The following is a 67,343-nucleotide window of genomic DNA, read 5'->3' as shown; positions in this document are numbered from 1 at the left end:
TGAGAGGTGACAAATTTATATTAAAAAAATTATGGTAAAGAGTAAAAGAATTGATTCTTTTTTCAAGAGGAAGACTTGTGATGAAGATGAAAAAAATGCATCTACGTCATCTAAAATTGTGAAACTTCATGAGAATCCAAAAATTGAAGAAAATGAAAATCAACTCTCTATGGTTCCTAAAGTTACATATAATGAATTTGCAAAATGCTTTAGAACGTGATCTGGGAAAGCGTATTCAAATTTGGCAATACCCACTAAATCATATTGATGAGGTACGAATGACTTATCTAAAATGTGGTTCATATCAAATGCATCTAAAAATTATCCGTTGTCTGGTAAAGATGATCATCCACGAAGATTTCAGTACACATGGTTTAGTATTTCCTTCATGGTTAGAGTATTCGCCATTAAAAGATGTTGCATATTTCTTACTGTTTTATCTTTTTAGTAAAAAACCAAGCGGACGGCCTGACTCAGATGTTTTCATTGTTACAGCTAATTGAGTTGATTTTCATTGACTTCTAATTGGTAATGAGTTGATTGTCATCAACATGTTTTAACTTTTTGAGTGTTTTTTTATAGGTTTTAAAAGTTGGAGGAAAGTTAACAGTGGAAAAAAATTGTGCTTTCCTTAAACATATAGGGAAGGATCCTTGTTCACCACACAATATTGCAGTGTCTACTTGTCAAGACTTGTTAAATCAAAATTGCCACATTAGGAATGTTTTAGAAGTGCAAACCTCAGATCAAATTATGAAGAATCGATTACGTTTCAAGACTTCAATTGACACAATTCGTTTTTTATCACTTCAATCTTATGCTTTTAGAGGTCATGATGAAAGTACTGAATCGAGGAACCAAGGTAATTTTCTTGAGATGATAAAACTCATAGCATCGTACAATGATGAAGTTGAAAAAATTGTGTTGGAAAATGATCCATACAATTCCAAATATACTTCACATAAAATTCAAAAAGGAGTTATTAAATATTCTTTCTAGTAAAGTGAAAAATCATATTCGTGAGGAAATTGGGGATTCCAAGTTTTGTATAGTTGTCGATAAAGCTCTTGTTGAATCAAAAGAATAACAAATGGCTATTGTTTTGAGATTCGTTGATAAAAATGGTTTTATTCAAGAGCGATTTTTTTATATTGTGCATGTTAAAGACACTACAACATTAACTTTGAAGAATAAATTGTGTGTTGTACTATCTTGACATAATCTTAATGTTTCTAATATTCATGGACAAGGGTATGATGGTGCTAGCAATATGAGAGGAAAGTGGAATGGATTACAAACATTATTTTTGATTGATTGTCCTTATGCATATTATGTTCATCGTTTTGCTCATCGGTTACGACCTACCTTGGTTGCTACATCAAGAAAAGTTATTCTAATTCATCAATTCTTTTAAAAATTGACTTTTATTGTCAATAATTTTTGCTCTTATAATAAACGTCATGATGAGTTACAGGCTGCCAAGTAAGATGAAATTGCATATTTGTTAGAAACTGATGAGCTTGAAAGTGGTAAAGGGGCAAATCAAATTGGTACTTTAAAACGAGTTAGGGATACCCGTTAGAGCTCTTATTTCTCTTCTATTTGTAGCTTGATCAATATGTATGATGCAACATTTTAGTTATAGAAAAAATTAATGTTGATGGATCAACTTACTGACAACGTGGTGATGCTGATAATGCTTACAAAAACTTGGCCTCATTTGAGTTTATTTTGATCTTATATTTGATGAGAGAAATTATGGGGATAACAAATGTTCTTTGTCAAGCATTACAACAAAAATCTCAGGATATAGTTAATGCTATACGTCTAGTTTGTTCTACAAAAGGTCTTATTCAAAACTTGAGAGAAAATGGTTGGGATAAGTTATTAAAAAATGTGACTTTTTTTTTGTGAGAAACATGACATTGAGGTGCCTAATTTTGGGGCTTCTATATGTAGCAAGGCAAGGACACTCTCGTCACCAAAAAGATCATATTACAATGGAGCATTATTTGAGAGTTGAATATTCTTTGTTACCATTGATAAGAAATTGCAAGAGTTAAATTGTAGATTTAATGACCAAGCAATGGAGTTATTAATTCTAAGTTCTGCTTTGGATCCTAAGGATGCTTATAAAGCTTTTAATATTGATAAAATTTGCAGTCTTGTAGACAAATATTATCTCATGGATTTTAATGAGCAAGAGAAGATTAATTTGAATTTTTAACTTCAACATTTCATTATTGATGCTCGTCAAGATTCAAATTTGAAGAATTTATCAACAATGCAAGAGCTATGTATATGTTTGGCAACAACAAAAAAGTTCGAAGTTTACTACTTGATTGATAAATTACTTCATCTTATCATGACTCTTCTAGTTTCTACAGTTACAATTGAAAAATATTTTTCTGTAATGAAAATAATCAATAATAGGTTGAGAAATAAGATGGAGCCTGAATTTTTAGCAAATACTATGATAATCTATTTTGAAAGGGATATTGCAACTAACTTCAATTTTGGTTCAATTATTGAAGATTTTAAGTTATTAAAAGAGCTTAGAGAGCACTCTGACTAAAGCTGACTTTTGTTTTTTGTTAATATATTATTGTTAATGATAAACTTTATGTTACTCTTTCATATATATTATTGTCATATTGTTTGGATTCTATTGTCATGAGTGCTTGTTTTGAATAGAGAAAATGATGTAAATAAATGAAATTGTTTTTAAATTAAAAAAATAATTTATATATAACAAATATAATTTGCTCCCTTATAATTTTTGTTCAAGTTCCGCCACTAGACCAGTGGCAAATGTGGCAATTGAATTAATAAAACATTTGTATCCATTCATGAATAAAACATTATTAAATCTTCGACATTGACTTTTTTCTAAACTTTAATTTTTTTTTGTCTCTTTACCTCTCTATCCTCCCAAATTTCGTAGTTCTACATTTTTCATAAAAATATAGTTAAAATATAATGAATGTTTTTTCTAGTTATGAAACAACTTGTGATTATGTATGCAAAGAAGGCACAAAAATAAACTTTGAAATATTTGCTGACATTGTGAAGCTTTATGAATGAATATTTCATTTTATGTTAATTTATTTTTATCAGTAGTGAGACAATAATAATTTACTAATAACTTTAATAACTTTATATAGTTGGTAACCATCATGTGATAGAAATTATTATATATCTAACCTTATATAGGTGGAAAAGAAATTACAAAAATTAGGTGAACCTAACTTAGAATATGTGGTTAAAAATAGAGGGTGGGAACAATATAGAGTGTTTCCCAACCCGATCAAGGTTTACGAAATTGAAAGCCTCTCATTCAATCCTCAAGGTTCATACACGCATATAAGCATTCATAATTTAATACATTTCATGAGTTCTCATTATGCATATGACAATCTTCAAGAACCTAATCCATCACAGGAATCAAAATGCACACATAAAAACAAACAAGATTGCCAATACTATGAAACATGAAATACGTTGTGCAAGTTTGACAGATGCGATGGCAAGGCAATCTCATAGGTTGCGGTGCCAATCCTCTTCAAAATTTGATATGGCTCAACAAACCTCAGAGTTAACTTCCTTGATTTGATAGCCCTTCCAATACCAACAGTCGACATGACTCTAAGGAACACATGATCCCCTGCTTCAAATTCTAGAGGTCGCCTTCTCTTGTCTGCATATGACTTTTGTATGCTCTGAGTCGCTCTCATTTGCTCCTGGATTGCTTTGCCCTTATCAAAGGTCTACTGTAAAAATTCTAGACCCATCACAGTGACTCACCATCCTGATTCCAACAAAGTGGTGTTCTACATCATCGTCCATACAAGGCCTTATATGGCGTCATACCAATACTAGAGTGATAGTTGTTGTTGTACGTAAATTCCACCAATGGAAGCATTTCACTCCAACTTCCCATATGATCCAATACATTTTCTCGCAGTAGATCCTCTAATGACAAGATAGTCCTCTCAGACTGGCCGTCCGTTTGAGGATGCTATGCAGAACTCATCCACAACTGAGTCCCCAAAATTGCCTGTAGGGACTGCCAAAAACGAGAAGTGAATCTCGGATCCCTGTCCGATACGATGCTAGTTGCCACCCCATGTAGTCTGACTACTTCTCTAACATATAACTCAGCCAACTTGTCCATTGACATCTCTAATTAATTGCTAGGAAATGGGCACACTTAGTCAACGTGTCCACGATCACCCAATTGAATCATGCCCTTTAGTAGATCTCGACAGACGAGTCACGAAGTCCATGGCGATGTTGTCCCATTTCCATTGAGGGATGTCTAGCGGCTGTAATGTACCACCTGATCTTTGGTGTTCAATATTTGCCTTTTGACACATCAAGCATGATGCCACGAAGTCAGCGACATCAGTTTTCATTTCGTTCCACCAGAAGGACTGTTTCAGATCTTTATACATCTTAGTCATAACTGGATGTATGCAAAGACGACTTTTATGACCCTCTTCTAGAATCTTCTTCCTCAACCTCTAATTCCCCGGTACACATACCCTATCTCGGAATCGCAAGATGCCATCTGATCCCATCGTATAATCTTTCCCCTTCTCGGTACCCAGCCAACTCACAAACTGTTGTAACTCAACATAATTTTTTTGCTCATCTCGGATCACCCCCAAGATGTCGTTGGTGAGCGTTAGAACACTGCACCTAATGGAATCCTCTCCCAATTGTATACCCAGATTCATATCCCTGAGCTTCTCAATCAACTCCAACTCTTTCACCATCAATGCTGACATATGCATCCTCTTCCGACTCAAGACATCCGCCACTACGTTTGCTTTACCAGGATGGTAAAGTAACTCAAAATCATAATCCTTGAGATACTTCATCCATCGCCGCTGTCTCATATTCAACTCCTTTTGATCAAACAAGTATTTTAGGCTTTTGTGATCACTGAAAACTTGGAACTAGGAGCCATACAAGTAGTGTTTCCATTTCTTAAGAGCAAACACTACGAAAACCAACTCTAGATCATGGGTGGGGTAGTTCTTTATGTGAACTTTCAGCTGTCTCGAAGCATAGGCCACTGACCTCTTCTCCTTCATCAGTACACACCCCAAACCTTGATAGGATGCGTCGCAATATACCTCAAACTTCTTGCTGGTGTTTGGGATAGCTAGTACGGGAGTCGTAGTCAATCTCTACATCTCTTTGAAGCACTCTTCACATTTATCTATCCAGGAGAAGGGTTGGTCTTTTCTAGTGAGTTGGGTCAGAGGACTCACCATTTTAGAGAACCTCTCCACAAATCTCCTGTAATATCCGGCCAATCCCATGAAACTTCGTACCTCGATCACAGTCCGTGATCTTTCCCATTTCAACACTGTACCAATTTTACCTAGGTCCACCGTTATACCCTATGCCAAGATCACATGCCCTAGAAATTTTACCTCTTCGTAATTTAATACATTTCATGAGTTCTCATCATGTACATGATAATCTCTGAGAACCAAATCCATCACCGGAATCAAAATGCACACAAAAACACAAACTCGCTTGCGTTGCCTAGCAGCCTCGCCCCTATCCACCAGGCGGTTCCTCTCAGAAATCCAGAATTGGGTTAACTCTCATGCGTCACCTCACAGCAAATTCAAAGCCACCAAGCGGTTTCTTGAAATTTTTCCAAAAATGCGTAAACATCTGGCTTTTGATCAGATAGGGTATCATTTGCATACATTATAATATGAAAATAATCACAGAGAATTCATACATATAAAAGAACTCCCCTAACCTGGACAATTCTTGTTCACTTGGAAAGATTTCAAGACTTCTCTTGTGCCACCAATAGCCCAATCTTTGTCTCCTCTCTAATGCCCTTGATGTTCTGGTTTAATTCACCCAAGGACTACTTTCAAAACTCTTTTTCTCTCTGTCAATTTCGTCCACCCTATGCTCCCTCACTTTTTCTCTCTTTCTTTTCCCCAAAACCACCTTAATGAGACCATTAACTAGGCCTTATTGCCTGTTAATGACATCAAAACGAAAAATGACTTAAATTGGGTGTTAATGGTCATTCAAGGACCATTAGTGGTTGCCTTTCCAGCCCACTAGGCTACCCTTATTGCAACTAGGGTTTTCTATGCCCTTTCATATCCATGCCAAAAGAAAATTTGGCAAAAAGAAAGTTAAATTCATTCTTAGCAAGGTTTGAACCCACAACCCCTCAACTACGCAGTTGATGCACAACCAATTCAACCAATTCATATTTCATGATAATTTCTATAATTTTATGATTACATTATCACTACTCACATTCAATCATAACATTAAAATAATACATATTGTAAAATATCATACAATTGACATACATATGATTTCCTCTCACACAATCAAGTACTCTCAACCACTTGAGCTAGTACTTTTCCACATCATATCAATTTGCATTAAATGTCATAAAGGTTCATACTACCCGCATTTATTAAATAATTATTTATTTAATTATTTAAAATTCTCGGGTCTTACAACTGCTCTGGCGAGTCGTTGCGACGCATTCTCCCCCATTTTCGGCCACCGTCTAGCCTCCATTTCTTGCAAGGGGTAAGTTCACACGTTCCCTTTTTTTCATTTTGGATGCTCTTTTTTACAATTTGGGTTATCGTTTTGCATTTTGTTGAGATTTTTTATTGTTTTTGCTTTTTTTTTCTGATATTTTTGACCCTCTCTTGTAGCTCTTGAAAACATGATTCACTGTGATTCTTCGTCTCTTATGCTTTTGTTCAGTTGCATTATATCATCTCCTAGTGATTCTATCACGCTCCTAGGTTCCTAGTTCTAATATGTTATGTATTAGTTTATGTTATATTTGTGGTTAATTATTTGCTTAAATATGTTGTTTGATGAACTTATAATGTGAGTTAGCTTATTTCCCATTTGAGATTCAATACGAAAATTATGTATTGTCCCCAATATGCCTCAGTTCTCGAATCCAGGCAGAATACAAAAAACAACCGGGGCCAAAAGCCCTAACTTCGTAGCCCACACTAGTAGGCTAGTTTCCTAGACACAAACATTACTACCTTAGTAGCTTCCAAGTGTGGGTGGTCGATTTTTTATAGACATATGCTAATCATTATATATATATATATATATATATATATATATATATATATATATATATATATATATATGTTAAATATGTTTTTTGTTCCTTAACTTACGATAAAAATTGAAATTAATCACTCTTTGAAGTTTTAGACCAATTTAGTCTTTCATCTTCAAAAACGCGTGAATTTAGTCTTTTTAACCAAATTTTATATTAATTTTAGTTGAAGTTTTAAATACATTTCTTAACTAACATTGGTAGTATTTGATTTGTTTATATTATTTGACATATTTCCAATTCAATGTTAAATGAGAAATATGTTTGAAATATCAAATAAATTTTAAAAAAAATTGGTTAAATAGACTAAATTCATGCATTTCTAAGGTTAAGAGACTAAATTGGACCAAAATTGTGAGGAAAGACTAGTTCAAATTTTAACTAAAAGTTAATAGCAAAAAACATATTTGACCCTAAATAATATAATAGTTTGTTGTTATATGATGTTATGAATGACTTTTTATATTTTTTTACCTAAATATTATTATTATTATTATTATTATTATCATCGTTTATCATATAATATATTTTTAAATATTTCTTATATTTCTTATATTTTTTATATAATTATTTTTAGAATAAAATTTCAATTAATTATATGATATATTGTGTTTTTATGTAAAGCAAAAAGTTATTGGACTTTAAGGCCTTTAAAGGCTAAATAAAGCACCTTAAACTTCATCTCCAAGGAAACCCTATCCCTTACCACAACACTAAAGATAGAGTAGACCACCAACATGTATTGACAGTGTGGCGAACGATTAAATCACAACTATGTTGCAGCAACGATATGGCCATGAGCAGTAAAAGTGATAACGTGGAGAACAGAGACAACCATCGACGAGCGACAACGAACATAACCCTAATCGCGAGCAACAATGGAAAAGAATAACAAATTGAGCTAAGTTTTGTACATTTAGTAAAGGAATTGGAAAAAGAAAAATATATTTTTAGTCCTGGAATTTTGTACGTAAAATTCAAAATAGTCTATGTTCGAAATTTGTATACGATTTGACACCGGAATTTTTAAAAATATTAGTTTTCATTCAAATTTTTTGAACAGCGTTAAAGTGCTCGTCACATGTTATCTATTTTTTTATTAATAAAATATTAGCGTCAGTTTAGTCTACATTTTTTATAACTAATTTTTAAAAAAATAAAAAAGTTAAAAACTAAATATATGGAAGTACAAATAGTAAATATGAGATGCAAATTAAAGAAAGGAGCTCACCTAACTACAACCTTCTATTATTATTATTATTATTACTATTTGTACTTCCATATATTTAATTTTTAACTTTTTTATAATAATTTCATCGATAAAGAGAGTACCACACAGCAGAACACACAACAATAAAAGTAGGGTAAGTTAGAGCACAAAATAATTTCATCAAGTAATCTAATACACTTTCACAGTCAACCATACATAAAACACTCAACATGCTATGACTCTCAAACTAATACACTAAGGACTCGACTCGACTCATCCGGATACATACAATCTGGTCGGATTCAGCGGATGCTTGCACTTGTGGTGGATACCTCTGCTCACTCCCGAGCTATGTGTTACAAGTGTTACAATGAATCAATTTCCCTCACCACAAGGTTAGCCCTTAATGAATTACATGCATCCTACTACTCTCACCACAGGAGTCAGTCCGCTCTAAATGAGACTAACTGACCCCTTAGAGTGTCAAGATGCAACCTTACCTTGAATCCTTACCAGACCATACAGATGGGGCACTACCATAGACACCCACTAATAGGGGCCATGGAATTACATCCCGACCACTGAAGCACGACCCTGAAGCCTCACCTAGAGACTCCAAGGGATTACGGGATTACGTACTGACCACTTACCAACATATATAAACGACCAAGAAATAAACACATACATCATGCATAGAAACTTCATAACAACATCCATAATCAACCCTCATTTATCACATGTCGAACCAGTACCACTCGTGTTACCAATCATGAGAAAAGCATATCCCCTCATATCAATATCATGCCACTGAATTACCAATCATCAATGTTCACCGTTGTTCATGCCAGATTTGTGACCACATACGTATCCAACCCCTCATGTATAATTCACATAAGATCATGCCAAACTCACCATTCATTACGAAACCCTAACTGGAAATACGAAGGGAGATCAATGGAAAACCATACGAGCTAGAAAGAGATACTTACGTGGAGTAGGAGTTGGGTTTGAGTTAGTTCGAAGGAGACTTAGGGCAAACTCTAGCAGAGCGTTCTGTGAGAGGATAGGAAAGGTGACGGCTGGTTCTTCTGCAAGAGTGAAAGTGTGAGTTAGGGCAACTAGGAGTGGTTTTATCTTTTGGGCCAACCTTTAGGCCCAACAGTTGTAAGGCAGCCCTTAAAATATTAAGGCAGAAGAATTGGGCCTTACAGAAAGTGTGAACTAGGTCGACGTTAGTATTTTATTTATAAAAAAAATAATCGTTTGACATGTAAGATAAACTTTGACGTTGTTAGAAAAATATGGACCAAAATCAATACTTTTAAAAGTACGGAGACCAAATTGTGAGAACCTAGAAAATCTTATTTTAAAAGTGTCAATGTTTTAAAATAATGAGATCTTATTATTATTTTAATAATAAAATGTTTATATATAAATAGAAATTTCATAGAAGGATCTCATTATTTAGAAAACATTCTATCTCTCACTGTACCTGCATCTTTTGGAAGATCATAGACCGCCACACTGATCATTGTGGTGAGACCTTCGAGAATGTTCGATCAGTTTTCTTAATTGAGTAAGTTGTATTTCTGCTATTTTCTCAATCAATTTTCTTAAAGCTTGCATGTGACCCTTTCTGCATCGCATGTGAAATCCTGAGTTTTCTATGAGAATCTCTACTTATTAGTGGTTCTAATGATGTTCCCTGATCATGTTTCTATTATCTCTAGATTGAATTGTGAGCTTTGACAGTAAAAGGGGGTTTTAGGGTACTCCGTAAGTCGCCTGAGTCAATTGCAAGTAAGGGAAGCTAAATATACTATTTGGTTATTGTGTAATTGTTTGATTTATAGATTTCATGATTTAATCGAGTTTTGGCTTGTGAAATTGATGTTTAAGAGGTATGAAATTCATGTGTAAATTGAAATGGGTGTGGTTTTGAAATTTGTCTATATATGATATGTTTTGCCAATACAAATTACATTGATGATGATATGAAAATGAAATTTTGCATGAATTCTGATGTCTGTGAGGATCCTTTGGTGGTTTGGATTGGTGGTGGCTGCAAAATTATGCAAAAAACTGTTGTTGTGCATAATTATGCAGACTCACTAGGCGAGTAAATACTCGATGGGAAAATTATGCATTAGGGTAGCTTTGATATGAAGGTCGTTGGACGAGTAATTCTCGTTGGGCAACTTTCAAAACAAGGATGCCTCTAATTCGTGCTTCATTGGACAAGCATTTCTTGTTGGGTGATTTATTGGGGATTTAATTCTTGGACTTTCAGTGAAATATTCATTGGGCGACCATTTGGTCGTTGGTCAAAACTTGTGTTTCGCCCAGCAAGAGAGTGGATTCGCTGGACGAGTGTTCCACGACCTGAACAAATATCAGCCAGCTTAAATTTATGATGTGTGTGTTTTATAATTAATTGATATGGATTATTTGAGTTTATTGTGTTTCTGAAAGCATGGAATGAGACGTGAATTATAGAATTTCATGGAGAAATTCTAAGTGATAATATTTTAGTGAATGCATTAACATAAGGATTCTTTATAGTGATATGCTTTCTCTAATAACTAGTCATACTCAAATAGAGTAGAGTAGGTTATCGTGAAGAGATGTAGGAGGTTCTAGCCATTGGACTACATCAAGTTCTAGGTACGAAGGGGGCTTACCTTGTGCATGATTGGATGATAATCCCTTGGTGCCAAACTCTGCAAAGTTTGGAAATCACCACTGGTGCACATCACCATCAGTCTGATGTTAATTGCATACATCGGGATTAGGGATGTCAAAAAAATTTGTACCCGTGGGTATCCGCGGATAAAACCCGCAACAAGTAGAAAATGGATATTGTAAATGAATACCTGCATGTAACGGGTACGGGTATTTTTAATACCTGCATGTTAACGAGATGAGTACATGTATCATAGTATCCGTACCTGTGGATACCCGTACCCACTATACTCTAATTTAAATTAAAAAAATAAAAAAAACATGATTAAAATATTAACATATTAATTTTGAATGAGTTATTTTTTTATCAATTAGTTTTAAAAAAAATTCATTTCTTTATAAATTGTCATTCAACACTATTTAAATGGGTTATTTGGACTTTGTTTAAAATTTATGAATGTTATGTATTGTATTTTATTTGAATTTATGATTAAAATATGTTGTTAAATATTTACTTTTATTTTTTTGTAAATACCCGCGGGTACTAGTGGATATCCGTGGATATTAAAAAATTATACAGGTACCCACATAACGGATACCCAACGGATATGGATATGTGTACGGGGCATATATTTATCCAGCGGGTAGGGTATAGGGGAGCTACTACCCGTAACCTACCCACCCCATTGGCATCTCTAATCCGGATCATTGAGTTTAGAGTCATTTGTTTATGATGCATTTGTTTGATTATATGTTTTGTTGGTGAATTTGATTAGATTTCTAATTGTGATGTATAATTCTATATATATTAGCTTACCCTTGTTCTATGTTAATTGCAATGATCACTTAAATATATGAAAAGAGAGTAGTGCAGGTGAGATACTCCTTTATTGGACAACAATGAGTCTATCTAGTAGGAGTTGCATAGTAGTTGTAACTTGTTTTGTTATGTGTGTTAGAACTCGTGCTTCCTTCGTCCTTGTATCTTTTACATACGTATGAATATAATTTTGTTGGCTGATATATATATATATATATATATATATATATATATATATATATATATATATATATATATATATATATATATATATATATATATATATATATATATATATATATATATATATATATAAATAGCATACTTTTAACAAACCCAAAGTTTTTATATTTGTATAATTTAATATAAAATATAAAATATATTTTTTAAAATTTAATATTTTTAATATATTTTATATATTTGATATTCTAAAAAAATTTATACATCTATATTTATATATAAAAAATAGTCTATTTTTTGTTTTATATATTTATTTTTCAATTTTACCTTTTAAATATTTTTAATAAAAATAATTATTTTATTAACATTATCTTTAAGTGATTTTTATTTAACTATTTTTTTATTTGATTATTTTTTTAAACTTAATAATTACAAAGGAAAATTAAATATATTAAAATTATTAAAAAAGATTATATTCAATTTTACAATTATAATAATAACAATAACAATAATTATAATTTTATTATGTTTTATTATCATAAAAAAAGAGAATACAACATTTTTATTAGTTTATATAAAAAATGTTTTGAAATATTAGCTGAAGATCCACCAAAAATATATATATATATATATATATATATATATATATATATATATATATATATATATATATATATAAAAGCAAATAGCAGAAAAATAAGATAGAAAAAAATTATATATATATATATAAAATATTGTGTTTAGTATTTTATGACTATTAAATAGTATATTACTTAAATGATATACATAATTTTGACCATAAATTATTTTTAATTTTTTTAAAGCTCGCTAAACCGCTTTAAGAGCTGCTGCATTTCTCTATTTACACCCAAGAACCCAGCTGTTGGCCCTTTTCCAGGTAAGGGAAGCTAGGGTTCACCCTTTTTGTTGTGTATATTTCGTTTATGCTACTGTTGTACCGTATATTATGCTTGGTGTGCTATTACAAATATGTGAACGACCTTATGGAACCATGTGTGGGTTGTTGTGTGCTTGTATACGCGAGAACAGTGGTGAACTCTGGTTTTCTTGCCCAAGCGAGCATGTCTCGCCTAGGCGAGATCAACAAAGGCTCGCCCAAGTTGCTTCACGCGAGCGGTCGCTAAGGCAACCCACGTCCTTTTTGAGCGAGCGAGCGTCTCGCCCAAGTGAGAGGGGTCTCGCCTAAGCGAGATCTCGCGTGGTGCTACTGTTCCCCTTTTCGAGCCCTCGCCTAGGCGAAGGGGGCTCGCCTGAGCGAGAGCCTCTCACCTGAGCGAGACCCTTCAGCCTGAGTGAGGGGCTGGGCAAGGCAGTATGATGATTGATTGTTTATTGTTCTTGGATGATTTGCACTTGCTTGGGTATGATTGCTATGATGAAAAATATATAATGAACTGCTATCTATTAGTGATATGATTCATGGATGGTGAATGATGGGTATGGTATGAATTTGGCATGCAAACTAAATGAGATGGTTGGTGTTAAAGTGGCATGGTATTGGCATGAACTGAAATCCCAGATCTATGGTTTGAGAGAAATGGATGGGTATAGAACCACTGAGAAAGAAATGAAAACGGTGAATTATCAAGAGATGGTATGTGATGTATATGTGTATGCGTAATAAACCTTTATTGTTTGGTCTGGTATGCTTGGTCCGTGTCAGTGCGTAATTCCTTGGAAATCCCTGGGTGGGATTTCAGGGTCGTGCTTCAGTGGTCGGGACGTAATTCCATGGCCTCTGTTAGTGGGTGTCCATGGTGGTGCCCCATCTATATAACTTGGTAAGGATTCAAGGTAAGGATTGCATCCTGACACTCTAAGGAGTCAATTAGTCTCACTTAGAGCGGACTGACTCCTGTGGTGAGAGTAGTAGGAGGCCTGAAACTCATTAAGGGCTAACCTTGTGTGTGAGGGAAATTGATTCATTGTAACACTTGTAACACATAGCTCGGGGGTGAGCAGAGGTATCCACCACAAGTGCAAGCATCCGCCGAATCCGACCAGGTTATATGTATCCAGATGAGTCGAGTCGAGTCGTAGTGTATTGATTTGGAAGGTCATAACATGTTTGGGTGATGTATGTATGTGGAACTGTGAACGTATATCTGATTGCTTGATGAAATCTTTATGGCTTTAGCTTACCCTGTTTGCTTGTTTGATTGTCTTGTATGTTGTCCTTCTACTTTTGCGATGATCATCAACTTGTTGATGTGAGCAGATGTGAGAAGCACTCGAGATCAACCAGGAAGAGATGATTCCGCTGCATAGTCCGTTTGGGCTGGACATCGCGTTTTGTTGGGCTTTTGTTAGGGCTATGGCCCATGTATTGTTTTACTATTTAATACTCTACCTTTACCTGTTAGACTTTTCAATTGGTTTACTGTTGGCATCGTGGTGTGCCTAATTTTGTAGGGATCGTGTTTAAGACCACAGAACTGTGTTGTACTATTTGTGTGTGACGTTTCTTTTAATTGCGCTTATTAATTAAATAGGTGACAGAGTGTATCCACATTTTTTAATTTTTATAAGATCAATAATATTTATTTTTAAAACATATATAATAAATTTTAAAATAATTGTTAAATAAAATAAATGTTAAAAACATGTTTTTAGAATAACAGTCAAAATAAAAAGATTTAAAAAAACGGTTAAAAAAATAATTATAAAATAAATTATTTTTAAAATAATAATTAAGGATAAAATTAGAAAATGAAAAATAGACAAAAAAAAAAGAATTCCCTTTATATATTATTATAGATTATTAATATAAAAAAGAATATAGATATTTTTAAATATACAGGTATAAAATTGTGGTAAATAAATATTACTTATTAACAATTTACATGCATTTTTTATATTATTTTAAATACATTGGTATTGTTCTAAAATAAAATATTACTTACTAAGAATTAATGTAAAATTTTGATAGTCTTACAAAATTCATTTTATAAAATGCACTTATTCCACGAATTCATTTAAAAAAAGGATTTTTCATTTTCTCGTAACTCTTTAAAATTCGAATTATAAGAATTCAAATTTTATCTTATAAACCCCTTTCTCATCTTTTTAAGTATAACATAAATATCTTTCTAAAAGTTAAAATTGTTGCTCCTATTTACTTGCAAAATTTAAATCCTGATAAATATTAATCAAGACAAAAATTTAATAAATGTCTATAAAATTATAATTAATATAATTATTTAATTACAATTTCTCTATAATAAATATTAATGAATGTAATACTGAACATATTAGTTAATTATGATTCATCCATGATCCCAAATTAGACAACAACAAATTTCAAAACAAAATCTAAATTGTGATCAATAAGTTATTTAAAACACAATAAATGCAATCCATTCCTCTACAATGACTGTCAATATACAACAATTAACTATTGTAATTCAGTATGCTATTTTTCAAATAACATAACTCATTTAAACGTAATAATTAATTATAATTCATCCTTCTTACTAAAAATAAATATTTTTACCAATAAATATAATAATCATTTATAATTGATATTTTTGTAATTCTTTCTTAATTGTTAATGACTATAAAGAGGCAATTATATGTGATCCAATAGGCACTCATTTTATTTGATAAATAGAACGATCCTGCAGAGAAGCAATGATCTTGTTCTTTGTATTGTGGTTGGTAAATAGCCATGATAGTTATAGAGTTCATGCGATTCAGATAGATGATTTTGAGTTAGAAAGACAATTACAAGTTATTAACAAACCCTCTCTCAAGAGTATTCAAGTATATATTCTTCTTCTATTTCATTCTATTCTACTCTAGTTATGATTATTTTTTTTATATACTTTAGTTACGATTAATTTTTTTTTTGTATATTTTGTATTTTAAATTTTATAGACAGAATTTAAGTATATTGTTGATTGTGTTGATATTTATAAACAATTAGCATTTGATTATCCTCTATTAAAAGACCATAAATTACAGGTACATTCTCTTTTCTTAATATCTTTAAATGAATTAACTTTTAGTCAAATTTTTTTATAATACTTGTTTCATTTATTTATAGAGAAAACCTAACTTTCGAAACTCATTTGAAAAGACAAGTATAAATAATTCATCCCGTAAATTCATATTTGGACTTCCAAAAGAAAAATGTTCAAAGGGAACAGTTCCCATTCGAAGAACAACAAAAGATGATCTCATTCAAGGAAAATCATCATTCTATAATCAAAGCATGGTTCAAGATGTTCCGGTGTTCATGTAAGTTTTTTTCTTAAATTTCAGATTTTGTAATTTTATTTATATTGAATTCATGTCTCATTCTTATTTTATTTAATTCAACTTTGTAGATGGCAGAAATATATGTTACTGAAACTTTTAGTCCTTTTTATAAAGTTAAGGGAACAAATAGTGTTTATAATCCAAGAGTCAATAAAAAGAACCTAAATCAAGAAAGCATTTCTCATATCTGGGTTCAGAAGGTAGGCACTAACAAAATCGCTTTTGGGTGGCATGTAAGTTTTAATTCATATATTATTTTTAGGTTAAATATGTTTTTTTTTATCAAATTATTATAAAAAATTGTGTTTCGTTCCTAAACTAAATTATAAAGTATTTCATCCCTACATAGAATTTTAATAATAGTTTTGAGACTAAAAATATATTTAACTCATTATTCCTTTGTTAAAAAAATAACACCCTTTTACATTTATTGAGTTTTAATTGATACTTATCATTTAATTTGTGTTAAAGGTGGCTCCACAATTTCACAATGGTAATACTGGAACTTACGTCTTCTCAGCATGGACAGTAAGAAGAGATTTATTTAATTGTTTTTAATCTTCACTTTCTCTTTTTTTTTTTGTAAAAGATTCTTACTAACCTTATAAAATTATATAATGTTGTAGTCGGATAATTTCAAGCAGACAGGATGTTATAATCTTCAGTGTTCAGGTTTTGTCCAAATTAGTCAGGATAATTTCATTGGTTCACAGTTGCACAAGATATCTGTCTACGGAGGGCAAATGGCAGATATTACAATTTCTATTACTATGGTGATGTTGATTCCTATACAATTTCACAATCAACTATATAAAAATTTCACTATGAAATGTTAAGAATAATGTAATATTGTCAATAACTATATACATTTTCAGGATCGATATACTAAAAATTGGTGGTTGAGTGTTGCTGGACATGATATTGGATATTATCCAGCAGAATTATTCTCAAACATGGCCTCAGCAGATCGAGTGGGATGGGGTGGGAGAACAGTTACTCCTCCTGGTCTTCCCAGTCCTCAAATGGGATCTGGAATTTTTCCAGATGGAAACTTTCTTCATGCTGCTTACTTTAAGTTTATCTCCTTTCAAAATGAAGATAGAAAAGATGTAGCACCTAACAAACACATGATAGATGCATTTGTCGACAAATTCGATTGTTTCAATGCTGAACACTACGGAGAAAAAGGAGGAGATTTCGGAAGTATTCTCCTATTTGGAGGACCCGGTGGCATGTGTGGCGATTGATGATAGGAATATACAGCTCTCTAAAGTTGAAAATGAATCAACATAGCATTTGTATCCATTCATGAATAAACATTATAAAATCTTCAAAATTGGCTTGTGCTTTTACACCTTTAATTATTTATTTCCTCTCTATTGTTTTCTTCTTTTTTCTTTTCTTTAACATAATGAATGTCTTTTCTAGTTCTAAAACTCATGATGATGTATGCAAAGTAGGCATGAAAATGAAACTTGGAAGTATGGTTGACATGATGAAGATATTATTCTTTGTATTGCGGTTGTTATATAGCTATGATTGTTATAGATTTCATGCTATTCACATAGATGATTTGGAGATAGAAACACAATTACAAGTCATTAACAAGCCCTCTTTTCAAGTACATATTTTTCTTCTATTTCGTATTATACTTTAGGTACGATTATTTTTTTTTTGTATGCTTTAGGTAAGACTAATTTTTTTTACTTGTATTTTGGATTTTATAGACAGAATTTGGATATGTGGTTAATTGTGTTAATATTTACAAACAACTTGATCGTCCTTTATTAAAAGATCACAAATTACAGGTGCTATTCTCTTAATATCTTCAGTTGGGGTTAACTTTTAATCAATTTTTTAATAATACTCTTTTATTTATTTACAAAAAAAAAAAAAAAACTACCTTTCAAAACTCTTTTGAAAGGACAAGTATGAAAAATTCATTGAATGAACTCGTCTTTGAACTTTAAAAAGAAAAATGTCCAAAAGGAATCGTTTCCATTCGAAAATCAACAAAAGACGATCTCATTCAAGAAAAACCATCATTCTATAATCAAAGCATGTTTAAGATGTTCCCAGTCTTCATGTAAGTTTTTTTCTTATATTTTAGATTTTTTATTTTTATTTTTATAGAATGCATGTCTCATTCCTTTTTTTTATTTAAATCATTACTTAATTCAATTTTGTAGATGACAGAAATATATGTTACACCAAATAATGGTTAAGAGAAGGAGAAAAACATTTGTATCCTTTTTGTGATCTTGTAAACCCTAAGAAAGCTTATCAAGACCAGGACTGAAATTATGAACAAAACATGAAGACCCGAAAACTCTTAGAGTTAAGGAATGAAGAGGTTCATGAAGGAATAAAATGGAATGAGGTATGTTATTATCTAAAACCGAAGAAAGCATGTGATTAATGAGATAACCTGCAGTAAGAATAGTATCACCCCAAAAATGTTCAGGAACTTCTCCATGAATTAAAAGAATGCGAGTTGTTTCAACAAGATGTTTATTTTTACGTTCAACTATACCGTTTTGTTGAGGTGTATAAGTACAAGAAGTTTGATGCAAAATACCGTGAAAAGCCATAAAATGTTTAAACGAAAGAGAAAGATATTCCCAACCATTATCACTGCACAAAACTCTAATGAAAACACCAAATTGAGTCTTAATTTCCTTAAAAAATATTCAAAGATACGAAATAATTCTGAACGATTTTTCATTAAAAATAACCAAGTAAATATGGAATAATCATCAATGAAAGGTCCCCAAATGTTAGAGTGAACCACAACAAAAGGGGACAAAGCACCACGTGTGACACTACGAGGAAAGGAAGTACGACTATGCTTGCCTAATTGACACGACTCACACACCAAATGAGACAACTTGGATAAGGCAGGGACAAGCTGATGTAACTTGGCAAGGCTTGGATGACCTAACTGAGCATAACGAAGAGATGGAGACTTCACAACTGCACCAACATGTTTTGAGGGACAGAGATGATAAAGACTATGAGACTCACATCCTGTGCGAATAACCTGTTTTGAACTCTGGTCCCGTAAACACACAAAATTATTGGTAAAAGAAACAACACAATCAAGAGAACGAGTTAGACGACTGATGGACAACAGGTTAAAAGGAGACCTAGGGACATAAAGAACATTATCAACGATTAAACAAGGAAAGAGTTTAACAGTGCCAACACCATGAGATGATACTCTAGAACCATGGGCCAGTGTAACAGAAGGTAAAGGATTAGGAGGATAAAGAAGAGAACAAAGAATTGTTACCGGTAATATGATCAGTGGCTACTGAATCAAAAACCCAAGGACCAGGAGAAGAAGATTGGGTCAGACCAGCAAAATATGTACCTATGTGTACGACAAACGCAATGGAACTAGAAGATTGTTGATCCTTATACCACTTAAGAAATTTGTTGAACATAGTAGGTGCATCAGACGAAACAAAAGAAGGAGGATTCCCAGCATATGAAGGTCAGGAAAGATCGGCCTGAATAACTGCAACAGATCGAGGAGGACGATCGTGTAATGCATAACACTTGTCAATCTTGTGACCTGGCTTGCCACAATGTTCACACTCATGTAATGCATAACACTTGTCAATCTTGTGACCTAGCTTGCCACAATTTGCACACTTAGGACGCCTTTTTCCCTGTTTGCGAGGGCAATTCTGATCATCACGGTGAGATGCCAACATAGACAAATCATCAACAGAAGTAGGTGTATCAGTATTGGGTTTTTTTGGTACACGCAAAAAGAGTAGAATAGGTCGAAGTCAAGGTGGGAACAACCAGAGAACCCAAAATCTGATCATGAAAAAGAACTGTGTAATGCCTTTAGCATGAAGAAGTTTGATCGTTGCGGTCTCTATGGCAGGGTCAGGAGAAAGAGCCAATAACTCATTGAACTCATGAAAAAGAGCATGAATTTTTCCCATATAATCAGTCATAGAGTCTTGATGTTTAGAGGCAATAAGACCTACAAATTAAGAACAGACACCATAGAGACGTTGAGTATCATTGGTGTATAATAACTTGGCATGCTACTAGATTTGAGCACACGTTTCATAGGAACGAAAAATCTGCTTTAAGAAAGGATCAAGAGTAGCATTGAGAACCACACATAATTGAGCATCTATTGTGTCCCAACGGTCTTCCTCAACAGGAGTGAGAGGAGGTGCGTGCGGGGCAAGATGATCAATATACCTTTAACTCTTAAGCCATAATCTGATGTTTGATGACCATGTGGCATAATTAGGGCCAATTAACTTGTCAATGGATAAGTGCACATTAACATAGTTAGTGTAGATGGAAGGATTAGATGCAGCACTAGCAAAATTGGAAGTAGTAGAAGAAGCAGAAGAAGTCATTGGAAGTAGTAGAAGAAGTCATGAAGGGAGGAACAAACCCAAAAAAAATGAAAGTGGTCCAATGGAAACACGAAGCCCAGATCTAGAAAAGTTGAGGATGAGGCGAGTGCAGCGGTGGTGATCGACATTGGAAACAATGATGCAGACACTACCACGCACAACGGAAGCAGACGACGACTAAAACGGTGCGACGGCACGTGGGAGCGCGTGACAACTCCGATGACCGTGAAGCCAACGACATTGAAGTCGCCTGGCAGAGGCGATCACGACCATGTGGTCGCCAGTTGAAATTGGATCTTTGGCGAAGTTGACAACGACGGACGATAGCGACGACGATGCTGACGACGTCGAACAGTGGCAGGTTTGACGGTGACAATAGGCAGAGGCAAAAAAATTTCAAACAAACACCTTAAGCTCTAGATACCATATTGAATATAGAGTAAATAAGGTTTGAGAATAATCTCCCTTGTGTATAAATCACACATAAAGTAATCTATTTATAATAGAGAGAAGTACAACTAAAAAGAGTAACTGAAAATAAATAGAGTAAATAGAATATATTGTTTGATATTGTGATTAACAATATCTAACAATATCTTATCAATATTAAACAATATCTAAACAATATCTAACATCCACGATGCTTTCCTCTTCAGAGCCTTCCAACAAATGGAGGTGTGACAATGGAAGTCCACCATTTCGATAATGGAGGTGCATATGTGTGGAGGTGCGTCGCTTATGTGATGCGGGGTAAGGTTAGGATTTTCAATATTTTTTAATTAATGGTACTTAGGTCATTTTGATAGGGCTATTGGGGTGCAGGAAGAAGGAGCCTCCTACTCAACAGGGCAAAAGTTTGGTCCAAATTTCTCCTAATTTAAAATTGAAGTGTGATTCACACCCGCTGTCACAAACGAAAGGATATATATAGTTCAGTGTTTTTATACAATATGAACTCCCGTTTCAAATGTAAAGGAGCGTAGATTGAACAACTTAAAGCAATATAACAGAAAAAGAAAACCAAATTCACAGAACTGATTTTGTAATTGTGTTCCAATGAGTAAGATAAAAATTTAGTATATAACATTACATGGCATTAAGAGTCATCTACCCAACTAAAATAATTACATCACTATACTAAGAATTGTTCCTAAAGCTATGTGTACACGTGTGGCAAATAAACATCTTGAAGCAGCTTAGACGTCTATATCCTCCAGCCAATTTACACATACCAGGGAGATCATTCTGAGTAAACTTGTGACTGAAATCTGGCCAGAATTGGTCTCTGATGATATTTAGTGGGAATGCTCTACAAAACATGAATGCAAACAAGGATTTATAGGAATCACTACCGAAATAATTCCGGAAATGACCACATTATGAACCTTGCAAAAGTGTCAGACTCCAGAAATTCAATATGAGCAGCCCTTCCAATCATAGAGTTTAAATTCTTGCCGTAGGAAGTGGCATCAAAATTAACATCACAACGAATGAAAACTCGACGTTCAGAGGGATTGGCACGAATTTGGTCCAAACAATCATTCAGCATCTCTAGGAACACTCTACCCTTCTTTGAATTGTCATGTGAAGCAGCCTGGCATGACTCAATTCTAGCAGAATGGTAAGGCACATAACCATCCTGAAAAAATTAATTATTTACCACCAAATCAAATCAATCCAAGTAAAACCAATAATAAGAAGCCACAGGGATGGGAAAAGAAAAACGCAGAGATTCAAAGCGGATTTCCTTAACTTAGAAATAGTGCCTCATCGCACACCAGATTCCTTACATATTTAAGGTCTGCTTACTTTGAATAATTTTTTATTTATTTATAGTTTTCACTTTTAATTGCAAAAATGCTATCTTATTTCCATTTTATTTTATTATTTACAAACTTTCTTCAAAAATAAAATAAAATGCAAAAGTGACAATAAATGACATTTTTATTATCAAAAGTGAAAGCAAAAGCATTTTCTGATACCAAACAACCACTTAGTATTCCATTTAATCTAAATTCAGAACGATAAAATAGTTCCAACAAAATCTTACTACTTTTGAATATAAAGTTCATCTGCCAGCTTTTTATTCTAAAAAAAAGGAAAAATCCAGAATTCTTGTTTATTTGGCATTTGGATTCATTTCAGATGCGCCATGATACTAGACACGTAACATTTATTAAGAAAAAATTATCAAACTTCGAATGCATTTATATATGCGAAAGATACTATCTATCAACTCCAATTTAAAATACCCATATTATACCTAAAGTGCAAGTGTATTCACTGTTAAGAAATGATAATAAAAGGAGTGTCCGGAAATGATTTCAATAGTCAGAGACAAGGGAAAACCTGAGGGGAAGATAGCAAGATTATATTTCTAAAATGACTCAAGGTCTTCCGCTGAAAAAGAAGAGAAATGTGAAGAAATATCAGAACTTCATCATCTGATTAATGAAACTACACACAATATATGATCCAGGTCTTAGAAGAAAAAGTATGTGTTGAAATATTGTGTAAATATTACACATTTACTGTACAATAAATATAGATTGATTGGATAATAAATATAGGTTTGTTTGCGAGAAATCCCTATAACTAAGGGATTGGGATTAAGAATTTATTTGGTAAATTTGCTCCAGAATTAAAGTCCTTATGTTTGGAGATTTATTTCGTTTATTTCAGAAGATGTAGTTTCATTTTTTGTTTCGGGAGATTTATTTCCTTTTAAATAGGATTTCGTTTTTCCTTCAAATAGTCCTCCATAATTATGCTTACTGTCTACACTTTTTTTTCACATGGTATCAAAGCTCTAGGTTTTTCCTAGAGCCCCTGGTCTCTATTCTTACCACTTACGACCTTCATTGCCATTTTATCTTCAAGAGGGTGAAGCCTTCATCCATGCAGTTCTAGTGTAACAGCCTTCATTCATTCATGCTTTATTGTTGTAAAAGCATTATTTCAGTGTTAAGAAGCAGTTTAGAGGAGTTATATGCTGACTCATAGGAAGTTGGGTAATGGGAAGTTATGTTTTTTAGTTTTTGGGAAGTTGGTTTTTGTGTGTTGTAATACTGTAATTGTGTGTTGTAAAACAAAATAGTTATAGTTCTTCCCATCTGAAGATTTGTTTTAATTGTTGCAATACAACTTAGTTCTTGAAGGACCATTACTAAGAATGGGTATTACAGCTTTATTCTTAAGGGACATGTGAGAATAAAATCTAAAAGCATGGAAGTAGATTCAAATCTATCAACAATAGCACTACCGGTCTTCAATGGTGAAAATTATCATATTGGAATGTTCGAAGAGAAGCCTACTTGGAGGTTTTAAATCTATGGGAAGTAGTAGAAGAAGATTATGAAGTTTCTACACTACTCAACAATTGAGCAATGACTCAAATAAAACATTGCAAAAGGTGAACAAATTTAGAGAATACTCTAAAAGGCTTTTAGGCATAGCAAATAGAATAAGATTGCTTGGTAATGTGTTTAATGACTCTCGCATTGTTGAAAAAGTTTTGGTTACTATACTTGAAGGATATAACACAACCATAACCATGTTGGAAAAAACCAAGGACCTATCAAACATCACCTTGGCATAATTGTTGAATTCTTTGCAAGCACAAGAACAACAAAGGGCTATAAGAGAAGAAAGATTTGTTGAGGAAGTATTACCAGCCAAACATGAAGATGGTGGGAGATATAAAAATAACATTAATATGGAGGAGCAAATAGTTTTTTCAATAAAAGAAAATGTTGCTTAGTTGTGGCACAAGATACTTGGGCATTATCACTATCAAGGGCTTCTCAAAATGAAAAATATATGAGATGGTCAAAGATTTACCTGATTTTGAAGTGATTTCGAAGACAACTTCGCTGTATTAGTCCAATAGTTTGGTATGAGTTGAAGTGAGGTTGATCATTGTGCTTTTTCGTCATTTAGGAGTTGAGTGTATCTATCTAGCAGTGTTTGCAGTGTTTGTTGACAAATTGTTCTTATAGGTAGCAATCAACATTACATTTTACAAAAAGAAAAACACCTAGACATCAAAAAACTTATATACTTCATGGGAATTGAGGTAGCACAATCCAAAAGTGGAATTGTAATATCTCAGAGAATGCACAGATACTCTAGAGAACATAGAGCTAATGAATTCCAAGCTCTTTGTTGGAAGTCTCACATCAACTAGAGATAAGATTAAATTATAGTATATAAGGTGAAAACCTTAACTTACAAGCGAGTTTTGTAAGGTTGAATTAGACTTAAAATCCACTTCTTAACATGGTATCAGAGCCATGAGTTAGAGCCTATCTTAGCGAAATTTGTTGTCTGCTAGGTTTATTGTTCCACTTGTTATCGGGCCGCCATCATACCACCCACTAATGTCTAGTCCCACGCTCCATATGTATATGCCTCGACAAAGGAGTGTATGTTGAAAGTCCCACATCGACTAGAGATAAGGCTAATTTACGGTATATAAGTGGGTTCAAACCTCACCTTATTAACCGATTTTATAAGGTTAAGTTAAGCTTAAAGTATACTTCTTAACATCCATTAACACAATTATGGATCATGTCAAGGAGCAAGCTGTTACGATAGCCAACATTAATTGCAGATTTTTTATTTATTGTGTCTTAATTAGTTGAGATATTGTTTTAATATTAGGAAGATTGTAATAAGAATAAAATCATGTAGTTATAGGGATTTATTCTTTCTAAGAATATGGTCCGTTACATATGTATATGTTTAAATAGGTCAGTTGACCTAATAATCATCAATAAGGAATAAACAATTATTCCCTTATGTTTTCAAGATGGTATCAGAGCTCCAGATCCTAGGAGTCTCTGACCGTAACCCAAAGCACTAAATCGCAATTGCCACTGTTGCGCAGCCTTTATCCATTTTGTTTCATCGCTACCTATGTTTTTTTCACTACAGCCTTCAATGTTGTTTTTATTTATTACTGCAGCCCATTGTTGCATCTTCAAGCAGTCTTCATCACTGCATCTGCAATTGTCTTCTGCAGCCTTCATTGCTGCACTTTATCTTTTCCATTCCATTATTCTTGCTTCTATGGATGAGGCGGTGAATTTTGTCCCTGATTCAGGTGACAAATTTGTCCCTAATAATGGAGAATTGCAAAATATTCACTCTGCATACAAATTCAAAGGCAAAGGCAAGGGTAGTCATCTTACATGAACCATATTAAAAGGCAAAGGCAAGGGTAGTCATCTTACAGAAAATCCTCCTAGTGAAACAGAAACCAGATTCAGATCATGGAAAGAAGAAGATTCAATGATTATGGCGTGGCTTTGGAATTCTATGATACCTTAGATTAGTGACATGTGTATGTTTCTAAACTCACCCAAAGAGATTTGGGAGGTAGTCGAACAAACCTACTCAAAGGCTAAGGATGTTGCCCAAATATATGAAGTGAAGGTAAAAACTGTGGGAGCTAAAAAAGGGAATAAATATGTCACAGAATATGCTAATCAGCTCAAGTCCCTATAGATGGAATTGGATCATTATCGTGTGATAAAAGCAAAGTGTTCAGAGCATTCAGTTCTACTCAATGAGTATATTGAGCAAGACCGTGTATATGATTTCCTAGTTGGCCTAAATCCTGAATATGATCAAGTTCGGATTCAAATTCTAGGCAAAGAAAGAGTTCCAAGTCTGAATGAAGTCATAGCCATTATCTGAAGTGAGGAAAATAGAAGAAATCTAATGTTGGAAATTCCTACTGCTGAGAGTACTGCAATGAAGGTAGAAGAGGGAGCAGCAATGGTGGTTAACCAAAAGAAGAACAATTTTCTAGCGGGGGAAAAGAAACAAGAAGAAGTGTGGTGTACTTATTGCAAGAAACCACGTCACACAAAGGAGAAGTGTTGGAAACTACATGGGAAACCACCAAAGCGAGAATGGGGCAGCCAAAAATTTCATAACCAAAAGAGGGGAGGCCAAGGACAAGTAAATTCTGTAACCGGGCAGAATGAAGAGATGGGGCAACTGAATCGTGAAGAGATAGAAAGAGTAAGATCAGTTCTAAGTAAGATGGACAAGTCTGCATGCATGTGTACCTTGATACATTCTGGTAAGATTCCATATTCTCTTGGCTTTAATGTTTCGGATACAAACTTTTCACACTCGTGAATATTAGATTCAGGAGCCATAGACCATATGACACCTCTACCTCTATATTTTTCCACCTACTCACCCTGTCCTGGCAATAAAAAATTTCTACAGCTGATGGAACGCTTATAACTGCAGCTGGACAGGGAGAGATCCACATAACCCATCCCTCACATTAAAAAATGTCCTTCATGTTCCTAAATTATCCACTAACCTCATTTCTATTCAAAAACTTATAAAGGATCTCTCTTGTACTGCTATATTTGACAACAATATGTGTATTTTACAGGACAGGAACTCGGGGTGGACGACTGGACGTGCTAAAGAATGGAATGGTCTCTATTACATAGAAAATCCCAATTTGTCTACAAAAGTCACTCTCTTGTTACAGAATTTGCCATGATCGATAAAGAAAAAATTCATCTTCACCACTGTCGGATGGGGCATCCTTCATTTCAAATTGTAAAAACTATCTTTCCCTCTTTATTTAAAAACATAGATATAGGGAGTATGTGTTGTGAAGTTTGCGAGTTAGCCAAACATAGACATCTCCCTTTTCCTATTAATAATAAATTGAGTGATCAACCTTTTTCTCTTGTTCATACTGATGTCTGGGGTCCTACGAATATTCCAACTTTTTCGGGTGCTAAATGGTTTTTAACCTTTATTGATGATTGTACTAGAGTTACTTGGATTTTTTTATTAAAACACAAATCTGAAGTCAGTTCCATGTGTATAAATTTTGTCTCAATGATCAAAACTCAATTTGGTGTCACCATTAAGAAAATCAGATATGATAACGCCAAGGACTATTTTAACATTACTCTAAATTCTTTTTGTCAAAAAAAAAGTATTATTCATGAGTCTTCGTGCGTTCACACACCTCAACAAAATGGGGTGGCTGAGAGAAAAAATGGGCATCTTCTAAATCATACTAGAGCCCTTCTTTTTCAAAATCATTGCCACATACCTAATCAATCGTTTACCCTCAAAACTTCTAAATTTACAAAGTCCTATGCAGGTCCTGTCCTCATTCTATCCCCACATAGAGTCCTCAAACAAACTTCAACCTAGAATATTTGGGTGTATAGCATTTGTCCATGTTCACAATAATGAAAGGGGAAGACTTGATCCTAGAGCTGTCAAGTGTGTTTTTGTAGGTTACTCAAATACACAAAAGGGATATAGATGTTACCACCCTATATCTAGAAAAATTTATGTGTCTAGAGATGTTACCTTTCATGAACAGGAAAGTTATTTTAAGGAATCTCATCTTCAGGGGCAGAGTATAACAAAGGAAGATGAACCATTAAGGGAAGATGAGCTTCTAATATTCTCAAGACCTTAAATTAATGTTGGTGTCATGAATGTGGACAGACCTGAAAATAGTCCAACCCAACCTGAAATTGAAATACAACTAGAGACCGAAACTACTATCACCAAAACTCAACCTGAGATTGAACCTTTACAAATTAAAAGCCAATCTGAAACTGAGATTACTAATGGTAGAAAAATTGGGAAAATTTTGGTGTATTCAAGGAGAAAAACGAGGGTCATTCCAGCTTCTAGTCATGTTCAAGAATCCAATCTGGTACCACTATTTGAGATAACATCAACTAGTCCTGTAAATTTGTTTAATGAATGTGATGCTGGAATTTTGGAAACCTCAGAAGTACAGCAAGAAAACCTTAGCCTACCCAATGAGCTTGACCTACCTATTGCTCTTAGAAAGGAAACTAGAACACGCACTAAAAAACCTATTTATCCTTTATCAAATTTTCTATCCTTCACACAGTTCTCTCCTACCCATAAAACTTTCCTTACAAATCTGAATAACATATCCACACCATCTTCTGTATCTGAAGCATTATCTAATAGAAAATGGAAACAAGCCATGGATGTTGAAATGGAAGCACTGAACAAAAATAAGACCTGGAAGCTTGTTATCTTACCTAGAGGGAAAAAAGTGGTGCAAATGGGTATTTACTGTGAAGTATAAAGCAGATGGAACAGTTGAACAATACAAGGCAAGGTTACTTGGAAACTTTTGCTCTGGATGGTGTGGATTACTTGGAAACAATACAAGGCAAGGTTACACAGACGTATGGTGTGGATTACTTGGAAACTTTTGCTCTGGATGCAAAAATGAATACGGTTAGAATCATATTATCATTAGCAGTGAGTAATGGTTGGGACTTACTACAATTTGATGTAAAGAATGCATTCCTACACGGAGATCTTGAAGAGGAAATTTACATGGAGTTACCCCTAGGTTATGATGAAATGGCAGTCTCAAGAACTGTATGCAAGCTAGAAAAGGCCTTATATGGATTAAAGCAATGTCTTAGAGCATGGTTCGGTAGATTTTCTAATGTGATGACAAGTTTGGTTATAAACAGAGTCAGGGAGACCATACTCTTTTTTTCAAACACTCAGTTTCAGGGGAAGTAACTATTTTGCTGGTTTATGTAGATGATATTATTGTAACCGGAGATGACAAGAGAGAGCAACAAAAGCTGAGTGAATGTCTTGTAGCAGAATTTGAAATAAAGATATAGGGAAACTCAAGTATTTTTTGGGAATTAAAGTAGCCTACTCTAAGAAAGGAATCTTCATTTCTCAACAAAAATATGTTACGAATTTGCTTAAGGAAACTGGCAGAACAACGTGTAAACCAGCAAGCACTCCAATTGATCCGAATATGAAATTAGGAAGTATGGAGGAGGATGTGGCTATGGATAAAGGGATGTATCAAAGACTTGTAGGCAGGCTCATCTACTTATCCCATACCAGGCCAAACATTGCTTTTGCTGTCAGCCTAGTAAGTCAATTTATGCACCAACCAAAAGAGGCACATTTACATGTTGTCTTCATAATTATTCAGTATCTAAAAGGTACTCCAGGCAAAGGGATTTTGCTCAGAAAAAACCAAAGCCTAAGTATTGAATCATACACTGATGCAAACAATGTTGGGTCAATTGTGGACCGAAGATCGACCACTGGATATTGCACATTTCTTAGTGGAAATTTGGTGACTTGGAGAAGTAAGAAGCAGAATGTCGTGGCAAGATCAAGTGCCGAAGCAGAATGTCGTGGCAAGATCAAGTGCCGAAGCAGAATTTAGAGTCATGGCTCAAGGAATATGTGAACTTCTATGGTTAAAGATTATACTAGATGATCTAAAGATAAGATGGGAGAAACCTATGAAATTATATTGTGACAATAAATCTACCATTAGTATAGCTCATAATCCAGTACAACATGATAGGACTAAACATGTTGAAGTGGATAAGCACTTTATTAAGGAAAAATTTGAAAGTGGGTTGATTTGTACTCCTTTTGTATCTACACAAGATCAACTTGCAGATATCCTTACTAAAGGTCTACAAAGTATCACGTTTGAAGGAATTGTATCCAAGTTGGGAATGAAAAATATTTATTCACCAGCTTGAGGAGGAGTGTCAAGAAGCAAGTTGTTACGATAGCCAACATTAATTGCAGATGTTTTATTTATTGTGTCTTAATTAGTTGAGATTTTGTTTTAATTTTAGGAAGATTGTAATAAGAATAAAATCCCGTAGTTATAGGGATTTATTCTTTCTAAGAATATGGTCCATTACATATGTATACGTTTAAATAGGTCAGCTGACCTAATAATCATCAATAAGGAATAAATAATTATTCCCTTCTGTTTTCAAGAGATCACAATAGTAAACTTCCACCAAGTTAGGGGGAAACTTCCAGATACCAAGAGATAAGATTGGCTAAGAAAATAAGCAACATTATGGTCACCTATCCTTACCTCTCCTTTGTGATCGGTGTGATAAATCAATTTCTTAATTTTCCATGTGCATGACATTGGAATGCAATCATTCACATTCTATAGTACATTAAAGGAGAGTTGGTTTGTTATATGGACACAATAGTCACTTAAGTTGTAGGATACTCAGGCCCTCCCACTAATAGGAGATCCACTTCCAAAATATATTGTCTTTATAGGTTCCTAAAAAAGCAAGAAACACAATGTAGTGGCAAGATCTAATGCAAAATCATAGAATAAATCTATGACTTCTATCACTGGTGAACTTATTTGGCTCAAAAACAACTACTTAAAGAACTAAGATTTAACAAGTTTACACTGATTGCCTCAAATCTAGTATTCAACGAGGACCAAATATATTGAGATAGATTATTAATTCATTCGTGAAAAGATTGTATCTAGAGACATTACTACTACGTTTGATAATTGCTATGATCAATTGACATGTCTTCACCAAATCGTGGTAGGGTCCTAGAATTGATTATATGTGTGATAAGCTTGGTCCATATGATTTATATGTGCTAATGGTATGCTAGCACATATAAATATTATATATATATACATATGTATATATATATATATATGTACATATATATATACATATATGTATGTATATATATATATATGTATGTATATGTATGTATATATATATATATGTATGTATATATATATATATATATATATATATATATATATAACATGTTCCTTCGTTGTGCTTGAGACACAAAAGGATTTCACCCTATGACTTTGTATCCTTTATTCCTACAAATTATAATCAAGAATTCAATTTCTATGATTTGTTTGACATTGATTAGGGATGTTCATTGGATGATATTAAAAACACTTCCGGTTATTGCTTTATATTTGGTTCTAGAGTGTTTTCTTGGGCTTCCAAGAAGCAAGATATTGTAGTTTTATACTGCAGAAACGAAATCTACAGCTGCCAATGCAAGTTAATAAAAGCCTTGTGGTTGAAGAAAATTCGGGCTCATCAACATGTGCTTCAGACAGGCTCAACTAAAGTGTTCGTAGATAATCAACCAGCAATTGGAATTTCTAATAATTCAATTTTTCATGGCAAGAATAAACAATTCAATATCAAGCTATATTTTCTTAGAAAAGTTAGAAAGAGCATGAAGTTCTGTTAGAGTATTGCGAGATTGAAGATCAATTGGCAGACATCTTTAGAAAGGTGCTTCCAAAAGGGTGTTTCGAGAACTTGACAGAGATACTTGGAGTCAATAGTACTAATACAAGGAGTTTTGAAAATCCAAAAGTATTTATTATAAGAGTTTATTGGAGCATTATTCCTATTGTTGAGTTTTAAATCTAAAAAACATGGGTGTTAATGGGTGGCAACAAATTTATGGGTAATTTTATTTTTGATTTATTTTCTGATTAGTGAGTGGAATTGTTATCAATTCTCAGGTATGTTTTTCTTGTATTTAAAGGTTATCAATATGAATAAAAAGTATGCGAGAATTTTTAGCCTTAAAAATAGGATCTAAAACGTAAAACAACCACAAAATGGATGAATGTTCTACATATAAAATAACCACAAAACATGATCTAAAACGTAAAACAATAAAACATCTCTATTTATTGCAAGAAAAGACCACAAAAAACGTAGAATTTTCTTAATAGCAATGGCAAGTTAAATAACTGAGGTATAGAAAAATGGGACAAAAATACTAAGAAAATTAGTGAAGAGATAGTAAATTGTGAAATTTAGAAAATGTTACGACCCCACAGTAACAGCTAAATGTCACATGTCAAATTAAGTTATTCAAAAGAATAGACTTTAAGTTAATGCTTCTGTTAATTGATTCTGACCATTGTAGAACACTTCTTACCTTGCATAGTTTATAGAGGAATGTATTTTGAATATCTTGATCATCTGTGAAGGTTAGTTGATGAATACACTGTGTACCTTTTAGTTTCTTCAAAAGCCACAATCCAGAATTAAACAAAGAGTTTGAACTGTAAAGATACCCTAAGTGTGGACCAGATACCGAAACATATGTATGTAGATATCTTAGAAATGGTTCCATCATGCTCTCTGCAAACATAAGACAAAATTTAGCTCCTAATTTAAATTAGATGAAAACCATCAATTCTAAAGTTATAACCCACCTGCTAGTGCTGTTCTTATAATGAGGTTACCAATAGAATGTCCAACAAAACTTAGTCTAATATCTCCTAAACTCCCATATTTTGCAGCTTTATCCATTTTCTTTTTAACAAAAGAAACAACTTCCTTAGCTAGCCGCCGACCCATTTCTCTGAAGTCTCCTGAAGTTTTATCCTCATTAGTCTCTGACATAAGATATTCTATCTTGGGGTCTAACAGAAGCCACTGGTTTCGAATAAGCCGTAGATCCAAATGATGCCCCTGAAATATTTTAAGTCATGAAGAATAAGCATCCAACCATCTTCGAACAATGAAAAATATACACACACAAGAAATTTGTGAACGTTATGCTTTCGTGCAATTCTTTACACAACCATTCCCAAGTCTGGATATAAAAGAGCATGTTAAATTTTACAACCAACGTAAAACTTTGTTGAATATTTATGACATCGATAGACAATGTAATTGTGTTAACTTAGGTGGTACAAGTAACTAATGCCTTGTTTTTTGTTCAACTCACGTATCGTTTCAAATTTTCAGAGTCCAATGTATTAGACCTCATGTGTAGTGGAAAATAAGCATGTTTCCTATATTTCATGAACCCAAGATTCATTTTGGAGCACGGAGTACTGTCACATTTACACATATATCTATGGAAATAGTCGAAACCATGATCAGGTGAAGAGAAAATAAGAGAATTAAATCAAGAGACATGAAGTGCATAAAGAACCAAATCATAAGGCTTTTGGTTGGTAGGTTATTTCTTAAGTTATGTATGCTATTTACAATATTATGTTTTTAGTCACTGAAATATGGATTAAACCCTTTTTTTAGTCCCTAAACACTAAATTTGGCAAAGTTTTTGGTTACAAAATAAAATATCAAGGAACAAAGGATGGTTATTTCATGAGTTATTAACGTACTTAAAGATTTTATAGGTTTAATTATGCTTTTAGTCTTTGAAATTTGGATTAAATCCATTTTTAGTCTCTCAAATTTAGCAGAGCTGGTTTTAGTCCCTATTGAATAAAAAGAAAATATAGTAGATATGCTACAATAGGATATTATAATTAATTACATGTGTTCTTTTAGACGATTGCAGAGATCTCTTTGTATTCATTACTTTAGGGTTAGAGTTATCTGTATAATGTTTCAAAAGTTTGATTCAATAAAATTTTCTCTTATTCTTTAATCTTTTTCAAGTTGGTATCAGAGCAATATTAAATATAGTGAAATTAGATATGAGATTAATCTCCTTTGTGTAGAAAATACACATAAGAACTGTATTTATAATAAATAAAGTATAGGTTAAGCCCAAAATACACATGAAGAATAATAACAATAGAAACTGAAAATAAGATAGAGATAAGATATCTAATGATATCTTAACACCTAGTTTGGATAAGTGGGCAGATATTCTCACCAAGCCTCTTTCTTCTAACCGTTTTGAACTTCTTATGAGAAAACTACCCACACCTTGAATTTGAGAGGGGTACTAGAGATATAAATGTAAACATTCAGTTATTCAACTGGATGTTAGTTACTTATATGGTTTTTCTACTTTCTACCATGATTAGTGTGTAACTATTGTAACCTCTCTTGAACCTATATATGCTCACCTTGTGTATTCTTTCTGATTCAATGAAATAATAATAAGTTCTCTCCTTCTTTCCTCTCATTTCAAAATTTTGATAATTATATTTGTAACAAGTTTGGTGCATATGATTTATATACTCCAACTTGAGGTAGAGTATTAGATATATTATAGAAATATTTTATATTTGGGTTTGGGCCATTCCCTCTATAATGCTAGGTACGATATATGTATAAATTTTTCTTAGTTTTTCTATTTCTATCACATGAATATATACCATATCTCTCTACACCTAGTTCACACGGAAATTTGGAAAGAGGAAAAATAGAAATATACAATCCATTCTTGGCAAATCTCAACAACACTTTTACTATTATGCCAAAAAACTCTTTATGATGAGGTTAGGCTTTTTGCTTTTCCAGCTTTCTCGAAAGACAGCCAACTATCCGTTCATTTTTGCTTGACCCAATGTCTATAAAATAAGGTGGGCAATCCAACAAACTAAGATATATAAAAAATACAGTACTAATTCCAAAAAGTGCATGGGTATAAGACTTACCTGAAACCCATGAACAAACACAACAATCTTCAAGACACGAGGACTACTTTGTGGAGCAGATATATCGTTTGCCGAGTCCAAGTTGAGCCCAGTTTGTATGCTAGTGAGTTCTAAATTTCTCAAGTATGAATTATCACTGATAGTTCGACGTGGTGCATTCATCACACGTTCAACAATCACAATTGGTATGTGTAAAGGATCTCCAAATATGTGCATATCTTGAATTGACCGGTTGTTAATCTGCAAAGATGGAATCCATTCAAAGGCCATGTGCAAATGAAAAAAAGAGCTACTGGTTCATGAGCTGATAACTACCCTCATTTGTGCTATGCTTCTTCGACGAAGTTCTGCACGTGTAGCAGCAGTCTCAGGAGGCTGTATAGTTTAAGGCAAAAGAAGATCATGCAATTAGTTATTTGCTCTAAAATTAATTTTACAAAGTACCTCTGCAAAGCTACTTTATAGAAAATGAAGGAACAGTAAAGTACCTACCTCATCAGGTAGCTTCCACATACTGGAAATTCTTTTGTTAGCTGCACGATGGGGAGACTCATCACTCTGGCTGTTTATATAATGATGAGGCATCTCAACCTTAGAGTACACCATCCATATTGACCATTCAGCTTTTCGATCCTTAGCCCATGTCTCATGCAAAAATTCTAGAATCTTTATTTTGTTATCCCTAGAAACAAGAAATGTTATAGCTGATTAAACAAGGTAATTTTTTATCATTATTCTCTTGCATGGGTAATGAAAAATGCTAAGTATATTGGCCACAGTTAACTGCAACATTCTCACGCTATAAGAATGCCAGCATGTGAAACACTGAATGTGGATTTGTATGCAAAAATATCATCTGAAACGAAATATAGAAAAGACTGAACAAGGGGAACAGAAGCTAATGTGTCATTTATCTGCCCCTAGAAGAAAACATTCCATAATTGACCAAATGGGCAGCTGAAACAAAATATATACTTGCATATTAGGTGAGTAAATAAACCCAGACTTCTGAATCATAGCCTTTAAAAAGCAAACCTGTGGAACTTCAGAAATATGTTCCATAAATACAACAATTGATTTCCCACTGAATGATAACAGTTCAACAGCTCTCTCGTTGACAAAGAACTAAGCTTTTCAGCATTCTCAGAAGCTAGAGCTCCATTTCCACCCTGCACAAGAGACCACTTAATTAATAAAATCCTAGAGTGACATAAAAGGAAAAGCAAGAAGCAATTGTTTTTTGAATAAAGCCTAAGGACCTCGGGACCATTTTGTGGCTTGTCTTGACCTGAAATTTCAACTTCAGTTGTAAACTGATCAAATTGCGGAACACAGTTTATTAACTTCATACTGTTCCGTTTGGACAGAACCTGTGAAACATCTATAGCTTGACCAACTGCTTTGCTAAGCTTTTGCAGTTCTTCAAATAATATATCATGAGCTGTTAGTAATGCTTTAACAAGCATGGCATTTTTCAACTTTACAGAGGCAACATCACTCGAAACCTAGTTGGTCAAAAAGAATTCAGTTAATGCCCAAAAGTAATATATAAAAAGGAAAAAGGTTGAAGGATATCTAAATTATGTTTCATCCCACACACATACATACCGGTTAAAATATAACAATAAAATAATTAAATTAAATTAAATTAAATTAGGATACGATCATCAAGAATCCCTAAATAATAGCCATACAATATTTCCAACTTCCCTTGTTTAAATAAAGATAAGATACAATATAACCAGTTGTTACAAATTTCTAGAAAATCAACCGTTACATAATCTCAAAAATTAGTATGATTAGTTCCAAAACAACACTCAATAGGTTAGCTAAGAGTGGCTGGGTTTCAAAGAATACTTGGTTGCTTAGCCAAGAGGGGCTGAGTTCCAAAATATACTCAAGTGACTATGTGTCCAAATAATATTTGGGTTTATTAGAAGTGAGTTTAAAGCCTAACTCAACCTCACAAAACCGGCTTGTAAGGTGAGGTTTGCACCTCACTTATATATTATGAATTGGCCTTATCTCTAGTCGATGTGGGACTTCCAACACACCCCCTCACACCGAGGTATATTCATCTCGTGCATGGGACAAGAAATTAGTGGGTGGTCCGTTAGCGGCCCGATATCAGGTGAAACAGAATGTCCAAGAAAGTTCGCTAGGATAGGCTCTAACTTGGCTCTGATACCATGTTAGAAGTGGACTTTAAGCCTAACTCAATCTCACAAAACCGGCTTCATAGATCTGTTAGAGATTCTCCCAGCTCCTTGTGTTGAGGGTGGATGTGATAGCTCTTGTAGCACATATCCTGATTTTGATGCTCTTTGTCATGGGTCTCGGAGTATTTGTTATGCTTGCCCAACAGAGGTTCCACTGGCTGTGCCATTGTTTCCACCACCACCATGATCATCATCATCATAGTGCCTTCTTCACATGAAGGAAGAAACTTGAAGGAGTTTTTGGTGTTTCTGGTTATTGGATCAGTTGGGGCTTTTGCGGGTCTATGTACTATTGTTTATTTCCTTTGGTTTGGTGCAAAGAGGGTTTTGGTAGGAGAGAATTAAGTAACAGTTTTGTGAAGCCGGTTTTGTGGGGTTGAGTTAGGCTTAAAATCCACTTCTAATAGGGTAATTAGCCAAGAGTTGTTGTGTTCCAAATAATACTTAGTTTGTAACATGTAGCAGTAGTGAAACTCACTCAGTTGATTGATAATTGAATATAGTCTACACTATTAGAAGAATTGGTATAAAAGTCACAACACAAATCTTTCTTTCCTTTATATTTGTTTATTTCACTAACTAAAAGAATGAGAGATATACGAACCAAATCTTTAGAAAATACTTTTAACAAATGGTCTGTCAAGTAGAATCATCATCTGATTGTGTATTACCAAGAAGTTTTTAAAACACAATTCAACACTCCCTTGTATTTTTATCTATTTTTCACAAGGAACACTTAAATAGAAAGGTACTTTTGAATATGCGCTATGTATCATCTACATGGTAAACAGGTTCAAACAAAGCACAATGTAGAACTTGATAAGGTCATAATATAAGAACATGACACAAAGACACAGCCGACATATAATAATGAACAACTTTTTACCTTTGACTAAGCAAAGTTCACACAGTAATAGAGATTAAGAATGGCACAAATATTATGATTGAGGACCAAGTGCCAGTTTTCAAGAAGCCTAGTGAATAAATGAATGCAAGGATAAATTTGTAATATGTATTTTGAGAAACAACAAATGGATCAGTACTTCAAAGTGATCTCAATGAAAAAAGAGACATCCAATCTCTAGAACATACTTGGTTCAATGAGTCATAACTTCTATCAGCAACAAATGCAGCATTGCGAGAAAAGCTAAAACCAGAGCATGTGAAGAGGTTAGTCTATGTAATCAAAAACATACATAAAAAAACTTCCAATTAAATATTTTCTTAAGTGAAATTATAAAAAGAAACAGAAATTTTAAATGAAGGCCTTATAGATTCATACTGAAAATTAGCTAATGTGACAAACCTGGGTACCTTCGATGCAGATTGGTTAGAGGCAGCTTTCAGTAAACTTACATGTACACTGACATCAACCAGCACTGCATGTAAAGCATCAAAATGTACAGGACAATATGAATGCAATCCTAGAAGAGCTTTAGGAGGAATTCGGAATTCATGGACAGCAGCTGGGTAAGCATCCAAAGAAGCTTGCAAGTCAGCACTGTAGATGGTGCACTCCGGTTAGTGTACAGATTTCACTAAGGAGAGATGAACCAAAAAGGAACAACAGTGTGCTTTGGCAACATATCAATAACCCAGTGAATATACTACTTGAATCACTCACCCATTTTCAAATGTAGGAGCATACATAAGCTCAAACTTTAAAATTACACCTGTTGTAGGTAAAACCTGCAATTAAGAACCACAAAAACACAGTTAAATTGGATAAGAATATTGAATTAAAGAGCAAAGGTAGTCAAAATCGGACACTTAATTGTATAGTTAGACAGCTCTGTGCTGTCACTGATAGTGATCCCGTTCCTGCATCAGAACATGATTTCTGATCTAATAGGATCATACTGTTCAGATTTGTAAAATCACATACTAGCACTTCCAACAGCAGTCTCAATTCCCAAAGTCCAACAAAGACATGTTAGTGAGGTATGGCTAATAAAATAAATTTCGCAACACAAATTTCTTGTCATGAACGAATGATACCAAAAATTTAAACTTTTACGTAAAGTCACATGAATGGTTTTATATGACATGTCAAACATGCACCATCACAAAAAATTCCCTAGGGCAGACGAATGCACAACGCAAAAAGCCCACCTGAGTTGTGCTTAAATTTAACTTTTTTACTACAAGAATAAAGGGTGAAGAGGACCAAACTGAAGAAAACTTTTATTATATAGGCTCAATACCACGTCATGAACTAAAAACTACAACCGGTCCTCACATCAACTAAATTGTAACTGAAAGCCATTCCGGGTCTTTTGTTGTTAACATCACTGGACACCTGTGTCTCAGTAGACACGTATGTCATGAAGTGCATAAACAATGTATGAGTAATTAGATCTCAACTTTGTTAACACCTAAAATAGTATTAAGACCTAGGTTATCACCCGACAGATAATTTAGCACCCAACAATGGCAATGCCCAATATTTCCTTTCCCCTCAATACCCTATAGAAAGAGAAGAAAGCGAGATAGATCATCACCTCAAATCCACTTAGGGATAATTTGAATGAGATCATCATACATAAATGAATGTCCTGCCTAGCATATTTTATCCGAAAGGGCTGGGTCGAGAAACTATTGTCCGTGTCATCAATCCTCCAAATACCGTATATACTGCTAGCACGCAGATCATGAGCTGCAAATAAGAAATTTTCTACCACAGTCAATATTGTTTCAGCACAAACAGAACAGCTTCTACAAAAGTTTTCATATGAATTAATATGCATTTGCACAAAGAAAATCATTCAGTGGTAGTTTCAAGAATTACAAAAGAAGATTCGGATCTCCTTTCTTTCCAAGAAGCCATCACAAACACCTCAAGTATCAACTTTCATTTCAGCAAGTAAAATATCAAGTAAATAACACTCTAAACTAACGTTGTGTTTGGACTAAAAAGTTGAAGAGAGCAATTTAATCTTTTGGGGTATTCAATAAAGAAAGTATTGCTATTCAATAAAATATAGTTTGGATAAACATAAAAATTCAAAACAATTTCTAGTATGCTATTGTTATAATTTATTAGTGGTATGTCTAAGTCAGTTTTTACTTTTATTTAATTTTGTACTAGTCGTGCAGCTTCATCACTCCAATTATCTCCATTGGAAGCAGCAGGTTGAGCCTGTGGTTAAGGCTCATAAACTCCATCTTTTGTTGTTAATCTGGTTATCCCTCCTCATTTTCACATTGAAGATGACCACGAATCTGGACTATTAACCCCGCATATGAAGAATGGGAAGTCTAAGATCAAATCTCACTTGCTTGGTTTCAATCCACACTCTCTATGAACATTTAGTCTCATGTTCTTGGTACAATTCACTCTTATCAAGTATGGACCATATCCATTGTTAGATATCTTAGATATCTTATCTTTTATCTTCTACTTATTTGTTATTCTTTCTTTTTTATCATTATTTGTATTTTGGACTTAGCCCACATTTTCTTTAGTATAAATACAATACCCTATGTGTATTTTTTACACAAGGGAGATTAATCCCATACCTAGTTTTTCACTATCTTTAACATGGTACGAGAGTTATGGATTAAAGTTTATCCTAGCAAGGCCTATTGTTCCACGTGAAATTGAATTAGACTTAAAATTCACTTCTTAATAATTAGTACATATGAAAAAATGTGTAGGCGGTAAGCAATAAATGTGGAATTACTTTTCTTGATTTCAGAAAGAAACAATACATGGGTGCTTAAAAAGAAACATGAAAGCCTAATAAAACTAAATAAATCTCCTTAACTAAAGGAAATGAATCTCTAGAAATAAAGGAAACAAATATCCCGAAATGACTCTAAATCAGGAGCAAATCTACTAAATAAACTCCTAAGCTCAATCCCTTAATTTTAGGGATTCCTTACAATCAAATCTATATTTATTATTCAATAAATCTATAGTTATTGTACAATAAATGTGCATATTTACACCCACATTTCAATAGTACAGTTTATCATTCATTTCATTCTAGTACGATTTTTTATTATTAAAGAAAATTAAATCTCCCTTGTTTATTGTTTTCGATTCTCAATACAAATAAATCCACCTATGTTGTCTTAGAAACGTATGATTTCAGTTCAATACTTCTCTCTGTCTCATTGTTTAACAGTTATCATTTTACAGTAAGAAATTTTAAATTTCACTGAAATAGGTAGGATTTTTAAAATTCCTCACACTCCATCTCAATCCAACAAAACAAAATTTGTTTTCCCGTCATCCCACCTTCAAATTGTTGAAGAAACAAGATATTCTCTAGCACCATTGAAACCCTTTGAAACTTATTTCTCTTGTCATCACCAGAAACGGTTGCAACAACTTCGAAAGCAACTCATTGAGTCCACAACCAACAATTTCCCCATTTAGAATCACCACACAACAGAGTAATAAACACTCACAGAACAATGTTATTTAGTTCCTTTTTATGTTCTTTAAATAGCTCATGAGTAATGAAAACTCTTAAAAAATTATAAATTAAGTCTGACTCAAGCCTACAAAACTATTGGCAGAAATATGATTACCGTTATTGTAGGAGTAATATTATATAATGCATAAGTTTAGGGACGTTACTATAGGCACTTGATTTGTTTATGATTTGTTCCAAATTTCTTTTTATTCTCTGCATTAACTTTGTATAGTTGTCAAGATCTTTCTCTTAGGGTTGTACTCTTGTATATATTGTGGGCTTGGGTCCTTGGAATGAGACACAGAAAACAGTTCTCCATCTTCTCTTTTTACAAAAACCAATTTTTTTAAGTTGAGGTTTGCATCCACTTTATACCATAATTTGGTTATATCTCTAGTCAATGTTAGATCTCCAACACACCTCATCATACTGAAGGCTAGACATCTTGACCATGGGACTAGGGGAGGAACTCGATAGAGGGCAACACGATAGACCCAACAAACTTGTTTAGGATGTACTCTGAATGGCTTTGATGTCATCTTAAAAGAGTAGAATTTAAGCCTAATTTAATCCTACAAAACTGACTTTATAAGGTGAAATTTGCATCTACTTATATACTAAAATCTAATGATAACCCTAGTCAATATGGAATCTCCAACAAAAAACAATCCACACTTTTGACAACAGTTTCTTTGCTTGAAAATTTTGTTAGAAAATGCAGGACCCTTCTAAATCATTTCTCAAATTGAAGATCATCAAACCTTTGATTTCTAAGAGTCATTACTCAAAACTAAGATCATCAAACCAAAGCATTCTTTGTGAGCATCAAGAGTTAACCATCAGATTTTTTCTTGTGTTAGCTGTGATGAGATAAGAAATCTACAAGAACAAAGACCGTATTTGTTATATGAAAATCCTTGAAAAATTTAATATTCAAAAAATATTTAAGGATTGAATTGGTTTGTATTGCCCTTATTTTAATTACTTCACATTTCAAGTTCTTTGACAATTTAAAACACTTCTGAGAGAAATCCTCTCAGCCCTTGTTGACATTCAATGTATTGCAAAATTGAATCCCTCAATTTTTAGGATCTCTTAAACTATAGAGAAACTGGAGTACATGTGTTTATTGTAAACAATTACTATTACTGTTCAAGTAACAGCATACAACAAATCAAATTTACATTGATTAAGACTACCCCTCAAGCTGATCTATACATGTCCTACACATTAAGTTTGTTACATATGCAACATATTGCAAATGACATGGTAATTTCTCTGATGAAATGGCAGCACAATTAAATGATTGTATTGATAGCATAATTACACTACTTATCAACAGGTTAAATTATGGGCAAAATTTAACTGAATATGTGGCTTAGTACAATAGATGCATATTCCTCAAACACATGGGTATAAATAATATAGAGCATAATTTTGACAAATTACCTTCATATTGAACAACTCTAGCTGGGATTCCAAAAGATACATCTTCATCATCTTCCCATCTCATAGTAAGTTTAATCTGATACCATCTATGTAACACAAAATATGCATGTCAACTAGTGTAACAAAGGAGTCCTTATAACAACACTTGAAAGAAGAAAACAGAAATTGATGTATACCCTTGCTGGAAAAGGTCAAGATTGTGAAACCTATGAATGTAGATGGCAATCTCCTGTACAGCTTCCAACATAGACACCGCCCTGACCTTAAAAGTGTGTGCCATTACATCAGGAATCCGTTTTACTGGCCAGGTACTATATATTTTTCACACCAACAAACAATCCTAGTTATGCCCAACAATAACATATAACAACACACTATGGCCGTTCTTGTATGTCATAACAAGTAGCAAATCCATGCGTCTTCCTTCAGTTCTTATCATATCATATATGCTGAATATTGCAAATTCTTAACCAAATAAATCATTTGCTAAAATGAAACGCTGGATGATAATCTGAAAGACTCACTGTCCTCACCCTCCACGGTCAACTGCAACTGCAAATAAGAACAACAACAGGACACAATCACAAGTGAGATCGTAACATAAAAAGGCACAACAAAAAAATAAAATGATAATAGCCAGCTCTTGAGAAGCAATTGCAGCACAATCGCACGACACGCCTACAGAATGCGCATCATAAACAATTGGCATAAACAGTCACTTGTTTCTTGGGTGGCGATTAAGTATTGCAGGCTCACAAGGGAAAAAGAAATGAAAACCAACTAGAACAAGAGATGACTTTCTTCCCTGCCATTTTATTATTTCAAAATTGTCCTATAAGGACCTTACATATACACTGAAAGAAAATTCCAACACCTATTCATTATTTTAACAGCAAATATTCCTACGTGACAGAGAGAGTACAGCTCCTAATCCAGTCAAATATAGTACCTGAACCATTTGGGCTTAGTAATTGCTCTAGGTGGTGACCAAGTATATATTAAGGTGTTCATGTCATGGTAGTCATCCTAGTACGACTAACTAAGAAGCGTTTGCATAATCTAAAAAACACAGAATCATGGAAACAAACAAATTCACATTATATGAAGATGAAATAAAGTAAACTTTACGCTAAGATGGTTTTCCTATATAACCAATACACCGTAGCGAATGATTCGGCGATATTACAAAAAACTAAGATTTCTAAAAGGAAAACAAACAACTAATATGGTGATTAATTGCGCGTAATTAAGGCACAAAATTGCATGCATGTCAATTAGCAGGCACTAATAAATCCCAAAATGATGCTTCGGCCAAAAGAAAAAGGTTGGAGGAAATTAGAAGGACAAGGCAATGAAATGAACCATAGTAAGAAGATGTAATAAAAAATTCTAAGAGAAACTTGAAATTAGGAACCGCTGGTGTTCGTACCTGTGTGAAGGATGGTTCAATTGTTGCAAAAAGAAGTAGAAGGAAAGGGGGATAATAGAGGAAGACGCGCACGCTGGGGTTCGTATCTGTATGAAGGATTGTTCGTTATTGGGAGGGTTTGAATAACGTCTTTCCACGTTTTGATTGGTTTGCGCCATCGTTGGACTTTGAATTTCGACAACTTGTCATTGAAAAAATATTATTATTTCATTACAAAAATTCACAGTGTATATAACTTTTAAGATAACTAATATTTGATATTTAATATTTTAATATATGCAATAAATAGAACAATTTTTTTTTGTAAAATAAATTTATGTTATACATTTTATAAGTATATAATTTATATTATAGTTGAGATTGTTAATAAATAATTATTTTAACACGTAAAGTATATTTTAGATGTATATATCATCATTTGATATTATTTCTATTTATTGATGTAAAAGTAGAAATGGAAAAAAAGAAAATTAGAAATAGTAAAAATTATATTTTTTAAATTAAAAAATTTAAAAATATTAATATTTGAGCAATGCAATATATACTTGATTGGTGTATTTGATGCACTTTTAGAACAAAAGTTTTTATGTAAATACATATGAATATAAATTAATGATTTAATTGAGACTAGAAGTGACAATACCAGTTGAGTCACCTTGTTTTGCCTCGCTGGCATTTGATACATGAAAAGTGGGTTAGACCAGCTCCTCCCACATAAATGAATTAGTTTCTTTGTTTTGTTCCACATAACATTTGACCTACGCATAAAACTTGTTTATTTTTTTATTTTGTAATTTTGAATTAACAAGCATAATACATTGCATAGAAAATAAAATAATTTAAACATAACAAATAAAATATTCGTTCAAAACAAATTAACAATTATACCTTTTGAATCTTGATTTTTTTTCATTTGTGGTTTTTAAGACTTTTTATTGAAATTATAAGCACTATTAATCATAATGGTTATATTTGCACATTTATCTAAATGTTTAATTAATAACCTTATACACACATATGTTGACAAAAAAAAAAGATAAACATCTTTATTCAATAAGGAGTTTCGATGATGATGATGACTTATGAAGAAGTATGGAAGATTTGATGATGATGCATGGAAAAATGTTGAAGACTTAAAAAAATGCTTCAATTCAAGAGATACATTGAAGACTTAGGGATTTAGTTGTTTAAGTCTTGTAATATGTGTATGTTATTTAAAACAGTTCAATTAGTATGTCAAGAGTCAAAAAGACAAAACCCTAGCAGTAGAGCACCAAGAGAATTTTATTTATTTGAAAAACTCACTAGAATAATCGATTATTCTTAGTGATAATCGATTATCTCAGTTAAAACTGATTTTTGAGAAAAGTCTCTGTGATGATCGATTATCAAGTGATAATCGATTATCACTTACTAATAATAGATTATCATGGCTGATAATTTATTATCACAGCGAAAAAAATGTTTTTATAAAAGTTTATGTGATAATTGATTATCACTTATGATAATCGATATCTATGGCAGTTATGACTTAACTTTTCATATTCTTAACCTAATTTCTAAATAGGTTTCCATAAATAAAGTAGTTGGCTTTCATTTGAAATATACAGAAGTTAGAGAAGTCTGAGTACTTGAGAACTCTCTGTGGGAAGGCTTTGAAAAATCTAGTGTGGGTAGAGTGATAACTTTCATCAAGAGGGATCTTGAGTGATTGAGTGTTGTTGTGGTTGCTAGGAGAAACCAGTCATCCTTTGTGTGATTCAAAGGAGGTGTTTTCATCCCTTGTGGATTTGAAGGGAGGTGTCTTTATCTCTTGTGTGATTCAAGAGAGGTGTTTTCTAAACCCTAAACTTTATTATCTATGATTGTATTGTGATTTATTTTAGTGATTAAGTTAATCTTGTTGTTTTTAGATTAACAACTAGACGTAGGGTCTTTTGATCCGAACTAGTATAAATACTTGTGCAATTTTCTCTTCCCTACTCTCTTGATTTTATTGTGTTTATTAAAATAAAAAAAAAAGGAATTTTAACTCAACTTTGATATTAAAAGGGGAAAATTTTAAAAGCATAATTTTTATTAAGAACCCAATTCACTCTCCCTCTTAGGTTTTTGTTCAAACGTTAATCATTCTGCAGCGCGTTTTTCAACAACATAATGATTACTATTGCATTATGGAATATTTGTCTTTCCATATAATATTAGAAACATATAATTTATTTTGCAATTTGAATTTATACGAGCTATGTAGGCCAACTCGCCTCCCCCTATCATTGGCTTGCACGAACTGTAAGCTATACGAGGTGGTCCAAGAGGGTCAGCGAGCTCAAAAACTCAATTCGTCATGTATTGCCACCCCTAATTAGGATTGATCTAAATGGGATTAAATGAATTTTAATTTAAAATATTAATTAAAACCAGATTTTAAAGTCTTCTTAAACGATAGATGTTATAGGTATATAAAATGCACTAGATATTCTAACAAAAAGACACTAATTAGATAGTCTAGTTTATAGAAGTTATCTAGACAACTTAATGAATCATCTATGATTTGAGCTTTGATGATATTATATTACTACATAGATGTTTCTTATGTGTTTTTACATGTGCTTTGTGTAGCTGAAGTGTAATGAATCATCTAATGACCTTATAAATGATACAAACATGACTAAATTGGAGATTTTTTTGATGACTAAGAGAAGTCAAGATCATAAGTTTGAAGAAGAAATAAAGTGTTAAATATGAAGAAAAAATGATAAAAGACAAGTCATCTAGGTAGCATGTTGCTAAAGTCACTAGTCAAGGTATTGTTTGATTAGTGTATCTTTAAAGTCATATAATCAATGTATGGTTAGATTTTTCTACACAATGATTCACCAGAATCATCTTATGGACTTGTTTAATGAACTTATAAAGTTGACTCATTTAGCGGTATTGTTTATTGTATATTGTCTAATGATTTTGTCTTAAAAGTAACGTTGAAGGATCTCGTCTACTTGTATCATTTAACTTGTTAGGGGTCCCTTCGATTGGTTTCTAAGTTCAATTTTCTACACATAAAAGTTGTTGCTTTAGATAGTATTTTTTTTCTTGAGATTTGAGGGACTTTTTGAAACTAGAAAAACATTGTTATTCACATTGAATATTCAAGAGATAAATTTGTCTTTAATTCCTTGAATTTGTGCTTGTTGATAATTGAGTCTTATACTTTAATTACAATTCTTAATAGTTTGCTTAATTTTGATAATCTTTTGTTTAAGTAAAAGAGTAATTCTTTACATCTAGACGCTAGGAATATGTAATGTAATAAAACACTTAAGTTGTAGACACTTGAAATAAATAAAGTGTTAATAGGCTCTCACTTATGGAAACTTGAAACAAATGAGGAACTAGATGAGTTAATTTACACTTGTTTAGTTAATTCAAACTTGTATATTAGTTTGTTCAATTGAAAGTGAGAAGAATGAAGTATTTAACCATAGATAATGAGAATGAGTAAAGTATTACTGTAAGGCCCATTTATTCTGCTCCCTTATTCTAAGGGCTGCCCTACAACAGTTAGGCCTAAAGGCTGGCCCATAGGATAAATGCCAAATTCGTGTTGCCCTAATCCACATTTGTCTCATTTTCAGAAACAAACCTAGAACTATGCCGTCACACTCTGCTGCCGTAAGGAGCTCTGCTAGGGTTTAGGTTTTCCCGATCCAACAGCGCTTAACTTCGTTTCCATATTCTACGTAAGTATCCTTCCAACCTTGCTCGTAGTTCTACTACTGTTACGTTGGATAACCCATTTTCCCCTTATCTCTCATCTCTTTCCAACACCTTGAGTCGCTCCTTGTATTGTCATTCACCGCTGTTTAAGATCGAGGTCTCATGCTAGTCTTTTCCAGGTAGGGAAGCTAATACCTTGCTCATTTGTCCTGTTTTCCTCGTCGTTTGGTTGTCAATTTAAGTTTGTATGGGTGATGTGATGCTATACTGATTTGGAATGCATGAATCCGTCATATGAATCTGTTATTGAGCTGGTACGAGGGACTGTTGCAGGAAAATAGTGGCGAGACCTGCTAATCTCGCCCAAGCGAGCCAGTCTCGCCTAGGCGAGATGAGCAGGGACTCGTCCAAACCCTATTTCGCGAGTGGTCGCCCAGGCGACTTGCTCATTATTTTGAGCTAGCGAGTATCTCGCCCAGGCGAGAGGGGTCTCGCTGATAACGCTGTCGTTGACGCGATCAAATTAATACTACTTATCTAGAACAACTTCAGTATTGTTAAGATAGTAGTCAACAGAATAGAAAGGGTAAAGTAACCCAAAGTCGTCTCCCAACGAACACGGAATTGATTTTTAACAAATTAGTTCTTATAAAACTATACAAGAGTTAGTCAAATAAAATTATAAAAAAATATAGGGGATTAAGATAAACAAAGATAGAAATAAAATTTAAAAGATAAAAAGAAATAAAAATAATAGTAAAGAAAATAGATTGATTCCATTGCTTTTTCAAAATAGATTCATCATCGGTTATCTAAAGATTATTGCTCAATTAATTATTGTTGTAGATTTGCAAATTAATCAATGTAAAGTCTCAATTAATTTGTTGGCGTTCTCACTTTTAACCAAAGTACAGTCTCAATTAAAAGTGAGAACTTTTAGATTATCCATAGTAAATTCAATCAAAGTACAGTCTCAATCAAATTTTACTATGCCTAATCATGTCTATTCTTTTATCTCCTCACCAAATAAAAAGCTTAATTAATCAAAGTAAAGTCTCGATTAATTTTCATTAGAGTAAATACCTTTAACCAAAGTAAAGTCTCAATTATTGGTAAAAACTCATTTAATCACATGAAAGTTTCTAAATAAAATCAAAGTAAAGTCTCAATTAAATTTAAAAACCCTTGAACTCATATGATCAACATGCATATAGATTTAAAATCATTACTTTTTATGAGATTCAAAGATAAAAGACATAGATGAATTAAAACCTCAACAATAATAAAAAGAACAAAGAAATTAATTCATTCTAACCTCAAAATCAATAATGAAATTACAATGGAATCAACCCAAGAAGTTTAGAACTCCACGAATACAAAAGAAGAATAGAGAGAAGAAAAGACAGAGAAATGAAACGAAATTAGGCACCCCTAAGGATTCCAAAACTCCGAAGTCCTGAGCTTGTCCTACTTCTCCTGCTAATCCATGGAATTTGGGTAAAAGATGGATTAACCCAGACTTAAGCTCACATTCTCCATCTGGATATTGGATGCACATGTTTTGTGTAATTGCTGCATTTGGTGAAGCCAACTCTCTTATTGTTCTTTCTTCCATTCTATCTTCTTGAATTTCTAGTTCAGGTGATGGATCAGAAGATATATTAATCACCAGAGGTGATTCTAGCGGTACACTTTCAGTGGTAGGTTCAGATGATGACGGTACTCCTTCAGTAGAACACCTGAGTTCAAGTCTCCTACGTGATTTACGCAAGTTCCTTTCAAGTTCTGAATCAAGTTGATAAAATTGACCCGGATTGGCCCGAGTCATGCACTATGCAAGTCCACCTGAAAGTGTTTCCCTGTGTGTTTTTTTTTTCTTCCTATTCTTGTTTTGGAGAAAGATTTCAAGAAAGAAATGAGTTAAGATGTCGTTGGGTCTACTCCCAGGAAAGAGAGGTGCGTCACAGTGGACAACTTAAATACCAAGTCTTTCCTAGACAGAGTTTTCCAAACTAGTCTCAAAAAATTTCTTAAAAGAAATTCTTAATCAAAACAAAAATAGAAATTTGCTTGGATTATATTAACAGAAAACTAGATACTACAAAATAACAAACTATATCAAACGTATATGCATAAAATAAAATAAAAAAATAAAAAAATAAATAAAATAAAATAAAATAAATAAATAAAAACAGAATCAAAATAAAAGAAATACTAACTGTACTCCCCGGCAACGGCGCCAAATTTGATATCGCTGTCGTTAGGCGATCAAATTACCACTACTTTAGCAACTTCAGTATTGCCAGTTAGTAGTGAACAAAATAGTTAGGGTTAAGATAACCCTGAGTCGTCTCACAACGAATACGGAATTGATCTCAAATATTTGATTCTTAAAAATACAATTAAAACTAGCAATTATAAAAATATGGGGGTTTTGATATGCAAAGAAAATGACACGGAAGATTGTAAACACAGTAATAGTAAATAGGTCAATTCCACTGCTTTTTCTAAATCAGATTCTTCATTGGTTATCTAGAGATTATTGTTAAATTAATTATTGTTGTTGATTTACAAATAAATCAATGTAAAGACTCAATTCATTTGTTGGCATCCTCACTTTTAATCAAAGTACAGTCTCAATTAAAAGTGAGAATTGTTAGATTGTCCATAGTAAATTCAATCAAAGTACAGTCTCAATTAATTTTACTATGCCTAATCATGTCTATTCCTTTGTTTCTTTACCAAATAGAAAACTTAATTAATCAAAGTAAAGTCTTGACTAATTTTAGTTAAAGTAATTACCTCTAATCAAATTAAAGTCTCAATTATTGGCAAAAACTTATTTAATCAAATGAAAGTTTCTAAATAAAATCAAAGTAAAGTCTCAATTTAATTTAAAAACCTTTTAGCTCATATGATTAGCATGCATGTAGATTTAAAATCATTATTTTCTATTCGATTAAGAAGCAAAGGACATAGATAAACAAAAACCACAACAATAATCAAAATAACAAAACATATAAATTCATCTAACCTCAGAATCCAGTTAAGAAATTATAGTGGAATCAACCCTAAAAGCTTAGCCCTCCATGGCTTTGATGGAATACATGATGATATGATGAAAAGAAAATAAAAGAAAGTATGAGAGATGTGGTAGAGATGGTATCTGCCAAAACCAGAGAGTTCTAAGTCTCTAAGCTGTAAGCTGTCAGTCGTAAAATGTCAGTCCCTTCTGCTCCCTTAAGTCTCTTTATATAGGCTTCAACTGGACTTTGGGCTTTATCTGTCAGTTGCTAAAATCTTTTATTTTTATTTAATTAATTAGCAACTTAATTCCTGTCCAATTTCCAATTTTGCCCTTCTCATTTAACCATATTTGCAGTTTTGACCAGAGTTGACTGCTGACTTTGACCAGTTGACCAGAGTTGACCAGCTTTGACCATTTCAGTGTCCATTGAGAGACTGTCACGTGTCAGCTCTTCCAAATCAGATTTCTCTCTCCTTCCTTAGGGTTTGTTCCTCCTTTGACGGCTGAAACGTGATGGTGGCAGCGACAAAGCTCGCGGTGGTTGTAGGTGCGTGGCTGTTGGTTCCGGCGAAGTGTTGCAGGTTCGTGGCTGCTGGTGCGTGGTGGTTCAAGCGAAGGTGGAAACATTCATCTCGTTCGATCTGCGGTGGAGGCGCCAGTTTGCTTCGCAGTGGCAGTTTCCATGGCTGCTGCGTGAGGATGGTGGAGTGTTCGCGTTGTTGCTGCAGATGCGGAGGCGAGAAGATGGAGGTGTGGTGGTTCTGCAGTGGTGGTGTGAAGCTGCTGCCATGGTTGTGCGAGAACAAGCTTCACGGAGTTGTGGAGGTCTGCGGTGATGACGGAAATGGCGCAGTGTTGTTGCGGTGGTGCTGTCGCTGCTGGTGCGTCGCCGGCAATGGTGTGATGGTGATGCAGTGGTGACCGGCGAGGTGAGGAGGTGCGGCGGCGGCTGCCATGGTGGTGGAAGGAGAGGAGAAAATTAGGGTTAGGGTTTTGGGAGATGAAGATGATGACGTGGCAGCCTTCCATTGGACAGCTTGTTAGTGCAAGGATTGTTGCCACGTGGCTTGCTTTGGTTGGCTAATTTTAAAAGGTGGGGATTGCCACATGGCATGATCTGGTTGAGTGGAGTTTAAGTGGTAGGAGGGGTGCAACTTAGTGAAAACTGGGGGTGCAGAACAAGTTTTTGTGGTCCACTTGAGGAAGGAGTGTGCAAATAAAATCTAGGGGTGCATTTAGCTCCTGATTTATTCTTTTCCAGAATTTCTTGATTTTAGACTTATTTTGTAACTTTGAATATTTCAAAATCACACTATTAATTGACCAAATATAAATTCCAGCTGCATTAACAAACGTTAGAATATCCAATAATATTTTATGCAACTAAAATCAATTTTTACGCCACTTTTACCAAACTTAGTCAATAAATCCAATAATCACAAATCCTAATTAAATCAATCTTTAAGCACAGAAAATTCAATTAAATACCCAAATTTAAATATTAAATGAGGGCAAAAATTTGAACTCATCACTCGCCTAAGCGAGATCCCACGTGGTTTTCCTGATGCCCTTTCGAGCCCTCGCCTAGGCGAAGGGGACTCGCCTGAGCGAGCACGTCTCGCCTGAGCGAGATCCTTCGGTCTGAGCGAGGTGCTGGGCGAAGCAGGGCGTTGTGTGATTGTTTTCTTGACTTGGTTGGTGAATGTATGGCTTGAATTTAAGTATTGTGATGAGAGTATGAGATAAATGAGTATACATGTGTGAGGTAAATCATGAATTGTGAATAATGGGTTGGTACGATCTTAGCATGAAAATTGTATGAGATGATTCATGAAATTGAAATGATGAGTTTGGTATGAATTCAACATGAGACATGAAAGAGTTGGTATCAATGTGGCACAGTAACGATATGAGATGGAGTTCCATATTCTGGGTTCGAGAATAAAGAGTTGATATGGCTTGGTTGAGGATACGAAGGCGATGAATCATGAGAAACTGTATGAGATGTATGTATATAATTGTGTGTATGCATGATGAATCTGTTTTGGTTGATTAAGGAAGTTTGGTCTGTGTCAGTGTGTAATTCCTTGGGATTCTTTAGGTGGGACTCACAGGGTCGCACTTCAATGATCGGGACGTAATTCCATGGCCCCTGTTAGTGGGTGTCCATGGTGGTGCCCCATCTGTATAACTAGGTAAGGATTCAAGGTAAGGTTGCATCCTGACACTCTAAGGAGTCAGTTAGTCTCACCTAGAGCGGACTGACTCCTATGGTGAGAGTAACAGGAGGCCTGAAATTCATTAAGGGCTAACCTTGTGGTGAGGGAAATTGATTTATTGTAACACTTGTAACACATAGCTCGGGGGTGAGCAGAGGTATCAACCACAAGTGCAAGCATTCGCTGAATCCAACCATGGTTATATGTATCCGGATGAGTCGAGTTGTGTCGTAGTGTATTGTGTGAACAGTCATAATATGCTTGGTTGATTTGAATGTATGATATTGTGGAATTATATCTGATCTGATGGATAAACTCTTCGTACTCTAGCTTACGCTACTTTCTTTGTTGTGTGATCTGCTGTGTGGTACTCTCTTTTGCGATGATCATCAACTTGTTGGTGTGAGCAGATGCGAGGAACACCCGTAGGCGACAGGGGGGTGGAGATTCCGCTGCATAGTCCGCGTGGACTAGTTTATATTTCCGTATGGGTTTATTTAAGGTTGCGACCCACGTATTTGTTCATCCGTAGATTTATGTACTTTGGTTAACTTTTCATCTAATTTTCTTTTGGGCATCATGGTGTGTCATGGGTTGTATGGAATTGAGTTTGAAACTCCTAGACCGCGCTTTTATGTTATCTTCCTCGTAACACTTCCTTTAATTTCGCGTACTTAATTAAATGGGGTGTTACAATTACTAGAATTTCAGTCATAGATATTAGGTATAAATGAGAATCTTAACGGGTTCGTTGAAGTTTATTTAATTAATTTGAAATTTATATTTATATATTAAGTAAATAATAATCATAAAATAACTTATAAAGAAGTCAACTATAAAAGAATTGTAAAATCAACTTGTCTTTTTATATTTATTTTAATTTTTTGGGTTAAATATGTTTTTTGTCCCTCAAGTTTCAGTGAAATTTTTGGAATTAGTCCCTCTTCAAAACTTTTGACCAATTTAGTCATTCATCTTTAAAAATATGTAAATTTAGTCATTTTAACCAAATTTTGTTAAGTTTATATGACGTTTCAAGCACATTTCATGATAGTATTTGAATTGTTTACACCGTTTGACACATTTTCGCTTCAATGTTAACTTAAATATTATCATAAAATGCGTTTAAAATGTCAAATAAACTTAACAAAATTTGGTAAAAAAAGACTAAATCCACAGATTTATAAAGATGAAAGACTAAATTGGTATAAATTTTTGAAGAGTGACTAATTCCAAAATTCACTAAAACTTGAGGGACCAAAAACATATTTAATCCTATTTTTTTTATATTGTCTACTGTTTTAAAAGCTTCTTTTATTGTCATCCCTATCGATTATACACACTCTTCATTAAATGATCAAACTTAATATAATCGATTATAGTACTGGAACAGAAAAAGTTAAAAAAATGTTTTTGCAAATAATCAGTCATACCAACATATAATTAATTATATTGTTATTGCAACCTCTAAGATTAATATGATAGATTATAATAGATTACGTAATCAATTAAAAACGTTGTTTTACATTTTTCATAAAATTTAAGTTTTAGAAAACATTTTTTCTCTTTTCAAGTTCCTTTTAATTGCAGTGTGCTATGATTTAATTGTATTATGTAAAAACACAAAACAAATAAAGTCAATTCTGATATTGAATCTTCATGGACATCTTTAAACATCATCAAAGCAGCATGATGGAGGCTTCTTTCCAGAAAGTCCAGTTTTCTACTTCCACATATTTTGTATTATTAGACGTGTCATTTATGTTTATAGTAAAAATTTCTTTCTAAAACTCTTTTAATGTGTAAGACATGAGATTTATTTGTTATAAATAATGCTTGTGAGTGATAAGAGTTTAAAAAAGTTATAAAGGAAAATATAATTTTTTAATTTAATTATATTAAATTTTTTTAATATTTGATGCTAATATTTTAGTTATTTATAGTATTTAACACGTTTTTATTTTAATATTAACTATAAATTACACTTGACATGTCTACACAATTTTACACAAGGTTAAATATGTTTTTGGTTCCTCAAGTTTTAGTGAAATTTGAAATTAGTCATTCTTCCAAATTTTTTGACCAATTTAGTCTTTCATCTTTAAAAATGCATGAATTTATATCTAATGTTTCAAGCACATTTTATGATAGTATTTGAATTGGAATGGTTTACATTATTTGACACACTTTCGCTTTAATATTAACTCAAATATTATCATAAAATGTGTTTAAAATGTTAAATAAACTTAACAAAATTTGATAAGAAATACTAAATTTACATATTTATAAAGATAAATGATTAAATTGGTATAAAATTTTGAAAGAAGAACTAATTTCAAAATTCACTTAAAACTTTAAAAAACAAAAACATATTTAACACTTTTAACATGTGTCTATTATTTTTTAGAGTAAAGTAACCTTCCTTTCCATTGTTTGTTTGCTGTGTTGCTTTCCACCGAAATGGAGCAAGATTCCCATCATCACCAAAGATGGGAAGGCAAGGTTTCAGCGAGGTTGCGAAACGTCACCAAAGCACAAGCATGGCCTCTGGTGAAAGACTTCTTCAATCTCCACAAGCGCTTCCCCACGCTCGCCACGTGCTACGGGCTTCACGGATCCAACGGTGATCCTGGCTGCATAAGATACTGCGCCGGCTTCTCCATCCCATCCAACGGTCCAGAAAGCGTGAGCTGGTCCAAGGAGAGGCTGCTTGCCGTTGATGATGTTGACTTCTGGCTCAAGTATGAGATAGTGGAGAGCAACATTGGATTCAATTCGTATGAGTCCACGATGAAGGTCACGAGCGATGATGATGATGATGATGATGATGAGTCAAATGGATGTATGTTGGAATGGTCCTTCGCCGTTGATCCTGTGAAAGGGTTGGAGCTTGAGGAACTGGTTGGGAAGTACCATGTGGCCCTTCAGGTTATGGCCCAGAAAATGGAGGAAGAAATTCAAAGTTTGGTGAGTGGAATTTTGAACAATACATGATCAGATCTGTTTTCATTTGTTTACTAAATAATCACTTTTATATTAAATGTATCATGTAATTTAGATTTTGGTTTTTATTAGTATGATTGAGTTGTTTTCTTAAAGTATGAATGTTTTTAGAGAAGTTTATCTATAAACCAAATTGGCTCTGCAAAAACTTCTACTCTCTTCCTTCCTTTCACACCTTTTCTTCGTAGCTTCACAAACAAAATGTTGGCCGGTGTTGGTCCAACCGGCTCTCATAATAGCTTACCCATAGAAGAACAAGTTGATCGCAAAGAACATGTAAAAACATTCTCTTCACAAACGTCACCGCACCACAAACATTACTCTATTTATTAACTTTATCAACTTTGTTAACAAAATGTTTCTCAAAAAATAATTTTCCTTGTCATTTTACTACTACCTCAATTGATCAAAGAAAACCCAATTTTTAATCCACAAAATAACATGTTAACCTTATCTTTGTACAAAGAATTTTAATAATTACATGAAATTAAAATACAAAGGTATTTAAAAAATTTATACTTGAATTATCTTCATTTCTTAAATAGTTTGTTTAAATGAAATAATCAAAATATCTTTTTGGATAAAAAAAGTTAATTTCTCTTTTAAGATGAAATTTTATTTTAAAACTATTTTGATAACTCGACTTTACCATTTGGTTTGAGTTGACTTAGCATGACTTTCGGCACAAATCAACTCATCTTGAGTCATCTTGACCGTGAGATCAAGACAAGTCATCTTGACCGTGAGATCAAGACAAGTCGTCTTGACTGTAAGATCAAGACGAATCGTCTCGACCTTCAACTTGGATCGATTTGTCTCGACCCTAGACTCAAGGATGACACGTCTCGACCTTCAACCTAGGTTAATTCGTCTTGACCCTGAACTTGAGATGACTCGTCTCGATCTTCAACCTGGGATAACTCAACTTCGCCTTCGTCCTGAGTCAAAGGTTGGATCAATTCGTCCTAATCGAAGGTCAAGCCAATTCAGCCCAAGCGAAGGTTGAAATGTGCATGTTAGGTCGAAGGTTGTGATGAATCAGTCTGGGTCAAAGGTTATGATGAGTCAGTTAGATACCAAGATGATAAAAGAACCAGATACCTACAATATCATTGAAGAATTTTGCTACAGAATAATAGAAACTTTGAAAGAATGGTACCACAATTTGGGAAATGTTAGACAAAATTAGTTCCATGAGCTCAAACAAACATCTACAGTATTATATTTGTAATAGTAAAGTAGGATCTTTGTGGGGCTTTAATCATTTTGATCTGTATATGGATTGAAGCACCCCAAGTGCTTCCTATATTTTAATTTTTTCTGCTGATAAAAAAAAGTACTAGGAACACTTCATGAAGAATCCATCAGAAATGGTACCATCATTGATAAAAAAAAAACTCATACAAGAATCCTTTGTGATGAAATGTTGCTCAATTAAAATCACAAACTTAGAAAAACATTATCAAATAATGAGAAAAAGATTTTATCATCTCAATGGACTTCATGATCAAAGTGTAAAGAATTATGTTGCATCCCTCCCTACTTGAGATTCAACATGGACTAAACATGATGGCTATCTCTATCCAAAAGGATTTCACATCCTCCACAAGCAAATTGTCAACACTCAATTTCATCCGGATAACAATGATAAAAATAATAATAGAAAAGAATTAATTAAAGTTCAATTGAGAAAAATAAATAAATAACTAATAAAATAAAAAGGTAAAAAAATATGTTTTAGTTTAAGAAAGAATAAATATCTATGTTTATTTTATTTTATTTTATTTTTTAATTTAATTTAATTTTGTTTTTTTTGTTTTATTTTATTTATTTATTTGTGATTTTATTTTTATTTTTATTTTTATTATTACTATTATTTTATTATTAGATTACTTTTATTTCTTTTTATTATAGTTCCATTTTGTTTTACGTCCCTCATTTTAGTTATAAAAAAAAGAAGAATAAAAATAAAACAAAAGAAAAAAAAGAGAAGGAAAAAAGAAAAAAAGAGAGAGCTAGAGGTTAACGTAAGGTCTCTGTTATCAGCAGACTCATGCCTTTTTAGAGCATTCTAGTTATAAAAAAAAGAAGAATAAAAATAAAACAAAAGAAAAAAAAGAGAAGGAAAAAAGAAAAAAAGAGAGAGCTAGAGGTTAACGTAAGGTCTTTGTTATCAGCAGACTCATGCCTTTTTAGAGCAGACCTATGCTTTTTAGAGCAGACCTGTGCCTTTTTACCATTGGCTAGTTGAAAGATGTTCAAATGCCATCATTATTTTGAATTGGGAATTACATGTAATAGCTAGCTGGCCATAGTCATGATTACTGAAGGAACAGGAAGCAACATCTGCTCTAAGTCTTATCCGACATCTCAAGATTGGAAGGGACAAAGGGAAAGAGAACAAAAAAAGAAGAAGAAAGAACTACATAATAGGAAAAAAAACTAAGATTGAGGGGGTACACAATAGAAACAGAAAACACAACCTCAACGAGAAAATTGCATCCAGAAGGAGAATATAGTGAAAGAGATTTTTGAAAGATATTTTACAACAAGGTAAATGCCTTTAACTTCTTCACTTTTGTTACATGGTTTGATATTGATGCTTATGAATGCATGAATCAGAGTTTAGTTGCGCATTGTTCGTGTTGTTGTTCACTTCGTTTACACCACTCACGTTCATCATCATATTCATCTTATTTGTGTCCCACAGGTCGAACCAATATTCAATATTTTCAAACAAAAAAGTTGTTTTTTAAGAACTACGTGATCCTTGATTCTCCTCTGTGAGATACGTAGGAGCAAGGTCAATCCTTGTCAGGTTCACCTCCAAAAAATTAAATCATTTTCCAAATAGTTTTTTTTTTTCAAATATCTTTTAAAGAACTACGTAACCCTGATTTCTCACTTTAAATGAGAATACGTAGGACCAAGGTCAATCCTTGTCAAGCCCAAAAATAAAATAAAATAAAATTATTTTGTTTCTTTTAGTATTATTTGTCTCATTATTTTTTGGGTAAAATTAATGTTTTGAAAACCACATCAACTTTGCATGTTTAATTAAGGGTACCGCCCTTGGGCGAGCGCTGTAAGGTGCTAACACCTTCCTTACACGTAATCGACTCCCGAACCAAAAAGTTTGGTTCTTCGTAGACTTGCTTTATTTTTATGGTTTTCTATAGTTTTCCAGAAATAACTATGGTGGCGACTCCAAATCTCTTTTAAAATTTGTTTTCTTCGTCCCGTCGCAATTTCGATTGCGACACAAATGTATCCTTAATGGGACCCACTAGCTTCGATTGTTGATGGCATCAACTGTTGTTCCTTCATCATCTTTGGATAGTGCAGTGCCTTGCACAATTGGATTGCCAACCGAGTTGCACTCTGTCATGTTGAACCAAGCTAACATCTCACGAGCATAGCGTCTTTGGCAAATGAAAATTCCAACATCACTTTGTATAACTTCAATTCCCAAGAAGTAACTCATTCTTCCCAAGTTTGTCATGTCAAACTTTATTTGCATTGAACTCTTGAAGTCCTCACACATTTGAGGATTGTTTCCAGTAAAAATTATGTCATCAACATATAGGCTAACGATTAGAATATTACCATGAACCCTTTTAACGAATAGGGTGTGTTCGCTGAAGCATTGATCAAAGTGTTCTTTGGAAAAATATGCTTCGATCTTGTTGTACTAAGCTTGTGGGGCTTGTTTAAGCCCATAAAGAGCTTTCTTGAGCCGATACACTTGATTTTCTTTGCCCATTTTGATAAATCCTTTAGGTTGCTGGACAAATACTTCTTCTTACAACTCACCATGTGAGAAAGCATTCTTTATGTCAAGCTGGAAGACCTCCCATGTGCCTTGAGCTGCCAAGGCTAGTAAAACTTGAACTGTATCAAGACGAGCGACTAGAGCAAAAACCTCTATATAGTCAATTCCAAACTTTTGAGCATAACCTTTGGCCACTAATCTGGCCTTATATTTCTCTATCTGTCCACTTTCATTGAGTTTGGTCTTAAATATCCACTTCACGCTGATAGGCATAATTCCTTGTGGAAGATCCACAAGTTCCCAAGTGTTATTCTTTTCTATTGCTTTGATTTCAGTGTACATGGCATCTCTCCATTTTGGGTTTGTGCAAGCTTCTTCAAATGAGGGAGGATCTTCAGATTCGCACATAATCAAGGCTAGTAAACTCGCTTCTTCTTCTGCTATAGAGAGATGAGTTTCATAATCGGTCATCCATGCAGGTGGTCGCCTGTGTCTTGTGTCTTGTTGCCCTCCCTTCAGTTGGAGGATGATGAGATTCTGAGTTAGGATTAATTGATGGGTCTAAACTGGTGTCATGACTGTTTGGGAGCTCATGTGGAGTAGAATCTACTAGTGTATCATCTTCTAGAATTGAGGGTTCACCTTGTCAAATATCATCTATGCACTCCTTTGCATTTTCATGCTAGTTCCAGCTGTTGTCTTCCTCAAACACTATATCCCTGCTTATGAGGACCTTATTGTTAGAAGGATTGTATAATTTGTAAGCTTTTGATTCTTCACTTACCCCCAAAAGAATACATGGTTGAATTTTATCATCTAATTTGCTCTACTTCTGGTCTGAAATATGAACGTGACCAATGCAACCGAATATCCGAAAGTGGCCCACATGTGGTTTGAATCCACTCCAAAGCTCTTTTGGAGTTTGGTGATCCGATTCTGGACATGAACACACCATCGGACAACATCAGGCCAAAATTATTTTGGAACACCTTTCTCATGTAAGACTGCTCGAACTACATTCAGGATAGTGCGGTTTTTTCTCTATACAACTCTGTTTTGTTGTGGAGTGTAAGCTGTGGTCAATTGTCTTGAAATACCATGATGATTGCAATAATTTTCAAACTCCTCAAAGGTAAATTCACCACCTCTATCAATTCTTAGATAGGTAATGGATGTGTGGGCTTCTTTTTCCACACGAGCCTTGAAGCTCTTGAATGCACTAAATGTTTCAGGTTTTGCATGCAAAAAGTAAAACCATGCCTTGCGAGAGTAGTCATCAATGAAACTCAAAATGTACCTTTTGTTGCTGTGAGACGAGGGTGAAATGGGACCACACACATCAGAATGGATTAGTTGAAGTTTCCTCGATGTTCTCTAAGAACTTTTTTCTTGGTATAGTGTCCCTATGTTGTTTGCCAGTGAGACATGACGTACATAATGCATTGGGAGACTTTAGGAGGAAGACCGATTACCAAACGCTTATTGGCAAGTGTGCAAAGTCCTTACAAGTTTAGATGACCAAACCTTTTATGCCAAAGTTGTACTTCTCGTTCAGAAACTTCATCTACATGAAGGCACTATGATTCATGAGGGTTCATTGTAGATGTTAGGTAAAACATCCTATTTCCTTTCATACTGGTATGAAGCAGTAAGCCATGATCTGGATGGAAAATTTTACAAGTATCATTTTGAATCAACACAGCCAAACCTTTCTCTTGGAGTTGCCCTAAATTTAAAAGATTGGTTTTAAGTTCCGACACGTAATATACATCTGTGATGGTATGTGATATGCCATCAATACAAACTCGAATGTTCCCTCCTGCTGCTACTGTCATAGTGGTATTATTGCCAAGTTTGACAATCTTGCACAATCCCTATTTGTGTATCTTAGTAAACCACTGTTTATTGTCGGTCATGTGATTACTACAACCAGAATCAAGAAACCAATCTTCCTGCTGCACAAATTGATTTGTTTCTTCATATACGACCAGTAATATTTCATCCTCTACCTTTGATGCTTCCTCATGCATTGCATAATGCGCTTGTTTTCCCACCCGTGGGCACTCATATTGGAAGTGTCCTAGTTTGTGACAGCGAAAACATTCTACGAGTGCTCTATTCAATGATTGTCTTTCGTGACCTCTTCCATGAAAACGACCACCAACTCCACCTCCTCGATTGTGTCCACGACCTGTTTCTGATCTGTTATCATGAGTAATTTCAACACTTGTTCATCAGGTTGAGATTCCTGCATTCACTGCTCATGAACCAACAAGCTTCCATGAAGTTCATCAACACTTAGCTTACTCAAATCATTGGATTCCTCTGTTGAACATACAACATAGTTGAACTTCGGGGTAAGTGATCTAAGTATTTTGCTAACCATAGTACTTGAGTCCATCACCTCTCCATTCGGCTTCATCTTGTTGACTGTACTGAGAGTACGTCCCAGATACTAATCAATGGTTTTTGCGTCTTTCATGGTGAGTAATTCAAACTCACGTCTCAAGGCTTGGAGCTGAGCTCGCTTGAGACGTGAGTTTGGACCTACAACCACAAAACTTGATCTTGTTTTACCAGACATATGGATCCATATTCCACTTCTAATGATCCATTATGAACATCAAAAGTTACTTTGGGAAGTGATTAGGTAGTTGAGTATTTCTCATAAAACATTGGTACAATCATAATTATTTCTTTCTCGAGAATATTAGCCATTCATCGGCCCACACAAGAGATATATACTCACTACCTAACCTTGGCGATGCCGAGCAGGTATCGGATAGTCCCAAGTTTGGCCTATGAATATCCTAGTCTAGTGTGTTATTCTAAACTATCCAGATATTCACCTACTTGGTAAAACTTCCTTAGACCCCATCATGGTCCTTGCCTTTCATCCCGCAGTGTACCGAACTGTGACTTCCCAAAAATAAACACTCTGACACTGGTTCAATCTCAACTTATTGAAACCAGACTTGACTCTTACTTAACTGACATACTCTTGATATTTTCGAAGGTCATAAAATATGATGACTATCAAATCATGTCATTGTATAAACTATACACAAAGAATATAAAATAACAATAAAATGTACATGTAATTTTCTTCTATCTAAGCTTACTGAATAAAGTAATATTTACTTTTACTTTACATTTATTTATTTATTAATTATAAAATAATGATAAAATAAGAATCAAAGTAAGAACTTTAAATAAATAATTAGATAAGGATTAGAATGTTATAAATAAATATAATAATAAAAACATAAATTAAACAGGACCAGTGCGTAACTGGAGATATATTAATTGACATAAATAAATAGGACCAGTGCATAACTGGAGATAAATAAAATAAATAAATAAGACGAGTGCATAACTGGAGATAAATTAAAAAAAATAAATAAATAGGACCAGTGCATAACGAGAGATAAATAAAATAAAATAAATAAATAGGACTAGTCCATAACTGAAGATAAATTAAATAAAATAAATAAACAGGATCAATGCAAAACTGGAGATTAAATAAAATAAATAAACAGGACCAGTGCATAACTGGAGATTAAATAAAATAAATAAATAAGACCAATGCATAACTGAAGATTAAGTAAAATAAATAAACAAGACCAATGCATAACTGGAAATAAATAAAATAAAATAAATAAATAGGACCAGTGCGTAACTAGAGATAAATAAAATAAAATAAATAAATAGGACCAGTACATAACTGGAGATAAATAAAATAAAATAAATAAATAGGATCGATGCATAATTGGAGATTAAATAAAATAAATAAATAAACATGATGAGTGCATAATTGGAGATTAAATAAAATAAATATAAGAGGATAATAAATGAAAATAAGTTAAATGAAAGTAAATAGAATAATATATGAGTCAAAATAAATAAAAGATTAATATAAAACTCATGAGTTTATCAAGATTAATAAAAAAGAGCTTAACCTCACTCCTCCCTTACCTTATTGATTGAAGGACACAATAATAATATTTGAAGAGGACTAGGATCTCTTTGAATCTTTACTCTAAACTTTCTTTCCCTATTTTCTCTTTCCCTCTCTTCTTTCTTTTTCTCTTTCTCTCTCTCTTTCTCCTTTTCTTTCTCCTTCTTTCTCCTTTCTTTCTCTCTCTCCTTTTGTAACACCCCATTTATCTAATAAAGCTAAATAAAGGATATGTCACACAGTATAATATAAGAAGCGAGAATAAAAGAGTATGACGTCGCTCCTACAGATATCGCAAACTTAAAGGACGAATAAAAGTAGCATACCACGATGCCAAGTACTAAGTAAAGTAAGAGAGAGTGATAAAGACTTAAACAAATCCCCAGGGAAAACAATACATTGGCCTTAGCCCTAAATGGAGAGCCCAAAGGCATAAGTCAATCCAAAGGCTAAGCAGTGGAACCATCACCTCCATGTTGACCACGGATGTTCCTCGCATCTGCTCACATCAACAAGTTGATGATCATCGCAAAAGAGAGTACCACATAGTAAAACACACAACAATAACAGTAGGGTAAGTTAGAGCACAAAATAATTTTATTATGTAATCTGATACACTTTCACAATCAATAATACATAAAACACCAAGCATACTATGACTCTCAAACCAATACACTAAGACTCGACTCGACTCATCCGGATACATACGATTCGGTCGGATTCAGCGAATGCTTGCACTTGTGGTGGATACCTCTGCTCATCCCCGAGTTGCTCACCCCCGAGCTATGTGTTACAAGTGTTACAATGAATCAATTCCCTCACACACAAGGTTAGCCCTTAATGAGTTTCAGGCCTCTTGCTACTCTCACCACAAGAGTCAGTCGGCTCTAAGTGAGACTAACTAACTCCTTAGAGTGTCAGGATGCAACCTTACCTTGAATCCTTACCAGACCATACAGATGGGGCACCACCATGGACACCCACTAACAGGGTCCATGGAATTACGTCCCGACCACTGAAGCACGACCCTGAGATCCCACTTAGAGATCTCAAGGATTTACGCATTGACCATCGATCAAACATGTTCATTCAATCAAGAAAGAATTATCATGCATATATGTATTTACCCTATATCAATCCTTATGGCCAATCCCTTTCACGTTCCAACTCAATCCATACTAATTCATGTTTCATACTCCATTCGTGAATATACCATTCTAACTCATCTCGTTATCAAGCCACTTTAATACCAACCTCCTCATTAAGATCACATGCTAAGTTCATGCCAAACCCATCATTCCCAATTCATGAATCATATCACTCATGCATATTTATTTGTCTCAAACATTTAACACAATAATAAAATCCAAGCAAGCATTGATCATTCCAGATTCAAGGAAAGAAACACACATCACACTGCCTCGCCCAACTCCTCGCTCAGGCTGAAAGGTCTCGCTCAGGCGAGCCCCCTTCGCCTAGGCGAGGGCTCGAAAAGTGGAACAATAGCCTAACGCAGGATCTCGCTTAGGCAAGACCCCTCTCGCTTGGGCGAGATGCTCGCTCACTCAAGAGCAATGTGGGTCGCCTGAGCGACCGCTTGTGTGAAGCAGCTTGGGCGAGCCTCTGTTGATCTCGTCTAGGCGAGACATGCTCGCTTGGGCGAGAAAACCAGTGCTCACCACTGTTCTCTCGTGCTCAAACACCCAACAGGTCGCCAATGGCTCAAAATTATCATACACAGGTTCGCATCGACACACCAAACATTTTAAAATGGTAAAACAGTAGCACAAGCAGCATAACTCAAAAGAAAGGGCGAACCCTAGCTTCCCATACCTAGAAAAACAAGCTAGCGGAACACTCTGACGCACACAGTGAGCACGACTATCCTAAGGATGGCCAAAGAGATGAAACGAACGGTAAAACAGAAAAAGGGACAAGTTATTATCAAACCCTAACGGTAAACAATGGACATAGGCCCAGAAAAGGGGAACCGTGAGTTGAGGAGTGACTTACGTGGAGCGGAAACTTGACTTGAGCTAGCTCAAGGAAGGTTGATGGCTAACCCTAGCAGAGAGTGGCAACAATAGCTCTAAGGAGGTGAGGTTTCTGTTTTTACGAAAAGTGAGCACAAGTTAGGGTTTGGGGCAGATTAAGTATGTTTTCCCCTTTGGGCCAGCCCTAAGGCTCAATAGTTAGGGGCAACCTTAAGAAAATGGCAGAATGAAAAGTGGGCCTTACACCTTTCTTTCTTTCTTTCCTTCTCACTTTTTTTTATCTTTCACGTAATCTCATTCCATATATATATATGCCAAACCACCATGCATGTGCTAAAATCATCATTAGTTTCACTAATTAAGAGATAATGTTTATCTCTTCTTATCCTCCTTTTTTCTTCCTTCTTATCTTTTCTCATGTTCTTCTTATATTCTTCTTCTTCTTCTTCTTCTTCTTCTTCTTCTTCTTTTCTTTTCTTTTTCTTTTCTATATATTTTTTTATCTCTTTTAGAAGATTCTTCATTTTTTTACACACACCTATTTAATAATATTTTTAATTAATATACATATTTTATTAGTTTTGTTTTCTTCTTATTGTTATTTTTAATAAGTAAAAATTATATCATGATAAAAAATATTTTTAATGTTTAAACTACATCCTAATAAAATACGAAACATTAGTAAAACTAGAAGATTTTATAAGTGTTTTATTTAAAATAAATAATACAGTTTATTAAAAATAGGGATGCTACAGTGGGAGCGTTTAAGGCATTAATTATTGATTTATATAATGTGAAAAAGTACTAGCTCAAATGGTTGAGAATATTTGATTGTGTGAGAGGACTTAGGTTCAAGTTCTATGTATGCCAATTGTGTGTTATTTAATTTATTATTATTTTTAATAATAATATGCTTGATCATGTTGAGTGATAATATAATCATAGAATTATATTAAATATCACGAAATATGAATTGGTTAAATATTAAACTTCCTTTTTGCTAAAATTAGTTTTGGCATGAAGGTTAAAGGGTGGAGAAAACCCTAGATGAATGAGTAGCCAAGGGAGGATGGGAAAATAGTCCACAAGTGACTTTGAATGACAATTAAAATTAGTCTTAATGTCATTTTCGTTTTCCCTTCATTATTGTTAATTAAGACACCATTAAAAGACAAATTATGAAA

General features: G+C 33.7%; 3 protein-coding genes and 1 pseudogene across 4 annotated transcripts; 3 read left to right on the top strand and 1 right to left on the bottom strand.

The window, feature by feature from the left end:
• The first annotated feature begins 13,489 nt into the window (after positions 1 to 13,489).
• On the top strand, positions 13,490 to 17,604 carry LOC114194812 (protein neprosin-like). Its single transcript, XM_085665859.1, has 8 exons — positions 13,490 to 13,677; positions 15,690 to 15,828; positions 15,943 to 16,029; positions 16,112 to 16,297; positions 16,395 to 16,559; positions 16,798 to 16,854; positions 16,953 to 17,099; positions 17,202 to 17,604. Exons 1-8 carry the CDS (start codon positions 13,490 to 13,492, stop codon positions 17,571 to 17,573), a joined length of 1,341 nt encoding a protein of 446 aa, XP_085521985.1. The 3' UTR covers positions 17,574 to 17,604.
• Positions 17,605 to 21,742: 4,138 nt separating this feature from the next.
• Positions 21,743 to 44,658, bottom strand: LOC114194451 (uncharacterized). 2 transcript variants are annotated; one of them, XM_028084670.2, is made up of 17 exons: positions 44,472 to 44,624; positions 43,567 to 43,594; positions 43,219 to 43,304; positions 43,043 to 43,128; positions 39,671 to 39,825; positions 38,794 to 38,858; positions 38,476 to 38,670; positions 38,262 to 38,316; positions 36,210 to 36,455; positions 35,986 to 36,119; positions 35,443 to 35,632; positions 35,266 to 35,325; positions 34,951 to 35,190; positions 32,800 to 33,058; positions 32,520 to 32,725; positions 23,067 to 23,117; positions 21,743 to 22,356 (listed from the first exon to the last, which is right to left on the bottom strand). In XM_028084670.2, the coding sequence occupies exons 3-17, from the start codon at positions 43,287 to 43,289 to the stop codon at positions 22,066 to 22,068; spliced, it is 2,304 nt and encodes a 767-aa protein (XP_027940471.2). In that variant the 5' UTR covers positions 43,290 to 43,304; positions 43,567 to 43,594; positions 44,472 to 44,624; the 3' UTR covers positions 21,743 to 22,065. The 2 variants fall into 2 exon arrangements, with proteins under 2 accessions (XP_027940471.2, XP_027940470.2); XM_028084669.2 differs by having other exon boundaries at positions 43,219 to 43,594; positions 44,472 to 44,658.
• LOC146884120 (uncharacterized) lies at positions 25,788 to 28,194 on the top strand (annotated as a pseudogene).
• Positions 44,659 to 55,851: 11,193 nt separating the features above from the next.
• Positions 55,852 to 56,583, top strand: LOC114195258 (lachrymatory-factor synthase-like). The gene has a single exon (XM_028085661.2). The coding sequence runs from the start codon at positions 55,893 to 55,895 to the stop codon at positions 56,424 to 56,426; it is 534 nt and encodes a 177-aa protein (XP_027941462.1). The 5' UTR covers positions 55,852 to 55,892; the 3' UTR covers positions 56,427 to 56,583.
• The last annotated feature ends 10,760 nt before the right edge of the window (positions 56,584 to 67,343 follow it).

Source organism: Vigna unguiculata, chromosome 8, assembly GCF_037176805.1.
Source record: "Vigna unguiculata cultivar grain cowpea cultivar isolate G323 ecotype 2 chromosome 8, ASM3717680v1, whole genome shotgun sequence".
Taxonomy (NCBI): Eukaryota; Viridiplantae; Streptophyta; class Magnoliopsida; order Fabales; family Fabaceae; genus Vigna; species Vigna unguiculata.
The sequence above is the reverse complement of the archived record's forward strand: the minus strand, read 5'-3'. Positions and strand labels throughout refer to the sequence as shown.

Bases quoted from the DNA above. Each gene is read 5' to 3' on its own strand.
- LOC114194812 (XM_085665859.1), top strand. From the start codon at position 13,490: ATGGTGAATGATGGGTATGGTATGAATTTGGCATGCAAACTAAATGAG. The intron at 16,560-16,797 runs GTAAGTTTTAAT...TTTGTGTTAAAG, and splicing joins AAATCGCTTTTGGGTGGCAT to GTGGCTCCACAATTTCACAA. The intron at 16,855-16,952 runs GTAAGAAGAGAT...ATAATGTTGTAG, and splicing joins ACGTCTTCTCAGCATGGACA to TCGGATAATTTCAAGCAGAC.
- LOC114194451 (XM_028084669.2), bottom strand. From the start codon at position 43,322: ATGGCACACACTTTTAAGGTCAGGGCGGTGTCTATGTTGGAAGCTGTA. The intron at 38,671-38,793 runs GTGAGTGATTCA...CACCATCTACAG, and splicing joins GCTCCTACATTTGAAAATGG to TGCTGACTTGCAAGCTTCTT. The intron at 35,326-35,442 runs GTAGGTACTTTA...TAAACTATACAG, and splicing joins TGTGGAAGCTACCTGATGAG to CCTCCTGAGACTGCTGCTAC.
- LOC114195258 (XM_028085661.2), top strand. From the start codon at position 55,893: ATGGAGCAAGATTCCCATCATCACCAAAGATGGGAAGGCAAGGTTTCA.